Consider the following 72089-nt stretch of genomic DNA (forward strand, 5'->3'; position numbering starts at 1 on the left):
GGGTACACCAAAACGTTTTGATAATTTAACCATATTTGTCAAGGGTCTCCTAATTTGTTGAAGAAGAATATGTCATTAAAGTTGATGGTTGAAAAAATATTAAAAATAACAATTAGGATCAGGAATTCATTGGGCGGACATGTTCTCCACATATTGGCCATATAGCGGCCATGTAACTCAATCTTCGTAGCGGTCTTCATGTTAATAGACAAATTTTGCATTTTACCCCTTGGTTCTATTTTGAGCCTTGTCGGCAATGTTGGTTTGCAAGCGGTGTCAATAAAGTAAATCTCCCAATAATGATTGTGGCCAAGTTTGGTTAAATTTGGTTCAGTAACTAGTTTCAGAGGAGAAAAGTTTTGTATATGTTAACCGGCAACGACAACGGACGAAAAGTGATGGGAAAAGCGCACTTGGCCCTTGGACCAGGTGAGCTAAGAATCAGTTGGAAACTGTGACGACTTTACTCGTAAGATCGACACGAGCCATTCATAAGAAATAAATCATGTTTCCCCAGTTATAGTTTACTTGTACAACTTGTGAAAATGATACTTCTGCACTTTATAAAAAAGATAAATGTACGTATTTGTCAAGGAAAGAAGACGAAAAAATTTTTGATTTCTTCCTCAATGTATTCTCAGATCGTGAAAAGTTTGTCTGACCCTGAACTTATTTCAAAAGAAAAAGAAATGTAAGACTTGTCTCATTTTCAACTTTAAAGGTATTTCAACACCCTAAAAAATCTTATTAAACTTATCATTGAATAGAAATTCAATACAAGAAATCATAATTTAAAAGCGATTTTCATTTGTTGTAATGTTTTGCAAAATGTAATGAGATATTTTGTCCTGAATCAATTTACCTTATTTGATTTTCTGTATTAGTGTAAATAGAGAACAATAGTTTTTTTTTGTGAGATTTTCGCAGAAAGATTCCTCATTTATATTATATAAGTTATATAAATTTTATTATTTTTTAACCTGTTTTTGTTCAAAGGGTTAAAGGGACATTAGCTACGAGTTATAAAAATACAAAATAATTTGTTTTTGTTCAATCATTAATGAAAGTGGAATAGTGACATAATAATTCGCTATTAGTAGCCATTTTGGTTCAATTTTGTCAAAATAAGCTAAGAAACATCGCTGATGAATTATTGACTTATAAGTGAATAATTCGATCTCATTGAATGAGACCTTGAATTAAACCCTTCAGATAGAGATGGGTTACGCATGAATTAGGCATGTTCAGTTATTAAAAGCAAAGAATGTCAACATTTGAAAGTGAAACCATTCGATCCACAAAAATCGTTCTTATACAGGTAAAAAACGATGATTAACATATATATTTAATCTAGAATATGAAATCAAACAGACCTAGAAAAATATAATTGCACGAGCTCGCTATCTATTTATATATATATATTTATGTTTATATCGGATTAAATGACCGTCGGAGGTCACCTCGATGTTTATTAGATGGTGTCTAGACTAAAATAAACACGAAATGCTGATACATGTTATTGAGCCCATGCGTTGTTAATTGTTTATTTTATACTTTTTATAATTCGGTTTTACGTTTTAGTACGTTATATACTAGTATGAAATATGAGAATTTGAGTCAAATTGGTGAACATGAAATTGACAGCTTAATTAACCCCTTTAAGGTTTAAATAACAATGTGATCCATTTAAACTAAGCTGCAATATGTGTACACTAGGTAGGAATTGGAATATTTGGAAAATACTTGCTAAAAAATAATAAACAGCTGCGCCATGAGCGCATGACACGCCCGTCCCATTTTAAAAGACGTTCCATAATTTCTCAATGTCATATCAGACATTTATAAGAAAACTAAAGGGAGGTTATTCTAATTGTGAATAAGTCACCAAAGTTTTATGAAAACTGCTCAAAGCACTTTTTAGTTATTGTCCGAAAACAGGAGAATCCACTCTTTTTTAATGAATAAAACCACATAACTCGGAAACATAAATCTTAGATTTATAAAAATCGAAAGAGAGCTCACGTCAATATATATAAACAATTCATCAAAGTTTCATGAAAAGTGCTTAAAATATTTTTGAGTTATCGTCCGAAAACTGAAAAATCCCCGTGTTAATGAATTAAACCCCATAACTCGGAAACGTAAAATCTAAAATTGAATCAAAATGTTTTTGAGTAATTGTACATGTTGACGACTGACGGGCAACGGTATACTATAATACGTCCCGTAAACGGGCGTATAAAAATAACAGATTACAAGTTTTATTATTTTTAACTGAGATTATTTAATTGAATTTATCTATTAGTGCCAGCTTTTTTAAAAGCGCCTTTTTTTATACCTGTGCTAGTTCCCAGTCCAGATTTTCCAGCTGGCCACGTTATTCCTGGTGACCTGAATATTGTTAATAATATTTCACAGCTAAATGTGTGGTCCAAAGGCCCATAATAGCATGAGCCTAGCTCCATCAATAGAAGTCACAACTTCAAAATATTGATGTCGAATGTCAGGCAATCGACTCACGAGAAAAAGAAGGCGTAGCCTGAAACTCCTTCTAAATAGGCTCAGACCATGAGGTCGTTGATACCAATTAGAATGAGAAAAAAACTGAAGTGTTCTATGAATACTCATGCTGCATCTTTAAATACAAATGAAATGGTGCTTAGTACCTGTCCTAGCTCCACGATTTTTTTTTTACCCCCCCCCCCTTTTTTTGCAAAAAAATAATTGTTGGAAGAAATGGAAAGAAATTAGTTGGAAGAAATTCCTTTTTAATTTCTGAAATCTGAAATGAGAAAAAATTGCCCTCCCCCACAATTTCTTTTTAACACCCCCACCCCACCTTTTCCAAAAAAAAAATTATTTCCCTCAAGATATGGTCATTATCTCAATTCAAATTTCCAATGGAGTTTGCAACCATAATTACCAATTTAATATAATCATAAAAGTCTAAAATAAATAAAGACATACATAATCATGGCTAAAATTAATATTCCTTTAATAGTAACTTATAACAATAAATTGACAGCTAATCACCTCAAGACAATACAAGATTTCTATATACATTATTTAAAAGCAGTGATAGGGACCTAAATCCAAACATTCACAACATTGTTCTTTAAATGTGTTTGGATTACCTCCCTTACACTGTTTTTAAATTGTCCATTAACCAGGAAACCCTTGTTTTTCCCCCTTTTTTGCCCGTAATTCCTAAACGGTTTGAGCCATAACCCCCAAAGTCAATCCTAACCATCCCTTTGTGGTAAGGAAACTTGTGGTATAATTTCAGAGAGATTCATACACCGTTCCACAAGTTATTGTTTGTAAATTAGAAAAATGCTTATTTGGTCCCTTTTATGGCCCCTAATTCCTAAACTGTTAGGACCATAACCCCCAAAATCAATCCCAACGTTCCTTTTGTGGTTATAAACCTTGTGTATAAATGTCATAGATTTCTTTTTACTTATACTAAAGTTATTGTCCGGAAACCAAATGTCTTGGGACGACGACGACGTGATACCAATATACGACCGCAAAATTTTTTGCCGTCGTATAAAAAACCACTCGGATTCAAACAATAAATCTTTGACATTATACAAGAATCTTGATTGACAACATATTTGTTTCCCGCATGGGAACCAACTCTTCTTGCTGACCTGTTCCTTTATTCATAAGAGACTGACTTCATGCAGGAGTTCCTACGAAGAATGAAAAGATGCTAGCACTACAATTGAGTTTTGAAAGCGCTGCTCCCGACAGCAGTTACTGACTTACTACTAACAGCCACCATGTTGCAACTGTGTACATACAATGTATATCAATGAGTCATATAATGTAATTCTGCTTCACAAATACAGAATGTGGTGGGGTTAGACATGTTTGATGATGCCTCCCCTCACCTGGGACAGTGGTGTAACAGTACAACTAACTAGAGGCTCTGAAGAGCCTGTGCCGCTCACCTGTATCTACTGTGGTTTTGGAAGTCATGTAAAATAAGGTTAAAATCATAATAAATAGTATTAGATACCCCAATAACGATTGAGACCAAGTTTGGTTTAATTTGGCCCAGTAGTTAAATCAAAAGCAGGTCATCCTTCCCATTATAATCTTACAATAGTTAGTGAAGACCCCTAATTATTATTTCAATTAGTTTTCAAGCTGTGTCCATTTGACATTGCTTTTTTACAATTTTCCCTTAGACTTCTATAGTAAACTCCTATGTTCTATTTTAGCCATGACGGCCATCTTGGTTGATGGGCTGGGTCCTAGGATACATTTTTTAAACAAGATACCCTAAGAATGATTTAGGCCAAGTTAAACTAAACTTGGCCCTGGTGTGTGGTTTCAGAGAAGACAAAAATTTACGAAAAATTGATTGTAAAGGGCAATAACTCCTTATGACAAATCTTCTCTGTCAATTGACAATTTTGGTCATTTAACTTATTTGTAGATCTTACTTTGCTGAACAATTTTGCTGTTTACAGTTTATCTCTTTCTATTATAATATTCAAGATAATAACCAAAAACTGCAAAATTTCCTTAAAGTTACCAATTCAGGGGCAGCAACCCAACAACAGGTTGTCTGATGCGTGCTAAATTTTCAGGCAGATATATCTTTACCTGATGAACATTTTTACCTCATGTCAGATTGCTCTAAATGCTTTAGTTTCAGAGATATAAGCCAAAAACTGCATTTTACACCCATGTTATATTTTTAGCCATGCTTGGCCATCTTGGTTGATGGGCGGGGTGCATCGGATGCATTTGTTAACTAGATACCCTAATTTTTTCCATTATTTTGAAGGAATATCCTTCGACTTAAAAAGACAACTTAGTACTTTCATATTTGTCTGAAAATTTTCTCTACCACGAATGTAGTTATATTAATAATTAATAACATCTATTTTCAGGAAAAGTCATTGAACAAGATCCTAAACTCCTGGCCTATACTACAAAAGTGGTCTTGATGGTCTTGTGGAGTGGGTCATGGGTTTGATCCTCAAGACAGGTCAAGCCAAACACTTGAAAATTTGTATTTGCTGCTTCTCCTCTAAGCATCCAGTATTTAGGAGTAAGAGAAAAGACTGGTCAGCACCTGGTCAGAATAATGTATCTAGTATTTTAAAACATATTCTTGTCCTGAAATACATTTAATATTTGCCACTGGATGTTAAACACCAATTCATTATTATCTTTACTTAGGATGATTTAGATGATGTAGATGTTTGCTGAAAATATTTGATGACCTCCTCTTGTCTTTTGTTCGTGTTGTTGAGTTGCAGTCTCATTGATGTATACCACAATTTCCCTCTTAGAAATATTAACAAATTATGTGTACTGATAAGAATAAAATATAATGGAATTGAATACTGATATTCTAATGGTGTATCGCATGTTCTTTTTGTTGCATCTTAAAACCGAAACATTTTATGACCATGTTTATTATCTGTAATACCAATAAATGTTTGTATCTTGCAACTTTGCAGGCAAGTATTTTTACATTTTGTACAAAAAAAACTAAGTTATCAACAACGATAAGAAAACTTGTCTTTTTTATTTAGTATTTAACTATACAATAAAAAAACTGATTAATATATAACATAATGTATTTAACAGTTCTGCTGATATGAAACTCTGAGCTTGCTTAGTCTAAAAATATCTTTATACACCATATATTGCTGTCAACAGGAGATAAATTAATTACACTAAATGGATCATTAAGTTTGTAATGTGATAGAATTTCATAGAATTTCATATGATGGCAGAATTATAAAGGAGATGATGTCACAATTCACAGTACACCACACTAGTATCTAGTACAATAAACTGAAATCCTGTGCTATGTCCGTTGATGAAACAGTAAACCCAAATAAAATTAAAGGCTTTATGACATGTGTAAACAGCAATATCTGGTGAATTGGAAATTACCGGTGTTGAAACATAAAAACCATGCACACAAACGCAAACATAACATCCAAATAAACCTTCATATAAACTTAAAATATTTCTTCAATGTACAGCTTTACTCTTAAATGTAGAAATAAAAACAAGATTTAAAATCTAATTATGTGAATTTTTGATTTGCAAGTTTAAAAATAATGAGTTGTAAAAGAGTGAGAAGTTACATCAAAGCAGGGATTTTTTTTTAAAGAAAACCTTGCTTTCAATTGAAGATAAAATTGATTTCAGAGATTTGACAAGGGAGATAATTCATTTACACTTTACTAAGGGAAATAACTCAGTTAGGATCATCTTTCCTCTCGTTTCTGAACAAGTTGAAGTAAAGACATGGTGACATTGACAAGGGAGATCACTTGTTACACTTTGCCAAGGGAAATAACCCAGTAAAAATATTATTCTCTCTATCACACAAACACAGTCAGAAAATCACATTTGCTATTACATCTTCAGTTCATCATTTTTCTACTTCTGCTGCTTGTGCTGCTAATGATCTTCTATGGCTGAAATATATGTAAAACAATTAGTAATTATCAAAACATTCTAATAAAAAAATAATAATCCTGCTCAGCATGTTGGTCTTTACTTAGCAAGGATTATAATATTTCATATTTACCACAGCTTCGCATTTAACTTGACAGTTGACACTGGATGTTAAACAATCATTTATCATAATATATAAAGACTCCTTTACAATAACAGAATCACAGTACTGTACAATCATTACCCCTCCCTTCAAAAAACAAATGAATAAATATAAAATGCTCCGCTGGGGCGCAGCTTGATACGACCGCAGAGGTCGAACCCTGAACAGTTGGGGCAAGTATGGACACAACATTCAAGCTTGATACAGCACTGAATTTGGATTGTAATTAAATATTTGACACAGCATAGGTTTCTGACACAGAATGAAAGTGGTCTAAGAACTTAAAAATTTTTAATTTACCTATTCAAACCATATCATTATTATTTGCTTTTATATATAAATAAGAAAAATAACCAATTTAAAATGGTAAATTTTAAAGAAAAAAAATGAAAAAAAAATCCCCCCCCCCCAAAAAAATTAATTGAACCCCCTTATGATTCATCACCCCCAAACTCAATCCCAGCCTTCCCTTTGTGGTATGGTACCTTGCAGTACAATTTCAGAGAGATCCATACACTTGAACACAAGTTATTGTCTGGAAACTAGAAAAATGCTTGTTTTTTGGCCCCTTTTTGGCCCCAAATTCCTAAACGTTTAGGGCAATTACCCCCAAACTCAAACCCAACTTTCCCTTTGTGATATGGAACCTTGCAGTACAATTTCATAAAGATCCATACACTTACACACAAGTTATTGTCTGGAAACTAGAAAAATGCTTGTTTTTTTGCCCTTTTATGGCCCCTAATTCCTAAAATTTTGAGGGAATTACAAAAATGCTTATATTTGGCCCCTTTTTGGCCCCTAATTCCTTAACTGTTGGTACCATAACCCCCAAAATCAATCCCCACCTTCCTTTTGTGGTCTTGAACCTTATGGTAAAATTTCATTGAGATCCATTAACTTAAACTAAAGTTAGAGTGCGAAAACTAATGTGTCTTCGGACGACGACGACGCCGACGTCATACCAATATACGACCACAAAAATTTGTTTGCGGTCGTATAAAAATGAATATCTTCTCCCCACAAAAAATAGATAAGTAAACAAAATGAATATCTCCTAAGGACAAATACTCTTTTAATATGTTCCAGATTATTTATTTCTACTACAATAAGTCTGATTTTGAAAAATTGTGTCATGTTGATAACAGAACAAGATACATTAACATGTCTGTAAACTAAATCTATTTTATTCACTGTTTTGATTTTCTTTAATTCATGGAAAAAAGGTTGATTATGCTGAAATCACTACACAATACATACAATACACAATTTGTTAGTTTCTAATACCTCTGTAGGTTGTGTAGTAGTTATGTAATAAATAATTGACTATGGTATACATTCATTTTATTACACAAAAAAAAGATGTAATTACAAAATTAAATGATAGAAAGTTTTTTTCTCTGAATTACCTTACAACTTTGATTGTTCATAGTAACATTATTGAACTGAACATAACAGATCTTGAAAACCTTCAATTAGTGGCATTAAAAAATCATCAACCATCTTTGTGCTAACAGTCTAAATCTGTGCAATATCAAGGTCAGTAAAAAATTAGCCATCACCTCTACCTGAAAATCACTGTTAGTAGCAAAACATTAAGCCATTTCACATTCCTTATTAATACTTCAAGCAAAAGGTGTGCAAGCTTTTTAAATGAAAACAGTATGAAGCAATCTGTAAATATTCAAAGCTAAAATAAAACAAAATAGTATACAACATATCCAAGTAGAGTCTTTAAATCAATTCATTTTAGAAAAAAAAAATTGTAAATTCAGAAATGATTTGGTGCATCAATGAATACAATTTTAAATCAATAGAGGAAAATAAGAGATAATTTGAGATTAAGAATATGCTAGATCAGAAAATGTAGCTTATAAATAAATTACAATCTAAATAGCAAAAAATGTAAGTTCTAATCATGCCCTATATTTTGGAAAAATTAAAATATTACATAAAGGAGTAAGTTTGGAAATGGCCATATTTGCCGACTATTATTACAGTAAGTTCAATGTTTCAAGATAAAAAAAGTTTTAAGTTGACAAACAGACATGTTAGAAAGTTTAAAAGAACTTTTTTGTCCAGTTTTATTTCAAAGCATTGATTTTTACATCATAAATAAGCCAAAAATATATAGATTTTTTGGGAGAAATTTGAAAAAAAACCATCCGGATTTGAACAAAATTAAGGCCTAGGAAACTTAGAGCACTGGCTATGAATTCTACTTAAAGTTAGTAATTGATAAGTGTCTTTATTTTCCTAAGTTGTAGTTTATAGTATGGGACATATTCCCTAAACTTGACTGCAGAGGCTGTGTTTTTCAGACAAATTAACTGATTTTTAGAAATTCAGAATATTTTTGTATTTTTATAAAGTCTGAAATAAAATCCAGACTTAAACTTCATAACCAAAGATTTTTCATATGCTGATTAATATCAACTAACCTCTGTAAAAAAACAGGCAAAAAAAAGAGGACTATACCTTGACCAGGGTTTTTAAAGGCTTAAGTCACTGTTGAGCAAAATTTTTAAGTGACGAAATTAAATTGAAAAACTTTTATCATTTTGAAAACCGTTTCGTAATTGACATAAATGACGAACACTAGAAAAATCACTGATTTTGACCCCCGTTACGTAAAGATGTATCTATCATTAAATGATATGCTGTTATACAATAAAAAAAAAATTGAAAAGATTGATATATGAAGATGAGTTTCAAAACTCTGATGGACATGTTATACGCAGTGCAATCTGATTAAAATAAAGATCATGTGTCCATGCTTCTCTTACAAGGTTAGGACAACGCTCTGTTCTACATTCCATTCTGGTAATTATTACATAAGCCAATGAATTTCCTACCTTCAAATATTTCAAGGTGTTTGTTATTAGGACAAAACCAGAGAATCCCAAAAGGTCTTTCAAACAGAAAGTAGAATGGAGCATTCTCATATCCTTGTTAGCAAAGTATGGATAAAGAATCAGTATTTTATCAGATTGTATTCAGTGTATTCCTTAACTTACTTGACGATTCTAGATATCTGATAGAGGCCTGTGGCCCCTACAAATATATTTACTGTGAAGAGATTCCAGTTCTTAGGTATAACAACCGTTGAGTAACGGGCCCATATGATACCTGTAGAAATAAAATTGAAATGATGCATTAGTCCTGGTGACTTCTTCATTCTGAAATGGTTCATTAGTCCTGGTGACTTCTTCATTCTGAAATGACTAGCCTCTAAACCTTATCTAATCCAACAACAAGCTGTATGCTTACCATGTAAACAATCACTGTAAAGCCTTGTTCATTACTGAAGTCAATGGTTCAGAAATACAAGTGTTTGATATAAAAAGAGGGGGAGGTGTGGGATGATAAATAAATACAACAGTGCACACGCTGAAATGTCTTGCCTGTTTTACTGACCATTAATTTTATGTTGAAAGTCTTAAAGATAAAGGTTTCACTACAAGTATCACATAAACTTAACATTTTTAAAGATCCATGACAATGAGGTCAAGGTCAGATAAAAACTGTCAAACAGACATGTACACCTTACAATTATTTCATACACCAAATATAGTTGACCCATTGCTTATGATAACAGACCAAAACACAAAAACTTAATGTTTACCAATGAACCATGGAAATGAGGTCAAGATCAGATGATACTGGCTAGACAGACATGTACACCTTACAATCATTCCATACACCAATTAAAGTTGACCTATTGCTATTAGTATTTGAAAAACAGACCAAAACACAAAAACTTAACATTGACCAATGAACCATGAAAATGAGGTCAAGGTCAGATGACACTGGCTAGACAGACATGTACACCTTACAATCATATCATAAACCAAATATAGTTGACAGATTGCTTATAGTACTTGAAAAACAGACCAAAACAAAAAAACTTTACTTTGACCAATGAACCATTAAAATGAGGTCAAGGTCAGATGACACCAGCTAGACAGACATGTACACATTGCAATCATTCCATACACCAAATCTATTTGACCTGTTGCTTACAGCACTTGAAAAACAGACCAAAACACAAAATTAACAATGACCAATGAACCATGAAAATGAGGTCAAGGACAGATGAAACCTGCCAGTCTGACATGTACCCCATAAAATCATTCCATACACCACATATAGTTGACCTGCTGGTAGTTAATGAGAAATGGACCTAATCACGTAACTTTAACCTTGATCACTGATCTATGAATTGAGGTCGAGGTCAGGTTAACCCTGTCCGATGGACTTGTAGACGTTGCAAGGAACCCATATACCAAATATAGTTATCCTATTACTCATAATAAGTGAGAAATTCACATGACAAAAAAACTAATTTTTTTTCAAGCAGTCACTGAACCATGAAAATGAGGTCAAGAACAATGGGCATATGACTGACGGAAACTTCGTAACATAAGGTATCTGCATACAAGGTATGAAGCATCCAGGTCTTCTACCTTCTGAAATATAAAGTTTTATACAAATAGTTTACGCTGCCACCGGATAGTAATACCTATGTCTTGCATACTGTGACAAAATACTGCGACGAGACAAAAACTAGTATGGTCTACTTATTTGAAGGCATGAATAAAATTGTTATTTTGCAAGGCTTAAATAGATGATTAATTTTTATTTTTATTTTTACTCATTAAGCACTAGTAAAAAGGCAGAACTTATCAAAAAGACAAGATCCAAATTAATTTAATATTAGGAATTTGATGTGAGGTACAATTACCGAACATTTCTAATATTCTTCAATCATTGATAGATTTTTTTATATCCAGTTTTTTATTCATGTTTTCATCTTACATGTAAGCTTAATATTTTTAACCCTTTCATTTTCCTAAAACATTCAATTCCATTCTCAATTTTAATTAAAATAAAATGCTCTGCTGGGGCGCAGCTTGATACGACCGCAGAGGTCAAACCCTGAACAGTTGGGGCAAGTATGGACACAACATTCAAGCTTGATACAGCACTGAATTTGGATTGTAATTAAATATTTGACACAGCATAGGTTTCTGACACAGAATGAATGTGGTCTAAGAACTTAAAAAAATTCAATTTACCTATTCAAACCATATCATTATTATTTGCTTTTATATATAAATAAGAAATAACCAATTTAAAATGGAAAATTTTAAAGAAAAAAAGGAAAAAAAAATCCCCCCCCAAATTTTTGGAACCCCCTAATGATTCATCACCCCCAAACTCAATCCCAGCCTTCCCTTTGTGGTATGGTACCTTGCAGTACAATTTCAGAGAGATCAATACACTTGAACACAAGTTATTGTCTGGAAACTAGAAAAATGCTTGTTTTTTTTCCCATTTTCGGCCCCAAATTCCTAAACGTTTAGGGCAATTACCCCCAAACTCAAACCCAGCTTTCCCTTTGTGATATGGAACCTTGTAGTACAATTTCACAAAGATCCATACACTTACACACAAGTTATTGTCCTGAAGCTGAAAAAATGCTTGGTTTTTTTTGCCCCTTTATGGCCCCTAATTTCAATATTTTGAGGCAATTACCCCCAAAATCAATCCTAGCCTTCACTTTGTGGTATGGTACCTTGCAGTACAATTTCAGAGAGATCCATACACTTGAACACAAGTAATTGTCTGGAAACAAGAAAAATGCTTATTTTTGGCCCCTTATTCCTAAACAGTTTTGGGCAATTACCCCCAAACTCAATTCCAGCTTTCCCTTTGTGATATGGAACCTTGTAGTACAATTTCATAAAGATGCATACACTTACACACAAGTTATTGTCATGAAACCAGAAAAATGCTTGTTTTTTGCCCCTTTGTGGCCCCTAATTCCTAAAATTTGGAGGCAATTACCCCCAAAATCAATCCCAGCATTCCCTTTGAGATATGGAACCTTGTGGTACAATGTCAGAGAGATCCATACACTAACACACAAGTTATTGTCATGAAACCAGAAAAATGCTTGTTTTTTGCCCCTTTTTGGCCCCTAATTCCTAAAATTTGGAGGCAATTACCCCCAAAATCAATCCCAGCATTCCCTTTGTGATATGAAACCTTGTGGTACAATGTCAGAGAGATCCATACACTAACACACAAGTTATGTCTGGAAGTTACAAAAATGCTTATTTTTGGCCCCTAATTCCTTTACTGTTGGTACCATAACCCCCAAAATCAATCCCCACCTTCCTTTTGTGGTATTGAACCTTATGGTAAAATTTCATAGAGATCCACTCACTTAAACTAAAGTTAGAGTGCGAAAACCAGCCGGCTGACAACAGCGACGCCGACGACGCCAACGTCATACCAATATACGACCGCAAAATTTTTTTGCAGTCGTATAAAAATTTGCCCAGAAACCAATAAATTTATCAAAAATTTTGAAAACTTACATCTCAAATTCGCTTCAGGTACAATATTTTAAAATTCTTCTTATTTCTCATATATTTTTCATATATTAAACAATATTTTGTATCATACATTTATATGAAAAATGTAGACATATTTCCCAACCAAAAAAGTATACAGGGTATGCATTTCCAAATATCATCTATGGATTGGTATCATTCTATAGTGAAAGAAATCCTAAAATTACCTCTATGGATAGTAACATCATTTTCAAAGTAACATGTATGTATGTTTGCTCATCTAGTTTTTGTAATCCCTACTTTTTTTCCATAATTTTATTACATATAGTTTTAAAAATCATTTTTGAAAATCTTAAAAAGTTCTTGTTATTTTTCATAGTTTTTGAAAGAAAACAGGGTGCCAATGTTCAATGTAAAAAAATCTAGAGAGAATCATTTCCCACCAAATTTTCAATGGCTTATATCTTGAAAACAAGGACACAGACCCTTCATTTTTTTCTGTTTTTTTAAGTTCCATTATTTATATACTATCAATTTATAACAGACTTTTAAAAAGCTTGTTATTTTGAAACAGAGCAGTGAATATCCTTAATACTGTTATTTTGAAAACCTTTAAACCACCTGATGGACGGGAAAAACTAGCTTAATCTTCAAAGGGCAGATTAAGACAGGGATGAATTAAGATGCATGCCCCAAAAAATAAGAATTTTTTTATGTTTTTTTAGTGTCAATGAAAAAAGAAAATAGTACATCATTGGCAAAATTTGCGACCAACCAATAGGAAACATTTCAGAATTAAAGCCAACAATTTTTCATATATTCAAAAAGGATGAAACGTCAAGAAACAATTATTAACCTTTTCCAAAAAACTTGTCTAGTCAGTAGCTATTTTATAAAGAGAGTCAATTCTCCCTTGTTCAATATATATTGCCTTTCTAAAATCAAGATAAAACTAATATTATGGCATCCCCATTCTACACAAAAGGATGGGTATCTATTAAATGATTTTAAACAATGTCCGTTTGGATTAGACAAACTTTTCGTGTCTGGTTATATATGTGGTTCTAGTGCAAAGAAGCATGGCGCAGTAAGACTTACTTATGAATTCTATACAACTGAACGAATCCGGTACAACCAACAAATACATTGCACAGACTGAGTGCCCATATTCGTGGTGTTATAATCAAACACCATCGTGCCCATATAAAACCTTAAATAACAATAAAATTATTGAATATGACAGTTATTTTCCATTCGTTTCATGTGTTTGCGTTTTTGATTTTGCCATTTGATAAAGGATTATCCGTTTTGAATTTTCCTTGGAGTTCGGTATTTTTGTTATTTTACTTATTATTGCTCAACATGACAGAATTCTAGAAAATCCCTATTTCAAAAACAGGTATATAAGGGACATGCTTATAAGGGAGCTACCATTTGATTTTTATGGGGGGGCTAGGATGAAAAATTTTGTCCTGCATTTTTTTTAACTGTAATCTCTGTCCTGCCTTTTTATTTTTCACTCTATTCGGTCCTGCCTTTTTTTTTTAAAGTTTATCCAAACTTTTTTTTACCTAAATTGTCATCCTGCAAGTGTCTCATCCTGCCTTTTTTTTACTCAAAACTCCTGTCCTGCCTATTTTTTTCAAATTTCATCCTAGCCCCCCATAAAAATCAAATGGTAGCTCCCTAAACATGCTAAAGTCAATACAGTATTTTCTGAATCATTCATTTTTTTCCAAATCTTAAGCATAATGGGTATTATTTAACAAAATGCTTTGATTAGCTCATGATTTTCAATTTAATAAATATTCAACCAATGGAAAAACATTATCCTCCATTGAGGGTAAGAACCAAAAAAAAATTATATTCTGATTAGTAACTTTAATTAGAACATTATACCTATTTCTATGTTTTGTTTGTCAAGCAGAGCTGTTTGGATTAGATAAGTTTAATGATATCTGGTTATTTATGCTGTGCTCCTGCAACAAGGCATAATATTCACAATTATACAAGACTTACTTGAAAATTCTGGCCATCTGAAACAGTCCAGTACACCCAACAAATATGTTACACACAAAGTAAGGCCATATTCGTGGAATAATTATCAATGACCATCTTGCCCAAATAAAACCTTTAATAAAAATATTGTTCAAACAGCCAGGGTTTTATACAAGAAGAATTATATTAATGACTGGACATCTTGCCCAAATAAAACCTTTAATAAAATATTGTTCAAACAGCCAGGGTTTTATACAAGAAGAATTATATCAATGACCATCTTGCCCAAATAAAACCTTTAATAAAAATATTATTCAAACAGCCAGGGTTTTATACAAGAAGAATTATATCAATGACCATCTTGCCCAAATAAAACCTTTAATAAAATTATTGTTCAAACTGGCAGGATTTAACACCAAAATCTTGTAAATTGTAAGAACAATTATCAATGGCCATCTTGCCAAGAGAAAACCTTTATTAAAATATTGTTCTAGCTGTCAGGGTTTAACACAAAGTGTAATCAATCTAAAGGAATTATCACCAAAGACCATCTTGCCCAAAGAAAACCTTTAACAAAAATATTGTTCAACTTGGCAAGGAAAAATTTCTTTATCATTCCTTTACAAAAAAAATTTACTATTAGGGTTATCTTCCCTTAAATGGCCAAGTTGAAAAATTGATTCGAACAAACACAAATACAGATATTTGTTAAAACAGAATAATTAATGCAATAAATCACTTAGTTTACTAGATTCAAATAAACAGTCTTACACAGCCAATCTGTCTCAAAATTTGCAGATTTAACCAAAGAACTAGACCGATTGTGTACTGCTATTTTACAATCCAAGATGGCGGTATACACTTAATCTACCTTAAAAATTGTGTGAAATATAAAACTCAAATAAGTTAATGTAGAGAAATAATGTCTGCAAGTTTGAATTTAGTTTTAATAACATTTTATAAACTAATCACCTTCATACATTTATTGATTAGCCCTTTTTTTTTGTTCACAACATTATCATCGCAGACTCAGTTGAGGTTTTTTTTGTGATACATTGTAATGCCCATATAATTGCCATTTCCATTTTCCTTTTAAGAATTTAGGGACTAATGAAGATGAATAACTGTAGGTGGGCAATGGGTAATTTTCCTTTCCATAATCATGATAATCTGACTATTCTATTGTCAAAATATGAAGAATTTTCATTTTTGAAGCATATTCATTTAATATTTCAATTTAAGAAAGGACACACTGTAAAATGATTCTAGAGAGTAGGAAGAATACAAGAGGTAACATAATTTTCTTATCCTACAAAACGGTGAAAGACATATTTCTACCACAAAAATTGTCCAATCAAAATGCCAGAACATCCAGGTCAACGTCACATGATGATAATCTCACAAAGTATGGGAGCTTCATTTTTAAAAAAAAATCCTTCTAAGTATTAAACCTTTCAGGCAAAAAGTCTCAAAAAGCCAAAAAATGGTCAAAGTCCCGTTACTCATGCAAGCATTGTTAAATAAAAATTGCAGTAATGTGTTCTGAGTTTACAGAGATAATGTTTGCAAGGGATTATTCATCAGCAGGACAAAAATGGTCCAAGTCCCATTACCCTTGCAAAATTGGTCAAAATCTTATATAATAGTATAGTCATGTCAATTTTAATTGATGAAAAAGAATTCTACCAAGCATGACAGCTTTTGGGCAAAGTCTCAGAACAGTAGTGTCCACATGGTTTCATTGTACTAAAAACGTTGAAAGTCCCATAATTCTAGCAAAGATAAAAAAAAAAATCATTACCCATTTTCTTGGAATTTGTCAACATTTATCTGCCTTTTCAATTTTGTTTTCCTTTGCTTTCTCATTTTTCTTAAAGCACTTTGAAAAACTATTGATGTTCTTAAAAAAAAAAAACCTTATATCTGCTTATTATCATGTAATCCACACTTTACCAACAATGAGACTGTTACCCTAAAATAATGTTTTACCTGTTGCTGCTAAGGCTGTTGACTGTGGCGCACTAAGTTTCTCAGCAGGGCGGGCAATGTCTGCAATGCCAGCAATAACTAAACCCTGCAAAATATACATCAAAAGATACACTAAGTTTCTCAGCAGGGCGGGCAATGTCTGCAATGCCAGCAATAACTAAACCCTGCAAAATATACATCAAAAGATACACTAAGTTTCTCAGCAGGGCGGGCAATATCTGCAATGCCAGCAATAACTAAACCCTGCAAAATATACATCAAAAGATACACTAAGTTTCTCAGCAGGGCGGGCAATGTCTGCAATGCCACCAATAACTAAACCCTGCAAAATATACATCAAAAGATACACTAAGTTTCTCAGCAGGGCGGGCAATGTCTGCAATGCCAGCAATAACTAAACCCTGCAAAATATACATCAAAAGATACACTAAGTTTCTCAGCAGGGCGGGCAATGTCTGCAATGCCAGCAATAACTAAACCCTGCAAAATATACATCAAAAGATACACTAAGTTTCTCAGCAGGGCAGGCAATGTCTGCAATGCCAGCAATAACTAAACCCTGCAAAATATACATCAAAAGATACACTAAGTTTCTCAGCAGGGCGGGCAATGTCTGCAATGCCAGCAATAACTAAATCCTATAAAATTATACATCAAAAGATAGAGATAACTTAGTTTATTTTTCAAACAACTCGAGCTCCATTTTAACTGATATCTGTTTAAACCAAGCTTCAGTAGACAATTGTTTTAGTGTGCATAAATAAACTCATCAAAGATACCAGGCTTCAAACTTTCTATGTCAGATGCACGTTCTGTCTAGAAAAGACTCACCAGGGATTATACTGGAATAAAACAAGATAAAAGGCCAAATAAAGTATAAAGTTATAGAGCATTCAAGACCCATAATTCTGAAAGTTTTTTCCAATAACAGCTTAGGTAATCTATTCCTGGGGTAAATCTTTAGTATATTGTTATCAGTCAAGGATATAACTCTATAGGGTTATAAGAGAAAAATAACATACATTTGTTATTGTGGACTAAAAAATCAGAGAACTGTGATAACATATGTATGTTACATGTTTCAAGGGGACAATATACATCATTAGTTTTGTTAAAATGCATACAAGTTCTATTGATATTACTATTGTCTTTGTGTTTACTTAACTATCAGACTATAGAAAGATATGACAGTTCATAGTTTGCCAATCATGCATAGTACACCTATGTTATTACAGAAAAAATATGCCTGTAATAACTAAACGGTGTTATTACAGCTTCTCTACAACTTTCCAAAGCATTTGCTAAGACATACATCATGCTTAATTACAATGTATTTTTATTCATTTTAAGAAATAATGATCAGAGCATGTAATGAGGTTCTGCGCAAGCTTCCCAGTAATTCCCAAGTGTCTCATATAATAAGTTACATGCCTTTAATAACTAAGCCTTGTTATTACAGCTAAGTTTATCCCTTAAAAGCCTTGTCTCATTGACTTACCATGGTTGATGAAAATTGTATTACTATTAATTTAATTCCAAAGTAAGTTATCAAGGCTATGCATTTAGTTTCTGCGCAAACTTTCAAGAGTTCCCTAGAGCCCACTAAAAATTAAAATATTTATGATTTATTGTGGAGCCTTCGACTTTTGTTGAAAAAGCGAGACATAGTGATCCTACATTTCCTTGACGTCGTTGTCATCGTTGGCGGCGTCCACAAATATTCACTCTGTGGTTAAAGTTTTTGAAACTTTAATAACTTTCTTAAACTATCCTGGATTTCTACCAAACTTGGACAGAAGCTTGTTTATGATCATAAGATAATATCCAAAAATATTCCTCATTTTTGTTGAGACTGCGATTAACAGCAAAAGTAGGCGAGACACTGGGTTCCGTGGAACCCTTACGGATTTTTTTACAAATAACAAACATATGTTATTACAGATTTAGAAAATTTAAGGATTAAAGAGTAGACAACTCATGAAAGTATCTGTAATAACACATGCAAGATATTTTCTGTAATAACCCTATAGAGTTATACCCTGACTGGTTATAAATAGTATTGTTACTGAAATTATTCTTAGTCCTAATTGCATTTTTTTATTTTACACCAGACATTAGAAACCTCCAAAAGCAATTCATTGCCTAATGCCATTCAGTCATTACATATTATATGGCATGTACATGTATATACATGCATTTGGAAAGGTTTCTTTATGTCTGTATCATATATTCTCTTGGCTAGCCCAAAAGCTTATATAAATACAGGGGAATAACTCCAGAACAGTAATTTTTAATTTCAGGGCCAAATAAGCAAATACCCTCTAAATTTATTTTATTGAGTTGCAGATTGAAACACCCTTTTGGCTCTGTGTTGTAATTTGTATTTGGTTATTTTTATCTGTATCTGATTTTCTAAATAATAGATCAGTCAACTTACCCATTTAAAAGACGGAGCCCAGAAAAATATAGTCTTGGGACCTAAAAAAGAAAAAGAAAAAAGTTATGCATGGTAGTTGTAGTTATAACAAGAAAGAACAAATTTTGCATGTATAATACATTTATGCTACAATATATGCAAATCATTAAAGCTGAAAAAATTCAAGACAGTTCCAGAAAAAGATATCTGGGGTCTTTGGACATGTTGAAGGTACTTTCAAATATCATTATTTTACATCATTAAAAATTTCTATGAGTGGTTGGATCTAGAACACATTGTAGAATTAAGAATATATATGATAAACAAGAATATGTTTCCATAGAATATTATGCCCTGCTCTTACTATCATATGTCCATGTTAAGTGAACTGTGAAGTTTGGGTAATTTCAATTTAGCATACAATTTTAAAAGTTCAATTCATAATAAACATGTGTACAAAGTTTAAAGTTGATATGACCACAACTTCATTGTATACTACCTTCATAAATAAAATGCTTCGCTGGGCGCAGCTTGATACGACCGCAGAGGTCGAACCCTGAACAGTTGGGGCAAGTATGGACACAACATTCAAGCTTGATACAGCTCTGAATTTGGATTGTGATTAAATATTTGACACAGCATAGGTTTCTGACACAGAAAGAATGTGGTCTAAGAACTTCAATTTTTTTAATTTACCTATTATGGTTCAATGTCCAAATCAAAATACATGGTTAGATTCAGCATATCAAAGAACCCCATATATTCAATTTTTGTTGAAATCAAACAAAGTTTAATTTTGGACCCCAACTTGGACAAACTTGAAAACTGGTCCCATAATCAAAAATCTAAACACATGTTTAGATTCAGCATATCAAAGTACCCGAAGAATTCAATTTTTGTTAAAATCAAACTAAGTTTAATTTTGGACCCTTTGGACCTTAATGTAGACAAATTTAAAAAACGGGACCCAAAATTAAAAATCTAAAAACACAGTTAGATTTGGCATATCAAAGAACCCCAATAATTCAATTTTTGATGAAATCAAACAAAGTTTAATTTTGGACCCTTTTGACCTCAATATGAACCAATTTGATAGCGGGCCCACAAATAAAAAATCTAAATACATGGTAAGATTCAGCATATCAAAGAACCCCATATATTCAATTTTTGTTGAAATCAAACAAAGTTTAATTTTGGACCCCAATTTGGACCAACTTGAAAACTGGGCCAAAAATCTAAAATCTAAATACATGTTTAGATTCAGCATATCAAAGAACCCCATATATTCAATTTTTGTTGAAATCAAACAAAGTTTAATTTTGGACCCCAACTTTGACCAACTTGAAAACTGGTCCCATAATCAAAAATCTAAACACATGTTTAGATTCAGCATATCAAAGAACCCCAAAAATTCATTTTTTGTGAAAATCAAACTAAGTTTAATTTTGGACCCTTTGGACCTTAATGTAGACCAATTTAAAAAACAGGACCCAAAATTAAAAATCTAAATATACGGTTAGATTTGGCATATCAAAGAACCCCAATAATTCAATTTTTGATGAAATCAAACAAAGTTTAATTTTGGACCCTTTTGACCTCAATATGAACCAATTTGATAGCGGGCCCACAAATAAAAAATCTAAATACATGGTAAGATTCAGCATATCAAAGAACCCCATATATTCATTTTTTGTTGAAATCAAACAAAGTTTAATTTTGGACCCCAATTTGGACCAACTTGAAAACTGGGCCAAAAATCTAAAATCTAAATACATGTTTAGATTCAGCATATCAAAGAACCCCATATATTCAATTTTTGTTGAAATCAAACAAAGTTTAATTTTGGACCCCAACTTGGACCAACTTGAAAACTGGGCCCATAATCAAAAATCTAAACACATGTTTAGATTCAGCATATCAAAGAACCCTAAGAATTCAATTTTTGTTAAAATCAAACTAAGTTTAATTTTGGACCCTTTGGACCTTAATGTAGACAAATTCAAAAAACGGGACCCAAAATTAAAAATCTAAATACACGGTTAGATTCGGCATATCAAAGAACCCCAATAATTCAATTTTTGATGAAATCAAACAAAGTTTAATTTTGGACCCTTTGGACCTCAATGTGGACCAATTTAAAAACGGGGCCCAAAATCCAAAAACTTAATACACGGTTAGATTCAGCATATTAATGAACCCCAAGAATTCAAGAATAAAACCCCATTGAAATTGATCAAGAAATAAGCAATTTATACGAAGTATCTTCTTTTGCACAATACTGTGCAATTGAATATTTCTTGCTATTGCGCAATACTGTACAAATGACAATTTCTTGCTATTGCGCAATATTGTGCTATTGGATATTTCTTGCTATTGCGCAATACTGTTAAATTGAAGATTTCTTGCTATTGCGCAATACTGTGCAATTGAAGATTTCTTGCTATTGTGCAATACTGTGCAATTGAAAATTTCTTGCTATTGCACAATACTTATTATATAATAATTTACACATCCTGTTTGGTGTGTATCTCCTACCATATCATTATTATTTGCTTTTAAATATAAATCAGAAATAACCAACTTAAAATGGAAAATTTTAAAAGAAAAAAAAAAGGAAAAAAAGAAAAAAAAAAAAAAAAAAAATCCCCCCCCAAATTTTTTGAACCCCCTTATGATTCATCACCCCCAAACTCAATCCCAGCCTTCCCTTTGTGGTATGGTACCTTGCAGTACAATTTCAGAGAGATCCATACACTTGAACACAAGTTATTGTCTGGAAACTAGAAAAATGCTTATTTTTGGCCCCTTTTTGGCCCCCAATTCCTAAACGTTTTGGGCAATTACCCCCAAACTCAATTCCAGCTTTCCCTTTGTGATATGGAACCTTGAAGTACAATTTCAGAAATATCCAAACACTTACACACAAGTTATTGTCATGAAACTAGAAAAATGCTTGTTTTTTGCCCCTTTTTTGGCCCCTAATTCCTAAAATGTTGAGGCAATTACCCCCAAAATCAATTACAGCCTTCCCTTTGTGATATGGAACCTTGTGGTACAATGTCAGAGAGATCCATACACTTACACACAAGTTATTGTCTGAAAGTTACAAAAATGCTTATTTTTGGCCCCTTTTTGGCCCCTAATTCCTTAACTGTTGGTACCATAACCCCCAAAATCAATCCCAACCTTCCTTTTGTGGTATTGAACCTTATGGTGAAATTTCATGGAGATCCATTCACTTAAACTAAAGTTAGAGTGCGAAAACCAATGTGTCTTCGGACGACGCCGGACGACGCCGGACGACGACGACGACGACGACGACGCCAACGTCATACCAATATACGACCAAAAAATTTTTAATTTTTGCGGTCGTATAAAAACTTGAACTTCAGAATGTACTTATTTTACCAAATGATATTTCTATGTTCAGTGAACTATAAGTCTATGAAACCAGAGTCAAATCCACAAATATGATGCAGGTTTCTTCAAAAGTGATGATTTTCTACAAATTGTTTGAAATTTCACAGTGATATCATACTTTAACTTTGTTTAAACCTGTTTATTTACTTTTGACTTTATTTATTTATCCCTTGTAATTTTTTATTAACTGTGTATTTGCATTCAGGTGTCACAGGTCAAATTTATTCGTTCATTGTGTGTAAATTTACGTTTTTTGATTGAGTTAAGCCTTCCAATTGATATTTTATAGTGTGTTTTTCTATGTTGTGATGTTATACTATTGTTTCAGAAAAGGGAGAAGGTTTGGTACCATTAAAACGTTTAATCCCGCTGCAAATGTTAGCACCTGTCCTAAGTCAGGAATTTGATTACAGTAGTTGTCGTCTGTTTATGTAGTTCATACGTGTTTCTCGTTTCTCGTTTTTATATAGATTAGACCGTTGGTTCTTCCGTTTAAATGGTTTTTCACTAGTAATTTTTTTGGGGCCCTTTATAGCTTGCTGTTTGGTGTGAGCCAATGCTCCGTGTTGAAGGCGGTACCTTGACCTATAATGGTTTACTTTTATAAATTTTGACTTGGGTGGAGAGTTGTCTCATTGGCACTCATACCACATCTTCTTATATCTATATATCTAAATAATTCACAATATAATGAACATGTGAAATTAAGTTTCAACTTGATGTGACCTTTTAGAACCGAATTCTTTAACCTGGAACTTTACAAGATACTGGACAGATCATGAGATGGACGAACAGACCAAAAAACATATCTTCCAATGTCACCCACCAATGTACATATTCTATAGATCTGTCAAAGGGCAATAACTCTGATGTATTTTTTTGTGATTATTTCAAACTTTTCAGGTGCTGGTTTATCAAACCATCTTCTGGATTAATGAAAAAAAAATGAATCTCAAAATTCAAAAAAGATTTTATATTTCTAAAACACAAAATTCATTTAACTTTTGTATAGCAAAATGTCTAGCTAGGTAATGCAAGACCTTAAAACTGTCATGACTGTTTAAACTGCACAGGTTTGTCTGTACCAATTATTATGATGACTTTAAAAAAAAAAAAAAAATCCCAAAAACCCTAAAAAGATTTTATTTTTCAGAAAGACTAAATGGATTTTACTTTATCATGTTTATCTATATCTAGGTGCTGCAGGTTTTCTGTCTGCAGTGCAGAGGAGGGATGAATTACTAGGTGCTGTGTCCAAACTTTTCAAATCATGTGATATGATTTCAGCTTCTGTTTGGCAATTTTATTGTTTTGTTATGATATTATATCAAATTTTCTCTTTTGTATTCAATGAAAACATAGAAAGTTTTCACATAGAAACATTGATCAATGATCAATAATCACTTTTAAATCAAATTTTACAGTACCTCTTATTTCTTTTGGTTAATTTATATCATTAAAGAATCTTTCCTGTATCGACAAGAATTTTTATGCAATAGTTATCAATTTTCCAGAATTCAAAATTATTCCAGATTCAAATAATTCCTTGTTCAAATATATTTCTCAAATTAGTGAGGTTATATGTTAACCAAAGGCTAAAAAAACATGATTTTTGTATTTTAACTATACATTCAAAATAAATGAAAATTTTGTCACCGTCAACTATGTTAAATTAGTTATCTCAATGTTTCATATTTTTCATGTCAGGGCCTTTTATATACAGTATGGTTTTTTCTCATTGTTGAAGGCCGTACGGTTGCCTATAATTACTTACATTCACTTTATTTGAACATTGGTGGATAGTTGTCTCATTGGCAATCATACAACATCTCCTTATTTTTATAAATAGTTGTTACTGTAGTTACTACAAATGAACTGTATATACATTCCTGTACCAAGTCATGTGACAGTTGTTTTACGTCCCTTCCATTGGTGGATATATAGTCAAGTGTTTGATTTTGTCAGGTTTTGTGAACTAACCTCTTTTTTTTTAATTTACCTTGGAGTTCGGTATGTTAATAATTTTTTACTGCTTTATGTTTATAATCTCATTCAACAAATTTCAAAAGTCCAGGCAATGTTCACACAACAAATTCCTTGTAATTTATAATGATACATTCTCACTGTGACAGATAGATGATGTAAAACAATTCTTGCTGGCCAGTGTCTTCCATCTTAATTTTGAAGTGCAAACAGATATTTTTATATGTTTTATATGCACTTGCTTTACAGGCATTGTGATATAATGTACACTTGCTTCATTCAAATTGTAAACGGAGACTGGAACTGCACTATTCAATTGGTTAAATTTTACAGTCTGGTAGTGTGTAAATTAGTTATAAATAAATGGCTGCACAATGAGCGCATGATACGCCCATCTCTTTTTCAAGGAATAAAGTTCCATAACTCAATGTCATACATGTATCATAAAATTATAAAAAACGAAAGGGAGGTTACTCTAATAGATATAAACCAGTCACCAATGTTTCATGAAAACTGCTCAAAGAACTTTTGAGTTATTGGAAATACATTGATGGTTTTCTGTAACTGAGGTAGAGAGGGATCTTTGAATATTTATCTTTTAGGAAATTTCCTCTTTCATTATTAATTGCTATTTCCTCGGAAGATTATATGGTGTTTTGGTTCATATATAATAGAGAATATAAATGGACTTTTATGTTGTATACTCAACAAGATATATAAGAGGAATAATATTACAACAAAACAGAACAATGGCACTCAAGATAGTTGACAATTGGAAGGAAGAATATAAAGAAATCCCTAAAGGGATTCAATATAAGGCACAAAAAAGAAAGTCAGATGGTTAGGATGAACCTTAAACATATGCACTTGTTCCTATCAATGGTAGGTCGACTATCAATGTATATATATATATATTATACATAGATAGTCGACCTTCCCATTGAAAGAAACAAGTGCCTGTGACCTTAAGCTTAAACACTTTTCTCATTCATACCAGCTGGATGATTCCAAAATGGGGCAAGTTTGGCTGGGACAAATTTGTCTGCTACTGATACAATTCCCCTGTAAATTGCACTCATATTTATGAGAACTTCTGCCCTTCGACGTCGAAGGTGGGCTTGTTACAGGGGAGACAACTGTTCTTTGCAATTTGCTCTAAAGTGTTAATTCAATATTATTCTTTGGAATAAGTATGCTGATTTAAAAAATTGATAAAAGTAAATTTGGTTTATTTCAAACTGTGTTTGTTTGTATTTTGAATATTTCAATGAAATCGCATAAACATACATTTCTTATTACTTTATGCTACGTTTTTAATTCAAAGGTGTGTATGACTTTTCAATTTCATTATTAAAAACTATTATACTGTTCAGATTGCTATCCAGGCTTCTTTAAATTGAAAAGTTGGCAACAAACTAAGTAGTTAGACTGATATCCAGAAAGGTGTGCCACAGGGTTCTATTATTGGACCTCTTTTTTAAACGTTTTTATTATTATAAACGATATGTTTTATTTTATTAAGCAGTGCTCATTCACGGTATAACTACGCAGATGACAACGTACGTATTATCGTTCTGTAGTCCTGATTTTGACAAGCTGATATCTACATTAGAATTAAGATGAATCCAAACAAGTGATTGCCTGGTTTTAAATTTAATAAAATGCAAGCTTATCCTGACAAATTACCTGACAGAGGTGTTAGCAGTTGGCAAAAAGACTTTTGAGGAGAGCCCATCGATACATATCCAAAATTCTAATTAATCTTGCAAAACTGTGGTAAAATTGTTGGGCATAGACATTGACTACCAGTTAAATTTTGATTTACATATTAATAATTTGTGTAGAAAGACATCTCAGCAGCTTAATATTTTGAAACGTGTTGGACCTTTTCTTTCCAAATTAAATAAACGCACTATATTTCATACTTTTATCATGAGTAATTTTAAGTTTTCCCGTTTGGCTTGGCATTTTTGCACTGAAAAAAATAACACAAAAAGTGCAAAAAAGAGCACTCCGGTTTGTGTATGGTGACCACAACTCCACTTATTTACTACTTGTGGATAAGACTAAGGTGTCAACTCTTCTGGTGTGCAGATGATCAGGACTACGGCTCTAGAAACTTTTAAGATTTTAAATAGTATTGCTCCTTCATGTCTGAACAGTCTTCTAAAAATAAATCTACAAAATACTCTTTTAGATATACATGTCTTAGATGTTTCCCTTGTAAAAATATCTACTTATGTTAATAAAAATCGTTTAAATATGCTGCAACTACACTGTGGAACAGTCTTCCGGACCATTTCAGGACGGTAAACAGTTGACGCCTCCGGGTGTGGGAATTTCTCGCTGCATTGAAGACCTGTTGGTGACCTTCTGCTGTTGTCTGTTCTATGGTCGGGTTGTTGTCTCTTTGACACATTCCCCATTTCCATTCTCAATTTTATTTCTCAATTCAAAAGCTTGATTCAGTCTAACAATGGTTCGAAATGTCGATGCTCTGCATGCATTTGATTTCTAAGTCTTCGCTATTATATTGTCAGCTCTGCAACTAATTTTGTTTGTTTGTTTAATTAGTTTATCATTATACTTCTTTCCATATTTATTCATTAACTAAATCTTTTTAGCTTATATGAATTGCTTTGTTATCTAGCACTTATTTTTTTTAACTTTTAAATTTTTACCGCTGTTGACATGCATAGAGGCGCTTTCCACATGAGCTGCTGATGGTTTCTTTTTGTTCAAACAGTTCTATTTACAATTCGAAACAGATTAAAAAAAAATTATATAAGATTGCTAGAAATGTGAAGTTTTGGTTGGTGCATGGCTTTATTCTGTTGTATGTTTTATATGTGCATGAAGCTTTGTTTTATTTGTTTTGTATATACGTTTTTATATTCGGTAAAAAGTTTATCAGAGCTTATGTTTCATGATATGTTTACGCTTTGCCGATTGAATCAAAATAAAGTTGTCTATGTCTAAATCAGAAAGTAAAATTGGTATAAAGATTGCATATTTGGATTGTTCACTCTGTTTTTGTGGTCACAAACTGAGTTGTTTTATCAGCTGTATAATTACCGAGTAAGATTTTTTTTCTCTGGTATATACTTACGTTTCAACGGCACTTGTCTCTGAAAAAACTTACCTATATATAAAGTAATAGGTATTTTTTTCAGAGACAAGTGCCTGTGTTATGTTTACCTAAATAATAGTTTGTGAAACATAATATATTATATTGCATAGTAGATGCATATCATTTTGGATCTTGTCACTTATAAATATAATAGGAATCTGATGTTCAGTGGTTGTCGTTTGTTGATGTGGTTCATAAGTGTTTCTCGTTTTTTATATAGACCGTTGGTTTTCCCGTTTGAATGGTTTTACACTAGTAATTTTTGGGGCCCTTTATACATGTTATAGCCTACTGTTCGGTGTGAGCCAAGGTTCCGTGTTGAAGACCGTACTTTGACCTATAATGGTTTACTTTTATAAATTTTGACTTGGATGGAGGGTTGTCTCATTGGCACTCATACCACATCTTCTTATATCTATATAAAGATAAGAAGATGTGGTATGATTGTCAATGAGACAACTCTCCACCACAGACCAAATGACGTAGAAGTTAGCAACAATAGGTCACCTTACGTAACAATGAGCAAAATCCATACCGCATAGTAAGCTATAAAAGACCCTGAAATGACACAAGCTAGTGTATAAAATAGACGAGATGTATGTACAAAACCGCGATCAAACAAAAACAAATATCATCGGATATACAACTACATCCAACCAGCTTATTGAACTTTAAATGAAGATGACTACAACCAAAGGTGTGATAGTAGGTTTGCATTAGGTTAGTGTAACATGTAAGAGGGTCTGGATGGGGTATCTCAATTAAGGTTCTTTATTTTTAAGCCATTTTTTCTCTGTTCTTCATTTTGTGTCCATTATTCTGGATTTTTTTATATTCCAACAATATCCATTATTCTCTATTCTGAATTAAGAATAGAGAGAAATAGGACCAAAAAATAGAATAGAGAACAATGGGGTGCTAAAATATAAAGAATAGAGAATAATGGGCAAAAAATATAAAGAATATAGAGAAAAATTACCTTACAGATTAAAGAAAACAGAAATAAAGGACCCTCCATCCAGACCTTCCAAAAGAGCGAAGTCCGTTTGGTTGTGTGGATAGTACTGATATATATATATAGCCATGCCCGGCCAGAATGGGAACATTCACGTTAAACAACTATTGCATTAGACAACATTAAGGGGTCCTTATATATGGTCTGTTGTAATTTTAGCTATGGCTAAATCTATATTCATATCCAACATTCTCGCTTTTATTCACTAGCAGCATAACTTCCAAACCCAATCTGCCCTTATTTGCATTTCTCAACGGCTCATTAACATTAGATATTTACCACTGCATGGACATTAAACGTCATGAACATATATTAGTATCAGTCAGGATTCTACTTCGTCAAAATTATCTCCCAATTACGCCACCTAATTTTTATAATCGTAAAAATGGAAGCCATTGTAGTGATGACGCGCTGTCAATTTAGCTCTTGAAAACTGATCAATTTATCCACATAGCAACATTACGATCCTTATATGCCAGTTGTATTTTAAAAGACAAATGTAAAAATAAGAAGATGTGGTATGATTGCCAATGAGATAACTCTCCACAAGAGACCAATTGACACAGAAATTAACAACTATAGGTCACCGTACGGCTTCAACAATGAGTAAAACCCATACCGCATAGTCAGCTATGAAAGACCCCGAAATGACAAATGTAAATCAATTCAAACGAGAAAACTAACGGCTTTAATTATGTACAAAATAATGAACTAAAACAAATATGATATACAGCAACAAACGACAACCACTGAATTACAGGCTCCTGACTTGGGACAGGCACATACAGAATGTGGCGGGGTTAAACTAGTTTCAAGGCGCGCCAACCCTCCCCTAACCTGGGACAGTGGTGTCACTGTACATGTAAAACATAAGAACAAACTTTAAAAATCAATTGAAAAGGGCTTAACACATCAGGTCGATACAAAGCAGAAATACATCTAACAAAAACACAGAGTGAACGTGGCAGGGTACGTATACATCCCATAAGCAAAAAGACACTAAGTAGAGATCTGAGAGTACTCGCAGTTACTGACAGCTAGTTCAAAGCCAATAACTAATAAAAAAAAATCATGCATCTAAGACTAAAATATCAATTAGTACACTGGCATCCAACATCCAATGGATTTAGTGCAAAGACGTCATAAACAGAGAAAAACATGACCTTGTTCAATGTCAAGATACAGGTATCGACAGATTGTAGAACCATGAATGTGCATATGGTTTTAAAAAAAAATAGTTTGATTTTAATTTACTGATAACAAAATCAATATTAATACCAATGTAAACAATATTCAAAGATCTAATAGTGTTGAATTGGTAACCTTTTAGAAAAAGTTAATTTAAATGATCGATAAGTTTACCCGGATCGTTTCCAGGTATCTAAATTTCTGGGCTCAGTAAACAACATCTCCGTAAAAATTAGGATGTGCTATTCCGTTTGAAATAAAATTTCTACAGGTACAACCAAACTTCCAAACCAAATCTGTATATCTATGGAAGAATTTAGTAAAGGTTTTAAATAATTTGTGGTAACGAAATCCCTGACTTTATAATTTACCAGTAATACATAGATTACGTTCATTAAAATCCAAAACGTCACAACAACCACAGGCATAGCGAACGAGTTGTGGTATATAAACACCGTAAGATGGTGCCAAAGGAACATATCACCGTCCAAAAAAGGAAAATTAACAATAGGGAACGAGAAATCGTCCCTGTTGTCGTGAATTTTAGTGTAGCCTGAGTTTCCCGTGTAAAACTGAAATATCTAAATCTAGGAAAGGACAGTTATTACCATTTATATTTGATTTATTTAAAGTAATTTCCTTGGGTTAATTTCGGCAGTATATTTAGAAAATTCTTGATTATTTAACGAACTAATATCATCAAGATAACGGTAAGTGTTGTTGATGTATCTACTAGCTATTGAGAATAATTCAATGTACTTTTATGCATTTGGTCAACTTAAAACTATTGTCTGATCTGTTTTATGGGGAATTATCGAAAGTTCAAAACTATTTAAAAAAAATCTAATAAAATATTTCGTGGAAGGGCAGACTAAAAATTTTCAGAGGTTGCAAGACTAACAACCCTAGATAACACACACACACAAAATGAAGTTTTATGAAGTTATGCATTTTAAAATCCACTTGTAAAGTCTGTCTTCAAGTACTTTTAGTAAAAATTTGTTATTCGAACACACCTATTCTGTTATGACTCATTAGAAAGGTATTTCACCTGACCCATACATTTCATTTTTAAGTATTTTAAAATTTTAATGTTATTATATCAACCAATACAGTAGCCTAAATTTATAAAAATTATAGAATCTGAAGCGAGGTGATGTATCAAATATTTTTCTTTAAGATGTTTTCAAGACAGAATAGTCAACTCAACCACACATGAACATTAAAAGGTGTACTCGACTTACTCTTTTCGATGAAATTATTTACCGTTTTATAGATTTTTTCAAAAAAACTGTCGCCGGGGGTAGAGATGCAAATAATTGCTTTAAATAGATCAATCTATTATCTTTCTTTGGAATTTTTTTCGGTGGAATTTATGCTTATGCACAAAAAAAGATCCACATGTATTTGCACCTACCCCAATCGACTTTTAAAGCCCATAGAAACAGATATAAACTATTCAAATTTGCCAAATTGGCCTTTTTAACCTTCTCTAATAAAGAGATCCATTTCTTTTGTTTAATTTCATCTGAGTTTCCGCCTAAGTATCCGAAAGAGCCGTGAAAGTGAATGGAACATAACATTGATTGATACCTAATGCGTTTTTAATTGAAGTTTTTGTTTTCCAAGATTCGGATTTGCATCAATGCCAACGTTCCTTTTGGTTCTTTATTGTTCCGGATATGTTACTTGGCAGATTCGAGTACACTGCTTGTAGGAAGATTGATTGAAATAAAAATAAGGAAACTAACGGTATGATTTCCAAAGAGACAGAATATACTGACTACAAACCATGATTTCAAAAGAGAACAACATACTGATTTTTGCTAAATGCAGTAAAAAAATAACATACCTTGCAGACAAAAACTCAAACACCGAATGACATGCTCCTTACTTCGGAAAAACAAAGAATGTGGTTGTGTTTTAACGTGTTTGTGAGCGCTCAACCAGGCTTTTCCCTCAGGCTTGCGGGAGACCAACATAAGAAGAAATTGTAAAATACGTTCGTTTAATGAGGTGTATGTCAAACATAACATTAGAGTCCAATTCAATAAATCAACGATTGACAAATATTTGTGTGTAAGACCAGCCATGAAAATAAATGTTTTACGAGTCCATGGTTGTCATATAATAATAGAAATCTCCACTTTAGTATAAAATCACTTTTACCAATAAAAGTACGGTAAATTTATTTTATCAAAACTTCAAAAATGAATAGACGTTACCTCCATTGGATTATTGTTTATCTGTTCCATGCAATACTGAGCCCTAAAATGACAATAAAACAACCACAAAACAATAAACACGGAAGTCTATAAGTTGTGTACTGATGCGCATGTGCATCATCGGCCATGACAGAGAATATTTCTCAAAAAGGAAGTCCGAAACGTTGCAAAAATTAATTTCAGGTTCAAAATACAGTTATTTTCTTGGTGCATTGGGAGAATTCAATGAGATTATGAAGAACGATCCTTCCCTTTATCTTGGTATGTTATGCCATCATTGAATCCGGTTCGTTCAGGTGACAATTCAGGTGATCACTTGACACATCTTCCCAAATATTTCATTGTAATCATTCTCTATATTTCTGTGTCACTATGTAGATCGAAGTTGACAGTCATGTTGTCCATCTCCATGCACCTCAAGCGGCTACAACATTCCCACCTCATATTTCTAAACCATATTCTATTTAAAACAAGATTTACATCAGTTTCTTATTTGCGGGTCAAGGTTACATCCCTAAAATTGACATCTTTATTTTTCATTAAGGGAAGACCTGTACCTATCACCAGTTTATCATTATCTCTGTTTGATATTATAGGAAAATCTTTTTTTTAAATTCAGCATACTGTTGGTACGAATATTACATATCTTTAGTGTTAATGTTGGTTTCTATGTCAGATTGAAATCAATTCAATAATTTACATTTATTATTTTATGTATTTTACGAATTTGATAGTTTGTAAATATTGTTATCAGTGACCCAATACTGATTGAGTTTCTTGATGACTTTACACCAAACCACATGGAAGTGAATCCAGGTGTGATGTCATACATGTTGTTAAACATGGATATGAGTCATGAATATCAATCAGTAGTACCTGTATTCATAATGGGAAATCCCAGTTGAGAGTTTACAAAATAGGTCAATAATGATTATGATCTCCCATCTTACTGTCATACATACCATTAGTCATTGATCTTTTCTATGCTAAATTGTATGGACACAACAAATTACTGCTATACAGGTAAATAATAAGATTTCCACCTTTCCCATACCATATTAACCTGTACATTGTTTCTGACTACTGTACATGTAATTCATAGAGGGAACATCCAAGTTCATGTTTACCTTTTACATTCATAATTTTTCAATTCAATATAAAAAAATTCAAATGAAATTGGAAACTTATATACAGTCATAGATATTAATCATGTTTATATGATGCAGCACATTGTACCTGGTGTTTTGAACATACCTTTTTAATGAATTAATCTTCTTGATGTTTATTTACTTTAAACAGGTTTGGGAGGATCCTCATAGATGGATACTATCCTCATTTATTGGTATTATAATCCAAAATGGGGATAAATTTTCAGTGTTATAGATCTTCCCCAACCTGTTTAAAACAAAAGTTATAGCTTTGCAGTTTCTTGGAGGTTTAATGATCGTTACCTCCAGTTTCAATTTAAACAAATAACATTTTGGTGTTAGGCATCTTGTAGCCACAACCCTTCCTATACTACCTGACTACTAACTGTATTTTCATGAAACTCATGACCGTCAAAGTGACTTCTCTCTTTCAGCCAAACATGGATTTCAGGGAGAATTGAAGGATGGCATTAATTGGCTGAAAGGGAATCAAATTATAAATTTTCCGACCATCGTTAACTTTTTTTTTACAAAGCCTTTTGCATGACAACTGTTTAGGTGGTATTTCCTTGTCTTTTCATTGCTTTTCATGCTTGTGGTCTGAATTAGCTGCAAACACAATTTGTCAAAAAAAAAACTAAACATCTCAAAATTGATTTTATTCTCATGTTTCTTGCTTATACATGTACATGTAGCTCTCTATAATCAGCACCCATCTGGCTATTTTAATGTTGGAGTAAAAGACTGGGGACCATTCAATTCAAATTTGTTGATAACATGTTTATGTTGTCAAATATCGTAATCGTTTGCGTTTGGATGGAGAATTTTCAAAAATCATGAGGCAACATTGGAGAATTTTACTGAAAATAGTGTGACATAAACTTCTCCCTGGAGCTTCTTTAGAGCTAAGTTGAGAATCCTAGAGTGACATAGTCACTCACTTCGCCTGGTGTGATGACCCTTGTAAGAAAAGAAATTCAAAGACGTAAATTTATTTCTTTAGAAAAGAGGTGAAATCATTGACTTTACAGATTGTTTGTATGTTATTTCATAGTCATCATAGAAACTAGTTTTTATGAAATATTTACTTTAACTTTCTGTACTTTAAGATATTAAGTCATGTAAGTTGTTAGTTTCTGACGAGAGAAAAAAATATAATTGTGTAAAGTTCTATAAATGACAATTTTAGACATAAATTGAAACAACTGTTACTCTAATTCTATTCTCAGGTATGATTTGAACTATATGAACAAGAATTAAAAAATAGGATACATTTTGCCTTTTATATTATTGGAAATACAATGTACCAAGCATTGAAGTGCAGTTAGCAAGCAGGCACTTCTATTTTAAGTGGTACCACTTCTCCTTATCAGTTTCATAAAGAGAAATCACTGCTCCCTATGATTCTGAAGTAGTGTGAGCCCCTGTACATGTTATGTGCATAAACAAATGATAAAAAAAGGAGTTTGAATTATGAGATTTAGCACATTTTGAATACATTTTTAGGCTTAGCCTAGTTAAATCATGCTTTTGAATTACTTAAACACATTAACAGATTTTAAGTTTTATTGCACCAGATACATGTGCATTTCGACAATCAATGTCCCTTGGATGAACCGGGTCTTAATAAGGAGTAATTGTTTGCAAAGTTTTTGTGTACATATGTAACAATAAGCTTTAAATTTTTCAGATATATTGTAATTATGGTAGAAGGATGACCACAACAGAAATTGGATTAAATGTTCAACTGCTTCAAGACTTAAAACAGAAATATCCAGAAGTTGCTGAACATGTTATATCTTTATGTGTTCGACAGGTACATGTATTTCATTATCATTAATAGACATTTATAGACAACTTTCAAATTAGTGCACTTTCCTGCACATTTCCTATGTCAGGCCAAAAATAAGATTGAAATTGTTTGATGTTGCCTACCTACATGACCTACCAACCTTAATAGCAGCCAACTTGAAAATTTTATGACTCAAATCGTTTCACATTTTTTTTTTAAAGTTTTTTTCATGCTCGAACTTTGTTTTCTTGTCTAAAACATGTAACTTATATATGTTGTTGGCAAATAAAATAAAATCCCTACCTACCCTACCCTACAAGGCATGGGTAGGCAACATCAAACAAAGAATTTGTTAGGGGTGGCCTCACAATGCTTATTTTATTACGTCACAGTAAGAACTGATTGTTCAATTATGCCGATTGTCCTTGGGTATACTTGTGTGATTCATTCATAAAAAACAATTTGAGATTGGTCTATAGTACTGAGCAGGGCAAAATGTGCACATTTCAGGCTTTTGGCCATGCAGGTCTTGAACCTTATGGTCCTTTTTGTCATACAAAATGTACTTTTGTAGGTCCCAATCTTTGATTAGAGGTAAGAACATAAAATTTAAGTATTTGTATTTAACTGAGGCTTCTTTTTACAGTAAATACTCTTCATGTGACTAAGGATTTGAAAAGGTGCATGTGTTAGTAAAAAATTTTCATTAAAAGAGATAGTTGAAGCCTCATAATCATATGAAATATTCAGTATATTCCATTTCAGTGAAATTCTACATAGACACTTTCAGATGCAGATCCAGGATTTTGAAAAAGGGGGAGCCCATGGACCCACAAACTAGACAAAAAATTGTAGTGAATCCGGTAAAAAGTCTGGAATAACCATAAATGAAGCTCCATAATGGGGGCCTGGGCACACCCCCTAATCCGCCCCTGAATTTTTAAAGTAAAACAGACAATGAAAAAATAAGGAGATTTGGTATGATTGTGAATGAGAAAACTCTCTACCGAAGTTCAAATAACGTGGATGTAAAAAAAAATGTGGGTCACTGTAACTTTATCACTAAACAAATCCTCTAGAGATATTTCAATAAAAAAAAAGTTTTAAAAGCGATTTCGATTTTTCAAATTTTACTGTTGAAAGTGGTGGGATATTGTATCAAATGAGAATTTGCATATATCATGTATATGATTGGAAAACATGTGCATGTTAAAATGTAGGTAACATCAGAGAGAGACTTCATTATTGATTTTTTACCAATGAAGAAGTGAGATCAAGTGGACCACACATTGACTATATAAAAATAATCAACCGTGTAAGGAAAGTAAACTTGTAAGAATTAAAGAAAATCAACTTTGGTAAAATGAAATTGCTGTAAACTTGGTTCAACCAACTGTTTTCAATTGCAAAGAGCATGAAGTGCTTATATCAAATATGACTGTCCATATGGTCCATTACAATAGACCTTTTCTAATCTTCAACAAATGATCCAATGATTTGGGATACTTGAACTATTGACATTATAATTTATACAACAATCATTTTTCTCTTGTGATATTCAAAATTTAATGGGAAAATCTGTGAATAGTTTGAATAGTACAATTTGATGTCCAGAAATGGAGGATATATATTGATAAGACTTATCTGACTAAAATACATATCCTGTGTCCATGCTACCCTAACAAGGTTCTGACAGCACTCTGTTTTACTTAATGTTCTAAAGACATTTCCAGAGATCATTGGGATTTGTTGTACTGATACATTGAACATGTTGAACATACCTTTAAAAATTTGAAGGCAGTAATTTGATTGGTCGACTTAATAATTAACAAACAGAAAGTAGAACGCCCTGACACACAATTTGTATTTCAATCAAATTGATCAATCACCAATTTTTCTTATCTTTTTTAAAGAGATTTTTCAAGATGTTGGGTATATATTTATGAACATAAATTTTTATGTCATAACTATAACAGAAGGGGGATATTGTTTTTTGATCTGTTTATTCATCTATCCTGTATCAGATAAAAGACACAGTTTAACATGTTTAAGGTAGATATAGGTACCAAGTTTTTATGGGCATGGTATCCTGTGTCCAATGGATGCTTGTTTTTATTTATATTTTAAAGTTGAAGTAATTTTTTTCAAAAGACAAGACCAGACAAAAAATAATCAAATAAGCACAAAAACTTTAAAAACAATAATCATGATAATCAGTTGTATTTGTAAGGAAATTATTATCTTAAATTTATATTATAATAAAACCAAAAAAAAATGTCAGTGGTGTTTTATACATTTTGCTGAATTACATGTACATATATACTGTATGACATACTTATTTTTTTTTATTACAGAATAAAAACGATAGAAAGAAATGTATAGAAGCTCTTGATAGAGAAACACCCAATGCTTTATTTGGAAACGAACAATATATACCTAATAAAATACAGGACATGCACATTAATGACCAACGTACAAGGAGTGATTCTGCATCAAGTGGAATAAGTAGTGCAAGCGCATCTAGTTCTTCCTCATATAAACTTCCTAGTGAATATAGACCTCCACCAATGGAGCCAAGTTTTACATCTGATTTTAATCAGTATGTTAAAAACCCTGGAAATTGTATACAGAACATTGAATGTCGTGTTGCATCTACAAGTCCCCAGACAAAGACTAATAATGTTCCACCAGGGATTCGGCAAATTCCAGTTCAACATTTTCAAACTATACGCAGTCCCCAAGAAAAACCTTCAGGAAGCTCACAAAATCCTTTAGTTTATAATATTTTATATCAACAAGGTGACAATAGACTACCACCAAGCAGTCATGCTGTTGGGCATCCTAATTATATTAATCAGCATGGAAATATTAACTATAGTTTGCAACGTTCACCCATCACTAGCCAAGCTTCAATGAATCAGGGTCCTCCTGTGGCCCAGCGGTCTTTCTCTGTGCAGCCTTTAGAACATGGGCAATTGAACATTATAAGATTACAACCGGGTGATAGAACTCCAGTGTATCAACCAGGGAACTATAATCCCTCTGGTTTGCATGGGTCACATAGTGAACCCTTTTTAACTGGCATGGACAATGGTGCAACACCTTGTAATAATTATTACACACCTTTGGTTGTAAATGTAGGGACGCCACCTACGTATCATCCTGAACACGGAATTTCTCAAAGTGCTAGTGACATCAACATAAGTGGGGCAGTTAATCCGCCCTCCTTTAAATACTTGCCAGATCCTTTAGGAGGAACTAGTCATGGTGATAATGGACATTTTTATCCTTATTATCCTAATGACTCTCATATTTCGGGACACCCTCCTATAGCGTCTCGGAGCAGTAGTTCCGAAAGTGATCACAGTGTGATAGGAAATCCAGACGGTGAAAGACGTCATGTGTCCACGTTGACTTTTCAACCAAAAGTGGTGCCGTCACCCAGTTCTAGTCATAGTAGTCTTAGTTCGGATTCATCTCATAATCATCCGCCTCCTCCCGACATTCCGAGGAGACAGTCTGGTAATATACAGGAGGAAGCAGCATATACTCAAGGTAAAACTTCATATGAAATGTAAATGTGCATATTATCAGGGCATATTTCAGGGGGTTGTTACTTTCATAATTCTAATGCATAAACTTCATGATCTTGTCACACGACAGTAAAATGAACACAGAGATAAGTGAGCTCTTAACCTCAATATCTATGAACATGATGAATACATTGTACAAACTATTTGCTTGGCATGAAATTGTGTAAGTCACCATGATAACGTGAACAAGATTTTTTTTTTATAAGATTTTCACTTTCTGTTGTGTCTGTATGTAATGGAATATCTGAAAAAATATTCAAGCAACCAGGAAGTAAATTAAATATAATTTTTTTTTGTATACAGTGTGTACACAAATGGTGTATATAGGTTACAGCTAGTATTAAAATTATGTTAATGGTTGAAATGAATGTTTCATGGTTTTATGACAATGCAAAAAAAAAATAATTCTTTAAAGAATTACTTTCCAAATTTTCTCATATTGTCTCAAAATTTAAGGCAGTAAGATGGTTGCTGAGAAAAATCAAGAGTGGTGCTGGAAATTCCAGGGTGGAGAAGCACTAACCGTAAATAGCTTGTGGTGATCCATATCTCCTGTCTGAATAAAGTATATGTGGGGTGAACTGTGAACCTAAACATGATCAATGGGGTAGCAACACAATGACAAAAACAATTAAAAATCAGTGTTCTCCCCAGATATTTCATTAAGCATCCTGGTAAACAGGGGAAATTGAAATACCATCTTCATTCTTGTTTCTAAAAATTATAACATCACATCCATAACATAATCTATAAGAAAACCAATTCAGATAACATCACATTCAAGAAATATAGTATCACATTACCATGATGCTAAAATGCCCTGGGGTGAACACTGAAAATAACTAAAAGACTCTTAGTTAGAGGGCAACATATACAGTCTTCATACATGTTGTATATGGATTAAACACAAACTTTATAAATTCTACTATCAACACTTAACTCTCCAAATAAGGCCACACTTAAAAATATTTTGGTTTGCCCAAAACCTACCCAAAGTAGAGACAGTGGGTAGGTAGGCATTTTCTTTTTTCGGCTAGGATAGATCATGTAGATTGAAGTGTCAGATGTTTTTTTAGTCTTCATGCCTATCTGATTAAAAAAAAATTTGCAATCAGGACAATAAAAGATTTGAGTAGGCAGCTATTTTCTGGGTAGGTAGGGTTAGGGCAAACAAACATATTCTTTTTTTTGGCCTAAGTTGCCTAACAAAACAAAAGTCTGAAAGTTACGGACATCATGGATAATTTTAAATGACACATAAACTAATTGATCAGCCAACTACAACAAATTCTTAAAACGACAAAAACAAAAAAAGAAGCAAAATTTAAAGAAAAAAGATATATACATTTATCATTTGTTATTATACATGTCATGCATGTTAGACATAAGATTCCTGGCTTGTTTTGTTGTACCTCTATTTCATGTTGTAGATATGAAAGTTGAAAATAATTTTTCAATTTTTCAGGACTGTTCACCATGTTAACTTTAAAAATTAGCATAAAATTTGTTTTGACACATGTTTCAATAATGAATTTTTTGTTTTTCAGCACTTATTAGTTTTCAGGATGATAGAATGTTAAAATTAAAACTTGATTTAGAATCAGAACTGAGAAAATTAGCCAAGCTAAGAAGTCAAGTGAATCAGATGGAGAAAAATATGTTAGAAAACAGACGCACCACGAGAAGTGTTAACTGTTCCCCTTCAGTAAGTATATATTGTAGAGGTCTAGACATAGACTTACAGTAGAACCTTGTTGTGTCGAACTCTGATGAGTCGAAGTAATTTCTCTGTCCCGTTAAAATTCCCCTTTGATCAATGCATAATTACCTCTGATGAGTCCAACTCGGTTGATTTGAATACTCGGTTAAGTTGAGTAAATTTTATTGTCCTGTCGATGTAAAATTAATGTAAATTGACCCCGATGTCTCGAAGTTCGAAAGTAAGAATTTTCGAAAGATGCAGACCTAATGATAAAATTTCAAATCAGATGTATTTATTACATTGTATGTAACCTAATCACTTTCAAAAGAGATTAAAGCTGAGTTAACATACTTGTTTGTATAACAGTTAAAATGACATATTTATGGTGACCGGTAATTAACACCTTTGTTCATCGTCCAAGCGGAACATTAGTGTGTGGAACATATTTAAACTGACATAAAAACAAAATGAATTTAAATGACCCAAGCCGAGATTAAGTGAATCGTTAGAATTAAAATTCATTAATTACAATAAATAAAAGGATTAAGACAATAATGATAGATTTATAATAATTTATTGTAAAATAGACGACCTAACCAGAGACCAATCAGAACTTGTTTCGTTCCGCGAGTGATTTCATAATTTATAGTGACTGACCTTTGTAAATATTGGTGTATATATACTTTTGATTTTATTTGTGCATGATTTGTATCTGTTCTTGTTTGTTTAATTATTATGAAATGATGAAGGACCAACGAAATATAGAGATTGAATACACAATCATTAAGTGTCATGTTGAAAAAAGGCACAATGTTCAAAGTATCTAGTTTACACAAATCTCATGTGGTATTTCATGTATTCTAAATGTATGATGACACACTCGACCTCGCATGAGTCAAACCTCTGATAAGTCGAATCATTTTAAGTCCGGTCCCTTTGACTTCGACATAATGAGGTTCGACTGTACTTTAGAAAACAGACACACCACAAGAAATGTTAACTGTTCCCATCAGCTTCAGTAAGTGTATACTGTAAAGGCCCAGATGTAGACTAACATTCAGGAAAATATTGTTTCCATGTGCTCAACATTAACGGTTGTTCAAAAGCTTCAATGCAATTTGACTGATCGAACAAGCAAGAAAGGTTTCGGCCATACTTCTTGGAGGGGGGGCATTGGTTTTCTCTTGCATATAGATGCTAATTCAGTGGCCACAGTGATTTATAAAGCTTTAAGGCTTTATATTTCAGAACAAATGTAAATGATCTGGACCATATGTGTTATGTCATGACCACATAGGTATATACTTATATGGTCCGATGAATATCACGTTTAACCTTTTTAAAGGTGCATTAGCTGTCAAATTCATGTTCATTGATTTGACTCAAATTCTCATATTTGATTTATAACATACTAAAATGTATATCCAAATTACAATAAGTCGGAAATAAACAGTCAACAATGCATGTACTCAATAATATATATCAGAATTTTGAGTGTATTTTAGTCTAGCCGCCATCTAAAGAACCATTTGGATTACCTCCGAAGACTGACAACAGTCACATAATCCGATATAACATGTATAAACTTCTTTTTACATTACTGTGACTTGACTGTTAGTGTTGCTCTCCACCTATTGCAACTTATTCAAAATTCTGGCCAAATTGCAATTTGTTTTATAAAACCAAACTGTTCAACTGGTCAGAAATTTGACCAAACTGCTGTAGAAAACCACAGTCAAGTCGTGAAAGTGCAAGGTGATAAAATAAAGCATACTTACAACATTGTACAATCCTATAAGACTTTAATTCCACTTCAATGTTATTATGAAAAATTCGTAAGGGTTCCGCGGAACCCAGTGTCTCTCCTACTTTTGCTGTTAATCGCAGGCTCAACAAAAATGAGGAAAAAAATTAATAAAAATATTCCTCTCTATACTATCTTTTGATTGTAAGTAGCTTCTGTCCAAGTTTGGTAAAAATCCAGGATAGTTTATGAATCTAATAAATGTTTTAAAAACTTAAACTGCAGACTGTAAGTAATGTTAACTGGAAGAAAAACTAAGTCCATTTATAAGTAAAATACGGAAAAAATGGAACAAAATTTTTACAAAATTTCCTTCTGGATACTATCTTATGATCATAAACAAGCTTCTTTTCAAGTTTGGTACAAATCCAAGATAGTTTAAGAAAGTTGTTAAAATTTTAAAAACTTTAACCACAGAGTGAATGTAATGTTAACTGGCAGAAAAACTAAGTCCATTTATTAGTAAAATACAGAAAAAATGGAATTTTTTTTTTACAAAATTTCCTTCTGGATACTATCTTATGATCATAAACAAGCTTCTTTCCAAGTTTGGTAGAAATCAAGGATAGTTTAAGAAAGTTATTAAAATTTCAAAAACTTTAACCACAGAGTGAATGTAATGTTTCCTGGCAGAAAAAACTAAGTCCATTTATAAGTAAAATACGGAAAAAATGGATTTTTTTTTTTACAAAATTTACTTTTGAATATTATATTATGATCATAAACAAGCTTCTTTCCAAGTTTGGTAGAAATCCAGAATGATTTAAGAAAGTTATTAAAATTTCAAAAACTTTAACCACAGAGTGAATATTTGTGGACGCCGACGACGACAACAACGCTGACGACGGAATGTAGGATCGCTATGTCTCGGTTTTTCGACAAAAGTCGAAGGCTCGACAAAAATCAGTCTAACAGTTTGTATCGAAATTTTATTGTTATTGTCATGCTAAAGGTGATGGATAGAAGTTTTGAATTGCTATAAAAATGTCCAAACTAAGGTTTCATACAATTTTTCTTTCTAAAAGTCTTCTATATTCATAAGAATCAGACTTCATTTGAAATAAACATTTTATATTCAGTAAAATATGTGTGAAATTACAATATGTTGTTAGGAAGTTTCCATGGGAGATAATCAATTTTTCTTTCGAAAAGTCTTCTATATTCAAAAGAATAATGTTTTAGGGTATCTCCCATGGAAACTTATAAACAACGTATTGTAATTTTACATATATTTTACTGAATATAGAAGACTTTTAGAAAGAAAAATTGTAGGAAAGCTTTGTTTGGACATTTTTATAGCAATTCAAAACTTCTATCCATCACCTTTAGCATGACAATAACAATAAAATTTCTATACAAACTGTTAGACTGATTTTTCAAAATAACATTGAAGCGGAATTATAGTCTTCTAGGATTGTAAGTATGCTTTATTTTATCAGCTTGCACTTTCACGACTTGACTGTGGTTTTCTACAGCAGTTTGTTCAAAATCTGACCAGTTGAACAGTTTGGTTTTATAAAACAAATTGCAATTAGGTCAGAATTTTGAATAAGTTGCAATAGGATGAGAGCAACACTAACAGTCAAGTAACAGTAAAATTTACAAAAGATGGTGTCAATTTTATGTAGTCAACTCCTACAACAGGTTTCAACCCAAATTCTTAAAATATCAAAGAAAGATTGCACACCTATTGAAGTGGTGCACCTCCTAACATGCCTAATATTGAGTTGTTCAGATAAAAAAAGAAATTCATTCAAATTTCAGTAAACATGAATGTTCATTACCCATTGATAGTAACATGTAAAAATTTATCCATCTTCCTGACTATCATGTGAAAACTTGAATTTACTCTATTTTTAGATTGAAGATGTTGCCAAGTTACGGGAGGTGAACCGAAGGTTACAGACAGACATCCAAGTGATGACAAGGGAGATTGATAATTATAATAATGGTCTATGTAAGTCTTTTATGCAGAAAGACCAAGTCTGTGTTTATGGGATACAGATTTTAAAAAAATAGCTATTTTATTAAAACAGCTTTTAAAATTTACTTAAAAAGTACAAAATTTTGATGCAGCTTACTTTTTTAATCAGGCCGTAGAACCCAACTTGACAGAATTATTTTGCGAAGTAATTTGTGTGCAAAATTCTTTATATAAGAATACAGTACTAATATAGTGGATTTAGGAATTTCAACTATTGTATCAGGACAATTTAACCCTCTCTTCTTGTAATTGTGGCATGCATGCATGAAGCCATGATAGTTTTGTTGTGACATGCTGATGGAATAAACAGAAGGATACTAACATGCCACTACAAATCATCATGTCGGTTTATCTAACAATAGCCGTCAGCGATAATGGCCAATCTTAAATAAAAAAAAGAGGTGGAAATACCTACGGGATTGTCAAGCTCATAAGTGGAAAATGAACTGACAATGCCATGGCAAAAAAAAAGAAAAGCGACCAAAAGACAAACAGCAGCCTACAAAATACAACATAGAAAACTGAAGACTGATCGACACCAACCTTACCAAAACCTGGGGTGATCATAGGTGCTCGGGGAGAGTAACTGTTATGTCTTTATAACAATATTTGTTAGATTAATGTTCTTTAATAATTGTTTTGTAGTACCATTAGGAGTCTGTGACCCTAATGCACTAGAGCAACAGAACTTTTTCCAGAACATGAATCCAGGACAAAGGGGGAGTATTTTTGCTCCCCCTCCTCCAGATCCACCTACCAGTGATTGTAAGTATGCAGTATTGCCAAAAAAATATGTACTTCTCTGACGTGATCACATATTTTCAACACCTGCCACACAAATTGTTATATAAAATTAGTAACATATGGAAATATTGTGACCAACTTAACTTCCATAAAATTTATGAAAAAATGTTGTTTTGTGTTTCGAACCAAATATATAACTAGTATGAACATGATAAAGATAGTCTGTATTTACAGTATCTATATTAATATTGTAATTCATAGCTGTTTGTTTCTGACATGATTAAGATTTGTATTTCTATTTTTGTTTCAGCACCACCACCACCTTTACCCCCACGGATCCATGCCATTCCTCCTGCCCCACCCCAACAACCTCCAGCAGGGTCAGGGGATTCAGATGGGGATGGAGAGCAGTGGAGTTGTTCAGCGTGTACCCTTCTAAATCATCCTGCCTTAAACAAGTGTGAATGCTGTGAAATGCCAAGAATCAACTCTTCACCCCCATCAACAGGTAGAGTGAGCCACACCCACCCAGGCAATCAACTGTGTTTCTGTCATGATAAATGATTCTTGTTAGAAGTTGAAAGTAGACTGTGATAATCATGTTTTATTCGATTTTTAGCCAGTAATCATTAAATTCTCATTTCACATTATATATATAAAAATAGAAAGAATGACATTGGTTTATCAGTAATCATAATGCAATAATATTATATGTGTGAAGTATGAGCATACAGGGCAGTTTTTGTTTGAATTGTTTATCCAAAACTTTTATATTCTTTTCAACATTTTAAATGACAAAAAGTGCAGAAATATAAATATCTGTGGAGGTATAGCGCCTGATGTGCATGACTTATTCTTTGTTGCTAAATGTTGTTTATAATTACATGTCAAGTTATTTTCACTCATTTTAAAATTTGCTCTTTTTTATGCCTAAAAATTTCAAAAACAAGATGGTATTTTTTTTCCTTTATATTGAAATGAAAATATAGGGTAATCATGAATATAATGAGAAACGTGACTTCATGGGTAAAATTTGCAATTTTTTTTACTAGCAAAAGCACAAAGAAAAGAACTAAATGATATTCTGTTTACTATTGCAATTCATTTTGTACAGGTTGAACATGTTATATCAAAACAAATGCAGTATTTACCTAGTCAATCACAAAATCAAAGAGCTATGCCAAATAAAAGTTTAAACAATTTTAAGTGAACATTCACTATCCATTTCTTCATCATTTGTGATAGCATGAAATATTTAGACCTGACACTTGCATTCATAGTTGTGTACAGACTTGGCCAAATTTTACATTTTGTGTGTATGCCATATCCTGATTTAAAATGTATTTTCCTTTTCCTACATACTTTAGTAAAGTTGTTGTGTTTTTTTCATGTCTTATTTTTTTTTTAAATATAAAAAGAATTTTTACTGTCAGTTGGGCTATCGCAAATAGAAATATATTTAGGTATTGCTCACTTATAGTTTTAAGATGAAAGTTATTGATTCTGGCTAATTTTGATTTTTTTTCTTTCGGGTTTGTTATTTTTACGGGAATTTCTCCTCAAAAGCAATAGTTTATGCTGAGTATTAATGTAATGAAAAAATCAGCAAGTAGGGTTAAACATTCAGTGATTTGAATTAATTTCTTGTTGCATATTAGTTAGAAACACACAAATCATGTCTTAGTGTAACACCAAAACTGATCTGACAATTAAAATATCCATATCATTCTTTGTTTAACCAACAAATAAGACAATTAAAGCTAGAAACCGGCAAAATGATTGGGCAAAAAACAATTTCAAAACTTCACTCATAGAAAATTTTCAAAAAGAAAAGACAATCTATTTTAATTACAGCTCTTTCTCCACACTTTACTTACAAGGATCAGTCAATGATCTATTTTACTTCCTGTTCTGAAATTCATTACGTCAACCAATGAAACTTAAACCTCTAAATATTTTAAGGAATGTTTTATCAAGGCAAATCCATAAAATCTCAAAAAGTTCTTTAAACAGAAAGCAAAAAAAAACATTGTCAGATCCTAAGCGAATTGGGACATGAGGGTCTGTATTTTGATCAGATTAGGCTATGGTAAAGATTTGTTAGATGGAGATGACAATGAAATTGCATGTGGGTCACGAGCATCTTAAGAATTTTGCATGCTATAAACAACCGTACACCTGTTTTTGTTTTTGTTTTCATTGTGTAAAATGTGTTTATTTCTTTGCAGGTGTATCTTCACATGGGACTTAACACCAGCATGCTAGTTTTGGACCTGGTTTTATTTTTATGATTTGAATGTCTCAGATGTTGTTATGTAGATTCAGATATAACCAATCCGACTACCTGACCAATTTTCATTCTCCATGAAAATCTTTCTTCTGTCTTTCATCGAAGCTCTACTTTTTTCAAAGCTTACAGTTACTGTGGATTTTTTTTTTTCATCACAAATTTTTTGCGAGTTAGCGGACTTCTTAGGGGATGTTTTATTTTAAGGTTTTAACAAACTCTACAAGAAAATCTACAGGCCAAATACATATATACAAGCTTATAAAGAATTTTGCATTTTGTTAAACTTTAAAATTTATGGTAAACCACTATCTTGGAATCTAAGAAAATTAGTGCCAGACAAAAAAATCTGAATCCACAGTATACATATTTATGTATTTATATTATGCAGTTTTAAATGTTGCTGTTTAGTCAAAATTTTTATGTTTGAAATTAAACTTGATGTTACCATGATACAAAGGAGTATTTTTTTATTTTTGTCCGTTTAATTATGAGTTTCTTGGAATAACTTGGGAGTTATAAATTTATATATTTGCTTCACTATATATTTTCAGTGTCACCAGATTTGTAATTGAACAATTTTTATAGAAGATTTCCAACCCTGTGATAGATTTATATACTCACTATATTGTTTTTGCACCGTAGGCCTATATGAAAAATGTCAGTGTTTCAGTTTCCTCTTTTTATTGTTATGGAGAGGAGTAATATATGTATTTGAAATGAAAATTAGGAGATGTGTGGTTTGAATAAAATTATTGAGATTGGTGATATATCTAATTAAAAATTTCTTCTTTTTTAACTTTCCACCATTGTGAGCACCAAGGGAAATAATGCAGACGTCTACCTACTTGAAACAATACTAAAGTTAAAACCTTTATGAAATTAAATATTGACAAATTTACCCTACTTTTTACACTGAAACCTGAAACTCTCCATTTTTGGTTGGCCACAATTCTATGTTTCAGTTTGTTTAAAAATAGAAAAAAATAACTTAACAGTTTATAAAGAATTTTTCAAACAGAGAGTTAATCTAAAGCCAGTATGTCCTATTGTTTTGTTCATAAATAGATTTATTTCTTTTGGAAAAGTATTTCATATACTCTATATAGCTTTTTTTGATATTTTGTCATTTGGTGACCGATTTATCAACTGTACACATGGTACACATCTGCAAATTTATAGACAAAAAATGGCAATACTGTGGATTCATTATTATTCGTTGGTTACTAATTCTTTTGGATATGTGGGTATTCAGTAAAACATATATTTTAAAAATTCATGAATTAAAAATTTTCCATAAGTTTGTATATTGAAATCAAAATTCCACGAAAATTCAATTTTTCCTCAATCCAATTGGTATCCTTGAAAATTAAGAAATCTCACAGTATCATAGATTTACTTTAATTTAAAGAAGAACTTTGAAAAAAGTATTTTGATTCACAAATTTTACTATGCATGCAGTTATCTATGCACAACCTTTGTCCACATGAGAAAATCCAGGTGTTTTTCAGGTAAATGAATTGAAAAAGTATAATACATAAAGGCAATTTTAGTTTTGATAATTTTTTTCTCATTTGTGATATCCATCTAAGATTGTATTAGGTATTTCAAAAATTGTACAAGATAGTGAAATATAACAGTTGCTGATTATTTTCAATTTATTAAGTTTTTCTTCAGAAATAATGGCAATTCAGAGTTGTAGTATTTTTTAAAAGACACAGCATAAAGTGAAACCTATGTAATACCTACCCCTTTTAAGAAAAAGCCTTCACAACATTACATAATAACTTCCATATAATCTGGCACTATGCTTCCAAAATAGATTTATGAAAGTTTCTTCCTTGAAAGCGTACATTTTTTCAATGAATTTAATTCCATTCAGAGAGATTTTTCATAAGAGGTTTTACTCCATATTAATCCAATTTTTGACTGATTTAATTTTGTATTTTACAAATGGCAGAAGTTTGTAACCTTTTAAAATATTGTCAACCACTCTTTATATGGCAAAAAGTCATATAGTTTGCTTTCCTGCTCCCATACATACCCTGAATTTTTATACTTAAGTATACTCTTAACAAATGAGCTGCATCGGATAAAAAAATCAATCTTATCCAAAAAAGTAAAATAACAAAAATCCTGAACTCTAAAGAAAATTCAAAAAGGAAAGTCCCTTATCAAATGGCAAATGAATATCAATACATCTGTCAACCTAAATCAGGTTGAAAAAATCTCTATGGAAAGTCTGTAACTGTTTCAAAATTTAGTTGATATAAGAACCCTTCAATACAGACCAAAATTCATCTTAAATTTTGTATTTGAATGTTCCAAAATCAATCAAAGACTTGTATGTTTACATGTGTACATGCACTTGTATAAGGTTGATTTCTATTTGATGCAGCTCACATATACACAATTTTGGCTAAGGTCAGGTCATTTACTATTTCCAAAATAGTAATAAGAATGTGTAAAATATTGAAAAAAATGAAATTATTTTAGATCCTACCCTTTTTAAGCTGGGAGGCAGGAAACAAACGAGTATATATATTTTTTGGCCTTATATGAATTCCACTTTACTTTCATATCTAGTTACACCATGCAATTGAAAACACATAGTAAGAATATGAAACAACCTGAAATAAGACATTTGCTCATGGATGTATTTATTTATCCCGCCATATTTTCAAGACAATCATTTTGTCTGTAACTGTAAAATAACTTGTGCTTTAGTGATTTTTCTAGAATAGATTAAATATATACATATAAAACAGAAAGCCATTCTTAAGCTTTAATTGAAGAATATTAAAAGAAAATGTACCATGAAAATTATCCATAAGAATTTTCATTTAAGCATTGTGAAACTTGAATGTTCATCATTATATTATTAATTTTAAAGGATTTTTAAGGATCTTTGATAACAATTTGAGGAATTCCAATCAATTATTGATTTTGTAGTTTTTGATGCATCAGAGTTTTTAACAGTTTGACAATATAGAAATCTGCAAGATGTAAAAGATAGTTACCCATTTCACCAAATATCTATGAGTAAAATCACTAGTAAGTTGCAAACATTTTAGTATAACTTAAGAACAATTTTAGTCGAGAGACTTTTTGTGAGTAATGCAAAGAATAGCTTTTTATCTACATTTAAACCATACATTTTTTTGAGGCGCCATGTTGAAGAATAAGCTTTCTGCTTTAGTTAAGGGGGGATAATAAAGAATTATTTCTGTTAATTAATGCAACAAAATGTGTTCAAACAAGCAATGTTTTGTACATGTACCATGCCTATAAAGATAAAGAGAGGCTTTATAGTTTTGGATTTCAGAAAATAATTGTATTTGAAGATTTACCTTTTATGAAAGATATTTTTTAATTGGAATAAAAAAACTTTCAAAAGAAATGGTCATGTTTCAGATTTTAATGATTATTTTAACAATTGGTACATATGCTTGTACCATGCTCACTTTATTGACTGTTACAAAACATTGAAACGAGGGTAGTGAATCTTGTTTACTAAACTGGAAGTGAAAATACCTCATTTTCAAGGCATTATAGTCATCAGCTTAAATATTTTCTTATCTCTTCACAGCATTTAGTAAAAAAAATCCAGTTAGCTGTAGTCATAGGAATATGTGATCAGCTAAATAAAAAAGTCTGTTTAGAACAAGTAGTGTACTTCATGTTCATTTCTTTCAATTGTTACTCAGATTTCAAGGTCTTTCATTTTAATGTGGAGATTGCAAAAATGTATGAGGCCAAAATGAATAAAAGTAATTGTGTTCAGTGTTTCCTTTCCTATCTTATTTATGTACCTCAAAATTTCTGTTGACCATTTTGGAAGTAAATCCTGACAACATTTACTCAAAAGTAAATTAACTGAGCAAAATAGTTTGAAAAAATTGAAGAAGGGAATGCTAAACATGGCTACATTTTTAGTTTGTCCTTACTATGTGTAGATAGATAAACTGCTACAAAACATTTTACAATGTATTTCTATAAAAATTGGTAAAATTATCTTAACATTCTGTGGCTAGATTTATTATGATATTAAAATTCATTTGTCATTGAAAGTATAAGAATTATGTGTTATAATGTACAGTGAAAACTGTTTAAAAAAGTCTATGCTCTAGATTTCTGATTAGACAGGTGTCTGGTTTATGCAATGTTAAGCTTTCCCATTTTTGATGTACAGAACACATCATTTGTTTAAATAGATAGAAACCAGAAGCATATTTAATATTAAAAATAGAAACTACAATTAATAAGTCTACAGACCATTGTTTACAAGTGAATAACAGTAAAAGGGCATTTTTGTTTTTAAAAAAAAGTATGGTAAAAAATAATGGTATCCTGAATAAATCATTGTTTTATGCATCAATTTTTGTTTAAAAAAATGTCAATTTTATGCTGTTTTCTAGAAAATGAAATATTCATGCAAAACCAATTTTACTTGAAAATCATGTAGATTTTGTGGTAAACATTATCTTTAATTGTGTATTACATTACTTTTGGAAAGCTAATTAATGTAAAAGAAAAAATGAATTTGTTGTTAGTTTTTCACCAGATCTTTTATCATCAAATTGTCTTAATAATGAAATGTTTTTCTCTGTAGTCCACTATAGCTGTTACTTAATAGAAGGTTACTCTCTTGTAGATGTTTTTTCTGTGGCTAATGACTTTGTGCAATGACTTATTTTAGAGAAAAACAGTACATTACAAGTTAATGTTTGTTTTTTTGATATTACTATTTCTTAGTTGTGTTTTCTATCTTTGAAGTTGTTAATTTTGGAAAAAAAGTATATTCAGAAATTACACACTAATTTGTTTGGATTTAGACAAGAATTGGACCTTTAATGTTGAATTGTGAAACGATTAGCAATCAAAAGGTTGTGATAATATTTAGAATGTTGAAGGATGTAAGTAAAATTGAAAACGAGACATACTTATAAAACATGTTCCAAAATGTTCAAATGGTTGTTCATTTATTTTCAAAAGTTTAAACTTCACATTTTTAAGGTTCAAATGAGATTACAGTAGTAATTTTTAATATTAGAACTAAAAATGGTTTGTGAAAAACATATTCAGACATAGAAGAGAGACATTACCTTTTTAGTGATTTTTTGACCGAAAAAATGACCATTGTATTTTAATGTACTGTATCTATATACTGTTAGATGATTTTATATTGTTTATCATGTTAAGAATCATGAATTCCATTTTAATAGTCCATTTATAGCTTACTCAGATGCTTATCTCACAAAATACAATCCCAGGATTTTTACTCTTCAGGTTTTTCATCTTGCCAAAAAAGGGGGGTCTTATTTCAGATTTGTTGTTCATGTTTGTCTCCTGTTGTTGGCTAAAAAATACTTATAATAACATTTCTGTGTAGTTGTTTCATCCATCTTTTGTAATGAACTAATTTCAAAAATGATATTTGTTCCTCTAGAGTAAAATTCCTGGAATTGATGAACATTTTTGCCAATTAAATATCCCTTATAAATTGTAAACAGAATCTGAATAGTAAGCCAAAAAAGTGTTGTCTATAAGTGAGTATTACTAAAAGATGATATATCTTTTTGATATACTTTGTTTTAAATATCTATTCAAAGAATGTTTGGTGAGATTGTTTTCTTTTTCAACAGACTTAATTGTAATTTGAAATAAGAAAAATCTATACAAATACAATGTCATACTTTTGGTACCATATCAATGGAGCAAAACCATAGATTTTAGAAACAGAAATATAATCTTGAACTATCTTGTTCAAAAGAAATGATATTTGCAATTTTCCTGTTTTCTATTTTCGTCCAATTACAAGATAAAACCTTCTTTTTTTTTATACCAAATACACATTAATTATATAAATACTGCAATTACTTCTTGTACTTAAATCTCATGGAAAAAATACTCCCATGATGAAATTTTTCTGTCCAAACAATCATGTATGTTAAACGATTTGAAAGATTTAAACAAACATTTCTTTTAAAATTTAAAACAAAATAAAGTAGAAAATGAGAATATCAAAAGGTATTAAATGCTAAAAATAGAATTGGTTACTATTTATAGACATTTTGGTTTGAATGTGGTGCTTGTATGAGTAGACTTTATATTGAGTCTTTTGAGTTTGTACTATATTAAAGCTTATAATAATATTTATGCACGATTCTGTGCATATGATTCACTTGTGTATAAAAATAATTATTATTATGAGAAATAAATTGTTGATATTTGATTACCTTTGTGTATTTTATTTTATGGTCAACTTCAATTTCATTAAGTCGTAATACTCATGTTACTAGAGTTTCAATCGAATGGTATGAGTAACTCAGAAACTCATCATTTTGACCTTTTAACCAGAGTCAAGTTCAACCACTCCTTAATTAGTTTTAGTCAAGTAGAGTAAAAAGGCAAGATGGTGGAGAATTTGTAGTAAAACGAAATTGATATGATTTTTATCAAATTTCAACTACTTTTATTTACAACAAACGAAAAAAACAATTCGCAAAATATTTCATTTATTTTGTGTTTTTGTCTCATGTTGAAAAAGGGAGACTTTGTGTTCTGTTTCCATCGACAGCGCCAACAATGTATTAGTTTGTGATTAGGTAAATTTTTTGGGAACCACTAGTGGTAGGAAAATGATATTTGGTATGCAGTGGTATTAGCATTGGCACAACTCATTTCCATGGAGATTATTCGGCCTGCCCCCTCAGTCATGATCTATTGACTTTGAAACTTTCTCTTAGTTTAAATGTATTTGTTTGTGATTAGGTCAGTTTAGGGGGAACCATTAGTGGTAGGTCAATGATATGTAGTATGCAGCAGCAGTTGTATAAGCATTGCCACATCTCATTTCCATGGAGATTATTTTGCCCCACCCCCTTAATCATGGTCTATTGACTTCGTAACTTTTGCTAAGTTTACATGTATTAGTTTGTGATTAGGTCAGTTTAATGTGACCTTCCGAATTAGACTTATTACCGGGTTAGTACTTACATGAGCAACACGACGGGTGCCACATATGGAGCAGGATCTGCTTACCCTTCCGGAGCACCTGAGATCACCCCCAGTTTTTGATGGGGTTCGTGTTGCTTAGTCTTTAGTTTTCTATGTTGTGTTTTGTGTACTATTGTTTGTTTGTCTTTTTCTTTTTTAGCCATGGCGTTGTCAGTTTATTTTCGACTTATGAGTTTGAATGTCCCTTTGGTATCTTTCGCCCCTCTTTTAAGGGGAACTATTAGAAGGAGGTCAATGATATTTTGTATGCAGATGTATAAGAACTGGCACATCTCATTTCCATGGAGATTGTTTGGCTTCCTATTTCAGTCATGGTTCATTGAATTTATATGTTTTGCTTTATTTACATGTTAATGTTTGTCATTAGATCAGTTGCTAATGTTAAGTCAATGATATTGGGTATGCAGTTGTATTGGCATTTGCAAGTCTCATTTCTATGGAGATTATATGGCCCCACTCCCTCATCTTGGTTCAATGACTTCGAGGCATTTACATAGTTTACAAGTTAAAGTTTGTGTTTATGTTAGTTGAAAGGGAACCACTTATGATAAGTCAATGGTAGTAATATCAGCATTGGCATTTTACATTTCCATGGATGTTAATTGAGCCTGCACCTTCAGTCATGATTCATTGACTTTGAATGATTTGCATAGTTTACTAAAATACTGGTTAAAGAAAGGACTTTGACTCATATTCAAGCCTACCAATAAATACATGGATTGTTAGTAAATTAGCAACAAACCACTAAACATAAGGAATGAATGCATGATTATTCTTATTAGAACTTGAATGGAACAGTTCGATTTAATGTTATTATCTTCTTTGAATCCTATAATGAAGTACTCCAATTTGATTAGATTACCCTGCTGACAAGCTACTGTTCGCTTTAACTTTTCTGTTGCATATCCAGCTCTATAAAATTTTCATATGGCCATGTCCTCGAGTAACCCGAGTTATTCAAATCAGTTGACCTTTGACTCCCATAGATTTTACACGATAGCTTACATATTCAAACCTACCAATAAATACATGGATTGTTAGTAAATTAACAGCAAACCACTAAACATAAAGAATGAATGCATGATTATTCTTATTAGAACTTGAATGGAACAGTTCGATTTAAAGTTATTGTCTTCTTTGAATCCTATAATGAAGTACTCCAATTTGATTAGATTACCCTGCTGACAAGCTACTGTTCGCTTTAACTTTTCTGTTGCATATCCAGCTCTATAAAATTTTCATATGACCATGTCCTCGAGTAACCCGAGTTATTCAAATCAGTTGACCTTTGACTCCCATAGATTTTACACGATAGCTTACATATTCAAACCTACCAATAAATACATGGATTGTTAGTAAATTAACAGCAAACCACTAAACATAAAGAATGAATGCATGATTATTCTTATTAGAACTTGAATGGAACAGTTCGATTTAATGTTATTATCTTCTTTGAATCCTATAATGAAGTACTCCAATTTGATTAGATTACCCTGCTGACAAGCTACTGTTCGCTTTAACTTTTCTGTTGCATATCCAGCTCTATAAAATTTTCATATGGCCATGTCCTCGAGTAACCCGAGTTATTCAAATCAGTTGACCTTTGACTCCCATAGATTTTACACGATAGCTTACATATTCAAACCTACCAATAAATACATGGATTGTTAGTAAATTAACAGCAAACCACTAAACATAAAGAATGAATGCATGATTATTCTTATTAGAACTTGAATGGAACAGTTCGATTTAAAGTTATTGTCTTCTTTGAATCCTATAATGAAGTACTCCAATTTTATTAGATTACCCTGCTGACAAGCTATTGTTCGCTTTAACTTTTCTGTTGCATGTCCAGCTCTATAAAATTTTCATATGACCATGTCCTCGAGTAACCCGAGTTATTCAAATCAGTTGACCTTTGACTCCCATAGATTTTACATGATAGATTAGATAGTCGGATTTTGTCATCTCCACATGTCCACCGGGCAGGCCTTTCCTGTCAATTCAAATTTAAGATTTTAGTAAACATATTAAATTCAAAAGTAAGACCAATCTTTTCGAGGCATTATATGTTTGATCGTAAAGATGAAATAAAAGAATCCCATTTCCATTCCATATGATTAACGAGAGGCGAAAGATACCAAAGGGACACTTTGTTTTCAACCGACCCTCATTGTCAATTTCTAGATGTGAGTTAAGATATGATGCAGACTTAACTATATATTTTGTATCCCTTATTTCAAGTTCGATTGGATACATGTGTTCAACAGTCACCAAACTTTAAAATATTTAGTGAGAGGACATCATCTTTTTAACAGAGCGTGAAGTAATGGATCACGCGTGCCGCTTTTAATTCTTCATAAGAAGCTCCTGTATGAAGTCAACCTCATATGAATAAAGATACAAGTCGGTAACAGAACAGTTGGTTCCCATGGGAATGCCAATATGTTGTTGAAAATACGCATTCCAAACGTAACAAATATGTTGTCAATTAAAAATTTAAGCATTTTTATAATATCGGTTTCAGAGAATTTTTGTTTGAATCCGTGATTTTTTAAAAAGTACGATTTAACCCTCCCTAAAACAAGATACTTGTTATGTATCCACGTTGTTTTAAAAAACAAAGAAGGACCAATTCCTTAAATATGTCTTTTAGTTTGAAATGGAGAATATTTGTGCAAAGGGTAGTAAAGACAAATGTTTAATACTACTGCAAGAGGAAAGAGACTTAGATTGTATGTACTCTAACAGATCTTTGGAATGTTTCAGTATCATCTGAGTTACGCCACCCATGGAGTAGATAGTTTCACAATAACTTAAAAGCCCGTTTTTGATTACTGATATGATTTAAAATGAGGTTTCGTGGAGAACTTTGAAGACCCAACAATATAACGTTGTTTGCAGAGACACGTATGCAATTCAGGTATCAAATTCTTCGAAGGAAGATACAGTTCTTCATCTTTGGTTGAAATTCCAAAGGAACATAGAATAGACCTTTGATTATTTAGGGCTTCCTCCTTGGTAAGTGTCGTATGGGTATATGTTGAGTTTCCATATACATTATCAATAAATAATTCCTTAATGAAGCAGTTTATGCAATGTGCTTTACACATAAACACGATGTTGTTTGGGGCATTATATGCGGCGACAACGACATATATTTTTTATGGAGATAGGACTAATGTTTAGCACATTTGGGTCTTTAAAAATTGATGTAGCATGTGTATTCATAGACCCATTCAGTTTTTTAATTCTAATTTGTATCAACGACCTCACAGCCTTAGCCCATTCAGAAAGAGTTTCTATGTCTTCTTTTTTGCTATTAGCCCATTGCCTGGCATAATCCTCGACTGAATCCATGAGTGTTTTTGAAGTTGTGTTTCCAATTGATTTAGGCTCACGATATGTCGACATTTCGCAGAGAAGTGTTATTGATAAGGGTCAGATCACCAGTGAGTGATAACATAGCCAGCCATTTCGTATATGAACGGGGAACTAGCACAGGTGCAATCAGGATGTTTTAGACTTGAGATCCCACAGCACGTGTTGGTAAATGAACATTTTAGTAGCAATTGGTTTTGTATAGGTATAAGAGATGGTAGGATACAGACTGTTCTTTAACGTAGAGAAGTATTTTCGAGTGAACTGATTCATTATGAAGGATATTGTGGCAATATCCGAGAAGATAGCTATAACTTTGTATGGACTATGAGGACAAGTGTGTAAACTAAAACTGCAGTTAATATTGGTAATAGGCTATTGCACTTCAAATAGCATGTAGGGATTCGGGAAAAAAAAACAATGTCCACATAGTAAACCATGTTGTCATGATTTTACGAAATGGAAAGAAAACATTATACAATAATCCTTCAAGGATATTCACGTGCTCTAAAAACCTCATTCCAAATATTAATTCAACCGCCGTCAATCGAAATTCCCCATCTAAATCTAGCACGTTTTATAATTGTGCCAAAGGTGGCAATGCTGCTGCAGCCAGATTATTCAATAAAAATGCACGTGGATATCCATAAATATTTCCGTGCAATGCCAGAAAATGACAAACCTGATCTAGATTATCTTCTGATAATACTGTAAGGTCAACAGTGAACGGGAGAGCTTTTTCGCTTTCCTTTTCCTGTGACATTACATGAAAAACCCAAAGCCTCATTTATCTGGTTACATGAACAAAGCCAAAGTGTGGTATACAATATGTAGGACAAACAGGACGGGAGTTTTTTTAAACGAACACAGGAACATCTATACCGCTTCCGAAAACCTAAGAAATTCAAAAGTATAATTTATCAACATTTAGGTAAACATAACTACAATATTAAATTTATTAGATTTCAACCGTTTGAAACGATCCAGAAACAACAAGGGCAATTGGATTAAACGACTTCAAACAGCTTATCCCCTCGGTCCACTTATACTTGGACAAGGGAACATATCTACAACTTCTTCTATTGATATCATGAATATTAAGGATAAAAGACAACGAAATAATAGGTCTCATGGCAAACGTATCAATCGAAATCAACGAATTAAACATCGTATAAATTATACACTTGGTAATCACCTATCTATATTTAAAAACAATGGTAGGCATCAATTATTATGTAAACTGGGTCAAATACCAAATAGTAAATTACATGATATTTTCAAGGAGTGTGACACCATCTCTTTCTTCAGCCCGCTGTATGAATATTCGCGTATAATTACAACTTTTTGCCACCATAGGCCGTTCCCGCGTATCGACAAACCTGAAGATCATAAACGTCATGTCAGTTCACCAAAGATGCTCTTTCCTCGTTTTGTAAAAATTGGTGTAAACGGGAAAAATCTGATAAACAAATCTCTTGATTCTTATTTAAATAAATGTATGAATGTGGTAGATAATAGAATATCACATTTTGAAAATAATTTAGAATTAAATAATAGAGTACATAATACGTCTATTTCCAGAATAAGAAATAAACTTCAAGAACTTTCAAAGAGGTTTGTGTTTGTACCGGCTGACAAAGCAGCCAACAATGTGGTGGTGGTATGCCTTAAATACTACACGGACGTTCTTAAGAATGAAAATTTAAATACATCTACATTCAAGTCCATGCGTCCCACAGAGAGTCATATAGTTAACAAACATATCATAACCACATCACAGCTTAAGGCTTCTTCTGAACATTTGAAGGTCCCTACTATGTATTGGTTACCTAAACTACACAAAAAACCAGTAACATATCGTTTCATCTCGGCCTCTAGTAAGTGTTCTACAACTAATCTTTCAGTGCTTTTAACAAGTTCCTTAACTACTATCAAAGAGCTTATCATAAACTATTGTAATAAAATATATGAAAATAGTGGAATTAACTATTTTTTGGAGTGTAAAAAATTCTTTGGATGTTTTAGATAAATTACGTGCTTGTGATAGTCCTTTTGATTCTGTTGGGCAGTTTTGACTTTACTACTCTTTACACTACACTTCCACACAATCTTATCAAACAAAAATTTGACTATTTAATTAAATGGTCGTTTGGTAAATCTGAATGCAAATATATTTGCTGCAACTCATTTAAAGCCTTCTTCTCTAATGAGAAAGGTAAATATACTAGATATGCTTACTGGAGGAGTGATGAGATGATTGAAGCTGTTAATTTTCTCCTTGATAATATTTATGTACGTTTTGGCAGCAAAGTTTATCGACAGGTTGTAGGTATTCCTATGGGCACTAATTGTGCCCCTTGAATAGCAGACTTGTTTTTGTACTGTTATGAATCACAGTTTATGACCAAACTCAGTAAAGACCCGTCTAAATTGCATTTAATTGATAAATTCAACAACACTTACCGTTATCTTGATGATATTTTTTCGTTATAAAATCAAGAATTTTCTCAATATACTGCCGAAATTTACCCAAAGGAACTTACTTTAAATAAATCTAAACGGTAACAACTGTCCTTTCCTAGATTTAGATATTTCGGTTTTACACGGGAAACTCCACACTAAAATTTACGACAAAAGGGACGATATTTCGTTCCCTATTGTTAATTTTCCCTTTTTGGATGGTGATGTTCCTTTGACACCATCTTACGGTGTTTATATTTCACAACTCGTTCGCTAGGCCCGTGTCTGTTGTGACGTTTTTGATTTTAACGAACGTAATCTATGTATTACCGGTAAATTATTAAGCCAGGGATTTCGTTATCACAAATTACTTAAAACCTTTACTAAATTCTTCCACAGATATAAAGATTTGGTTTTGAAGTTTGGTTGTACCTGTAGAAAACATATTTCTAACGGGATTGCACATCCTCATTTTTACGGCAATATTGTTTACCGTGCCCGGAAATTTAGAAACGATCCTGGTAAACTTATCGATCCTTTAAATAAACTTATTCTAAAAGGTTACCAATCAGCACTGTAATTAGATCATTAAATATTGTTTTTATTGGTACTAATATTGATTTTGGTATCAGTAAATTAAAAGCAAAATAAATATTATTGTTATATACATATACACATTCATGGATCTACAATCTGTCGATACCTGTATCTTGGCATTGCACAAGGTCATGTTTTTCTCTGACTGTTTATGACGTCTTTACACTAATTCCATTGGATGTTGGATGTGTACGGATTGATTATTTAGTCTTAGATGCATAATTTTTTTTTTATTAGTTGTTAGTGGATTTGAACTAGCTGTCAGTAACTGCGAGTACTCTCAGATTTGTACTTAGTGTCTCTTTGTTGTTTGGATGTACAAGTACCCGGCCACGTCCACTTGTATTTGTAGTATTTGTATTTTTATCCATCTGATGAGTTAAGCCTCTTTCAACTAATTTTTATAGTTCGTTCTTATGTTGTACTGTTAAACCACTATCCCAGGTTAAGGGGAGGGTTGGGATTCCGCTAACATGTTTAACCCCGCCACATTCTGTATGTATGTGCCTGTCCCAAGTCAGGAGCCTATAATTCAGTGGTTGTCGTTTGTTTATGTGTTACATATTTGTTATTCGTTCATTTTTTGTACATAAATTAGGCCGTTAGTTTTCTCGTTTGAATTGTTTTACATTGTCATTTCGGGGCCTTTTATAGCTGACTGTGCGGTATGGGTTTGACTCATTGTTGAAGGCCGTACGGTGACCTATAGTTGTTAATTTCTGTGTCATTTGGTCTCTTGTGGAGAGTTGTCTCATTTGCAATCATACCACATCTTCTTTTTTATATGTATATAAAAAAAGAAGATAGAAAAAACATTGCCCTGAAGTAATAATACAAAGAAATATTTCATGAGATTTTTTCTATAACAGAGCTAGAGATGTGAGGCCAGAATAAACAAGCTTTATAAATTTGGTACGTCTAAAGTGGTAATCTGGATTAACATTCATCTGTAACTCCCTAAAACGAAACTTTTAAAGCTGTACATGTATATCTCCTGAAGGAGTTATATGGACAAAAAGATACATAAACAGAACAGCCAATGTATTTCAAAACCACTTTAGGCATAACTGTACTTAAGTGGACATAACTGACAAAATCAAACGTTATCAACCAGTATTCAAGTATTTACACACGCATGACTTTCAAATGTTTTGGTTTCAGTATCCCTGATGAATGGCAATTGAGATTAACACTTCGAATCCAACAAATTTACATGTTTTACCATGGAAAGAAGTCAGAAATGCATGTTATAAAACATGTCAATGTCGAATCACTGACTACCGGGCTAATGCTACAATCACTAAAAGTCCATTAGCACCGGTAAAATCTACCAAGGGCTCGAAAATGAAATTTACATTTTCATTTTGCATTTAGCTTTGAACTAAGTTTCAGTAACTGTGAGTAATCTTAAATTAGGACTTTTGTTTTTTGTCGATTTATTTAGGCGACAGTAGTTTATAAAAGTTCAATCTCGAAAATAAATTAAGAGAAAAGAGAGAGATAAATCAAAGTAGCAAACAAAAATTGTGGAAATTGCATGAACTCCAAAAGGAGCGAGACCGGGTGTTGGTTATTTTATGTGCTGCACTAACTTGTAATACAGTTGGTGTTTTGATAGCTCATGGCTAAAAACATATGAAAATCATAAAGTATAAACTCTTTTTTTTATACATCCTTGATTTTCAAATATTTGGATTTGGGAGTTCCTGATGAAGGTAAATATAGTAAATCAATAAAAGCGCTTCAGACGCACGAAATATTTAAAGTGTTATTTTAAGCGAGTAGGTAATTGACCAAAAAGGGCCTAAATTGAATAACAAAACAAAAAATGAACTTTGATTGAAGATGTTTGAAACTTAAATTTTTATATGATTTCTTATGTCAAGAACAGGAAATGCAAATTATGTATGCTATAAATCATGTCAGTGCTTAACATTGATTAAGTGGCTGATGAAATCGTTGGGACCTTACAGTCAAACAGCAGCGCAAGCCACTCAGAGCTTAAAAGGGAAAGTAATACGTAATTGCTTCTGAAGCGTCTTTGTGAATTTACCTTCATCAGGAACACGCAAAACAGATAATTACAGAGCTAAACGACCAAAACGCCACTATAAAGCCCATTAAACAGAATATCCAAAATCATTAAAGTCGCATTTTGGTAGTGGGAGTTAAACTTTAATATCTTAATATTTTTTTGTCTCTTCATAAAAACTGACAAATTTAAACGTTATCAATCAGCGGAGAGAAAAACAACTGCCATATTCCCGACTTGGTTTAGGCATTTTCCGAAGAAAATTGTGTGTTAAACCTGGTTTAATAGCCAGCTAAACCTCGCACTTGTATGACATTTGTTTTTTAGTTCCGTTATATTGACAAAATTGGGTGAGCAACCAAAACAGGCATAATAGGTTAATAGGTTAAACGTGACAAAAGGTTGGGCCTGTACCACGGCTACATTGACTATGTTTTTCTAAATTTCTTCCTGCATGGGCCAACAATGAAAAAACAGATTTATAAAAAGATAGCAATCGAAAAAAGTTTCCCCAATCATCAAAGAAAAACTCAGAATTTAATCTGCAGTATTTCATCGAAAGTATAAACGATAACAATGTCTGCAGAATGTTTACTTGATTTAAAGTCGAAAAATTGTGTTGGAATTATTTTCAATTTTTGTTATTCCCCGTACATAATGGCCAACATTTTTGATTTTTGTCTGCTATCTACTATACTTTATGTAACTTCGTCTTGTTTCATTTCATTTCACTGGCCATGTTATTACTAGTGACCTAAACATTGCCAATAACATTGCTCTGCGTTATATGTTATCCAAAGGCCCAAAATATCGTAAGCCTGAAAATGGTGCATTACAATTGGTACCGTTTATGTTATCAATTCATCAGTTCGTAACACAACTTCAAAATACTGGTGGAATCAGTCGGGGATTATGCCAGGCAATTGATTAAACGCGAGAAAGAAGACTCTTTCCGAATGGACTCTGATTTCAGTTTGACTTTGACTAGAAATGATAAAAGTATTTATGGCAATGACTCATACACATTCACTCAGCGACAAATTAAATGCATATCAGGACGAGGTGAGGTCGTTGATACAAATCAGAATTAAAAAACTTAATGGGTCTATGAATACACATGCTACATCAATCTTTAAAGACCCAAATGTTGCAAAGGACCTGTCCTACTTCCATGACAAATATGTTGTCTTCGCAGATAAAGCCCCAAACAACATCGTTTTGTGTGTAAATCACATTAAATAAACTGCTTGCTAAATGAATTACGTATTGACAATTCTCCTGGAAACTCAACATATACCTCATAGACACTTACCAAGGAGGAAGCCCTAGATAATCACAGGTCTGTTCTGTGTTACTTTGGAATTTCAACCAAAGATGAAGAACTGGATCTTCATTCACTGTATTTAATACCTACATACCATTTATCAAGTGTCCTTACAAACAAAGTTATATTGCTGGGTCTTCCAAGTTCTCCACGAATTCTCTTTCTAAATTATTAACATCAAGTTTTTCAGCAATCAAAGCCGTACTTCAAAAATTAATATAGAGGCGGCGTGAATCAGATGTGGATACTTAAAAAAATCCAAAGATCTGTTAGAGTACATAAAATGTAAGACTCTTTCATGTTGCAAAAATATTAAAACATTTGACTTTTCGACACTTTACAAAAGTATTCCCCATTCCCAACTAAAAGACAAATTAAAAGAGTTGGTCCTGCTTTGTTTCATAAAAAGAATGGCCAACGTAGATACAAGTATCTTGTCTTGGACAGGGATAAATCGTATTTCGTAAAAAATCACCTACTAGTATTCAAACCAAAAATTCTCTGAAACTGACATTATCAAGAAGCTTCATTTCTTGATTGACAACATGTTTGTTACGCGTTTATATGTTGTATTTTTCAACAAATAATCGACATTCCCATGGGAACCAACTGTGATCCTCTTTGTGCAGACTTGCTCCTTTATTCATATGAGGCTGACTTCATACAGGAGCTTCTTGGGAAGAATGAAAAGAAGCTAGCATTATCCCTTAACTTAACTTTCCGCTATATAGATGATGTCCTCTCACTAAATAATTCAAAGTTAGGGGACTATGTTGAACGCATCTATCCCATCGAACTTGAAATAAAGGATGCAACAGATACAGTTAAGTCTGTCTCATATTTCGACTTACATCTACAAATTGATAATGAGGGTCAGTTGAGAACAAAACTATACGACAAAAGAGATGATTTCAGCTCCAAATTGTGAACTTGTCATTGTTATGTAGCAACATTCCAGCATCTCCTGCAAATGGAGTATATAGCTCCCAGATGATACGATATTGCAAGGCTTGCATTTCCTATCATGATTTCGTTGACAGAGTGTTGCTGCTCACAAGGAAGCTATTAACCAAGAGTTCCAAGTGGTGAAGTTGAAATCACCTCTTCGAAAATTTTACAGTTATCTCGAATATGACCTACCGAATTAGACTTATCACCTGATTTGTACTTGAAAGAGCAACACGACGGGTGCCACATGTGGAGCAGGATCTGCTAACCCTTCCGGAGCACCTGAGATCACACCGGGTTGTTGGTGGGGTTTGTGTTGCTCAGTCTTCAGTTTTCTTTGCTGTGTTTTGTGTATTGTTTGTCTATTCGTCGTTTTCGTTTGTTGCCATGGCATTGGCAGTTTGTTTTCGACTTTTCGAGTTTGAATACCCCTTCGGTATCTTTCGACTCTCTTCTACAATAAATATCTCTTCAGTGATGCACGAGACCAAAATAATTTATACAAGACTCTGCAACTTGTGTAATTCAATAAAATTGTTTTCTTTGAAAGTATGGTAATGAACAGCTATCCTCTTGTATCTAGATATTTGATATCTAATCAATAAATTGCTTCTTATTGTAATGGAATGTACACCTCACTTCAGTGCTGTGAGTGTACTCATCAAAACAGGTCGAGAAACGTTTCAAATATGGCTAACCATCTAGTAGTTATTGGAATTCGACTGCTCAATCTTTGCCCCAAAATCTAAATTGGTTTAATTTGTAGTAACGTTATAGTTTTTACCTGAAACAATATAACCAAAGCCAAAAAACACTTTCTTAATTCTTGTTAACAATTATAATGACTTCTTTTTGAGGAAATACAAACATTCTTTTCATTAAAAAAAAAAATATGAAAAATAAAATTGATCTATGCCCATTTAAAGTTAAACCTACATAGTCTGAATGATATAAAATATGTTTGGCTGAACAGATGGTTTATGTGTCTTATATAAACCAGATACTAGTGCCTCAATTTTTCATGAGCTACTAAAAACTGTGTATTAGTACGAAAGCCTTTTAAGGATTTTTTTTATTTCCAATGTCTATGTTCTTTCTATTAATCCAGAAAAATTTACAAATTGTAAACCTTTATTTTCACTCATGTATTAGGGTTAGAGAATCTAAATATACTGAAGGTTTATAAATTTTCTATTGCCTGTGGGTGAGACACGAGACATTAAGCAACACTCTTAAGTCTGTTGCATTATCTCCTTAATTTAAAAGCTGTCACTAGTCGAGCAGGAACTACTGACCCTTCCGGAGCACCTGAGTTCACTACTAATTTTAGGAACTGTTTTGTTTTACTCAATCTTCATATGTATGTGTTATGATTACTAGACTATTGTTTGCCTGTTCATCTTTTGCTTTTTGTCATGATATTGTCTGCTATTCTTCCAATTATATTTTGTGGTTACCCTGTTGTATCAGTTCACCATTTTTTTATCTATTTTTCTCCAAAAAACAATATTTCATTCAATGACAAGTAAAATAATGACAGTAAAACATGTTTTATTACGTATTTTACCTAAAATAAAACATGAATAGAGTTATGCATCTTACAGATTGATATAAGGAGTGCCCACACATGAGTTCTTATATACAAGTACATCATGTGTGACATTTCCCTTAAATATGTTTCAAAACGGTCAACCCAGGGATAAATTTTTCCATTTTTATTAAACCTCCAAAGTTTCAACATCGTTCATTGATAATACAATAGGTCTTTACTTTTCTGTAACAAATGTGCAATAACAAAACCAAAATAGACAGTTCCCAACCTTTTGAAAATGATTTAAAATAATCGATCAGAACTTTTCTTCAATAGCATGTTCAACATAACACTGGTGAACTTGCTTTCCAAGTTTGTTGAGTAGTTTGATCATTCCTTTAAAATTAAATGTTTGAAGAAAGTGGGTTGTATGTTTTACATGTTAATAAAGAAGTTTAAAGGTCATTAGTCAAAAACCATAAGGAGCATTGGTTACAAAAAACAGGAACCTTCTTTTCCATGCCTAATTCACATCCCACACATTTGCAAGTCACTCAGAAAAGAACAATATAGATTACATTTAGTTCAGATACTGTGAATTCTTTATTATTTGTAGGATATCAATTTTCGTGGATTTTGTGGTGGGTATATGTGAATCACGAATTTAAATGTTGAACGCAGACCTAAACAAAAGCACAAAATTAAATATCCAAGAAAATATGATTTTCCCTTAGTCCACAAAAATTTGGCACCTGTGAAAATAAATGAATCCACAGTAGGTTATCTATATAATGGTTCCTCATACTTATTAATTAATTATTCCATTTATTAAAAAAAAATTTGTGGGAGATCTAGGTATGAAAGAATTTCAATCTCCCTCTTTTAACCAACATATTTTCTTTTGAGTATTTCTTCATAAATAAACTGGACATACGGTCATAAACGACACCAAAACCAATATTCAAATATAGCTTGACATCCTATCCTTACAAGTTTACTACACTAGAATGGCCCTTACTAATTAAGGATAAAAGAAAACAACATCAAAAGTATTTAAATGAATAATACATTTAAATGAATAATACATAGATAAGTTAAATGATATGTGTTAAAACATTCAGCTGTAGAAATAATGCAAAAAATTGTTAAAATTATATATAATTAGTATTCATTTCATTGATAAAAATTTCATTTTTTTAAAATAAAGTTACACATAAATAATACACAACACAGGCACATAAACATTAAGTTAAAATAATTAAAACTGTCTCCATTTAAAAAATGTTTGAAATATCATCAGAAATAAATATGAAGCTATGAGTAATATTCCATCCAATGAAAATAACACTTTATAAAATATGGTGCGTCCGAAGTGCTTTTCTGGAACACTTAAAACCACTAAAAACCAAAATATTGAAAACAAAGGATGACAAAGATGAACCTTAAATCAATTGCTAAAGACCACCTAAGGTCAACTTTGCCTGAGGAATTGGAATCTTAATTTCTTTATATTTATAGATAAGATATTATAAAACAAAAAATTCAAGAAATGTATGTTATAAGTTTGTCGAAGCACTAAATACTGAAGGTAAATTGAAATTTTCTATATGATCAAGTCTCCTCATATGACATTTTTAATAGGAAAGAAATTAAGTTATTAAAGTTTATATTCATTATCAAAAATTACTTTCAAAATAGGATAAGAGTTCTGTTTAAAACTTAGATGTAAAAATTATTCATGTCAAAACAATATCATATTGAATTACACACCATATGTATCCTACTTCAGTCTTAAACAGAGTCGCTGTGATATAGCCTTTTTGTGCTGATGTGGCATTAAGTAAACAATCAATCCATCTTAAACAGAAATATATACTCATGGAATACCTGAGATTAGAAAACATCATAAATAAAAAAAGTTATGATATTTCACAAGAATTTTTTACCCTTCGTTAATGTGATGAAACAACCTTCATAGTTTTCAATATAGGGTATAATTAACAACTTTGTCTTAAACACCAAAGCTTCACGATAGCACAACTATTTACATTTCAATATTATAATAGAAAACAACTTTTTCATCTAAAATTCAAGTTAATAAAACCTCTTTACATTTAAATATTATGATGAAACAACCTTTCAATATACAAAGTAAAGTATTTCCTCTTTACTCATAAATAATATAATGGAACAACTCTTAAGTAATATACAAAGTAAAGCTATGTAAATAATGAATTAGCACTGATTTAAAAATGGCTATCACATTTGGAAAAATGAAAAATGACAGTATGATCAAGGGACATAACTCTTTATAATGCAATAAATATTGTTTTGCTTCAAACAAACAAATCGAACTGATAGATGAATAGTGTAAAGTATAAATAGCAATTACACTAGTACTTATAATTGAGTTGTTATTGTATACCGATTTCTGACGGTTAACATTTGCTTCAATGAAGGCTTAAATGGTCAAAGTTCGCAGTCAGAACAGTGTCAGTGCATGTTTGAAACTCTGCAAATCAAGGAACTCTCATTTTAAGATAATGACAAGGGACCTAACTCTTTTAAAAAAAAATCTAACAAAAACTAACGAAATTATAGGAATTTTACTGACAAATATGATTTAATTATAGCAATCAAGACCACTACAACTAGTTCCAGTTTGGTAAAAAAAAAAACTTCTTTCAAAATTTATTTTGCAAGATTTTACCTTTAAAACTGGCTTATGAACACTTAAACACAGACCACATGGGGTTCAGACGGAATAAAAAATATAATGTCATGCAAGGACAAACAATTCCTCTTAACAAATCAAATACACTTAACATTAGCACCAGTGATTTTAGTAAAATGGACGGAGCAAAATTGGATTAAAATTTACAACATTCTCAATTTTTCAACATGAAAAATACTACTATTACAGAAAAAATTCAAGGGAAGATAATTTTTCCAATATTTTCTTCATTTGTATCATGAATGAGTATACCCAATACAAATGCAGCTTAAATAAAATGCTCTACAGAAACTATTGTTTACTTTTATCTCAACTCACACTCAAAGATATTTTTGGACTTTTTATGGAAATTTCGTCGACTCTTACAATTATAAGGTATGACAAATGATCAATGTCACTTTTTTATGATTGATTTTCATATAAAGAGTCAATATTTTCACTTTAAAATAATTATATTTTTTTCACATCTCCTAATCATAATTTTTCCCCTTTATAAAGTATCAACCATCTAAAATAATTCTCCCTGTGGTCATCAAAATAAAACAAAGATGACTATTATCTCCCCTTAGATAAGATGGTCAATTATAGATGGTTTTATTCCATATCTAAACAAACACTATATCTCATTTTTAACTGACAATTTCTTTGTCATTCATGAAAAAAAGCTTGCTAAGATCACATTTGAGCTCTAGTTTTGGTGGGTTTTCTCTCATCAAAAAGTATTTTTACTTTTTTTCATCTAAGGAAGACAACTCTTGCTATGTTAAATTTGAACACTGATCTTTACAAAAAAAAATGCTTCTTTGATTTTTGTTGTTAATATCTTTTATATAGTCATGATTTTGACTTTTTTTTTCAATATACAAATCTCCAGAAGTAAGACAGATATCATTGTAATATAAACATCTATCAATGAATAGTCATATCAAGATATACATCAATCCTTTGCAATTTTCGTCATCTTTTCCTAACAGGTGAAGTATGCAATCAGTTTTCATTTTCATTACAACAGAACATCCTCATCATCTTCAAAATTGGGCCGTACTCCAATCCTTCTTGGAGGTGTATTCAACGTGTCTTCAAGGTCTTCTGCAAACCCCCAATTTTTTTGGACTGGCCCTTCATCTGAAAAATTAAAATCATAATTTTAAATATCCAATTTTGAACGTCTTTGTTATATTCATCAATTGCTTAATGACTGATCTAAATCCATGTAAATTCTAATGTTTTAATATTACTCTAAGACATGTTTTTTAACAACTGTTAGAAATCCCCAAGATACAATTATATATTTTATCAGTTAAACTGTCACTCAATCCAGTAAGCAGTACTAAGAATAGATGCATGTGTAAAGATAATCTAGTTAAAGTAAATACAAATGATTGATATCATAACAGTCTTTTCTACATTTTCTTGCACATTAAGGATGTAGTCAGGTCAGGTTTAGGAATTTTTGTCAGATGTTCAGACTCCTTGTGTTTCTTCCTACCATACAGGGTAAAATATTTTGTCCCATATCACCCACTTTTCTTTTCATATAAGACTTCAATAGCTTATAAAAAGGTCAATTCCAAAATTTAAGCAGATTCTAGATTTTTTTTCTAGACCGAAATAATAGTGCCAATGCTAAATATAAGGTAAAAGTCTGAGTCAGCCTTTTCCTGCCATTTTTTAAACATCAAATATCTCAAAAAGGAGATCCATAACCTATCAATATTTTTAGCTTATTTTGTTCCTTAACTAATGCTCTTTTGACTTATGATATCAATTTCAAATTCTAGATTTTTTTAATTTCACCTAACTACATACTTAAGAGTAAAAATAATTTTTAAGAAAGCAATGTTCAATTTCCATCTCTTTATGTGTTATTTCTGCTTTATATTTACTTTCTTTATGAGTGAAATTCCTTTTCAGGTTAAAAAAAATACATCAAAAACGTCTAATTGCAAAAATGAATTGTCTGTTATCTTGAAAACAAGTTCATTCTTCTTATATTATCATTCAACCTGTAATCAGTAATAGAATTTCTGAACTTGAAATCAGCACATCAGAAAAAAATCTGTAAAACTGATCTATCATAATATTTGGTTGAACCTAAGCAACCTTACTTGCTACCCAGAATCTGTTTGAATGAAATTACTTGTTAAAGAAATCAAGCAAATATTATCATCTATAACACAAAAACTTAAAAATAAGTTATTAAATGATTAGAAACATAATTCAAACTTTTCATTTAAGGTGCATATTTTTGTTTTTAAGTCATGTTTTTCCCAAACTTTTAGTAGTGACATTTTTGCAGTCAAAATTAAACAGTGTAAAAAAGTGAAGCAAATAAAAATTCCATTGAGTGAAAAACCAACACAAACATACCAACCACGAGATAATTCAGTATATCTGATAAGTACATCCACTGTTGATTACATAAAAATACCAAATGATAAAAGTAGAATATTAATTTTAGATAATGAAAGTAACCATAAAAATTACAGCTCCTCTTTTAAGTTTCTGCCCGAAAAAGGGCACTATACCGTTAAATTATTGACGGATTCATAGAAGGCTGAATTATATTTGAGATGGTTTTGCTTTAAAATAAAAATAACTGAAAATTATTAAAATTTATATTTATCTGAAAACACCTCCAAGCACCTTCAAAAGTGTCATTCTACTATTTCATACTAAGT

General features: G+C 31.9%; 3 protein-coding genes across 9 annotated transcripts in view; 1 reads left to right on the forward strand and 2 right to left on the reverse strand.

Moving 5' to 3' along the window:
- Positions 1-5532: 5532 nt before the first annotated feature.
- On the reverse strand, positions 5533-25918 carry LOC127726546 (uncharacterized). Of its 4 annotated transcripts, none has more exons than XM_052233939.1 (5): positions 25764-25918; positions 19388-19428; positions 16951-17035; positions 9619-9730; positions 5533-6458 (listed from the first exon to the last, which is right to left on the reverse strand). In XM_052233939.1, exons 1-5 carry the CDS (start codon positions 25846-25848, stop codon positions 6413-6415), a joined length of 369 nt encoding a protein of 122 aa, XP_052089899.1. In that variant the 5' UTR covers positions 25849-25918; the 3' UTR covers positions 5533-6412. The 4 variants fall into 4 exon arrangements, with proteins under 4 accessions (XP_052089899.1, XP_052089900.1, XP_052089901.1 ...); XM_052233940.1 differs by lacking the exon at positions 9619-9730 and adding an exon at positions 14983-15094; XM_052233938.1 differs by lacking the exons at positions 5533-6458; positions 9619-9730 and adding exons at positions 14056-14173; positions 14983-15094.
- A 6413-nt stretch (positions 25919-32331) lies between these two features.
- On the forward strand, positions 32332-53619 carry LOC127726521 (TGF-beta-activated kinase 1 and MAP3K7-binding protein 2-like). 3 transcript variants are annotated; one of them, XM_052233899.1, is made up of 8 exons: positions 32332-32588; positions 35166-35291; positions 37622-38822; positions 40408-40565; positions 44227-44323; positions 44996-45115; positions 45405-45602; positions 47323-53619. In XM_052233899.1, exons 2-8 carry the CDS (start codon positions 35190-35192, stop codon positions 47343-47345), a joined length of 1899 nt encoding a protein of 632 aa, XP_052089859.1. In that variant the 5' UTR covers positions 32332-32588; positions 35166-35189; the 3' UTR covers positions 47346-53619. The 3 variants fall into 3 exon arrangements, with proteins under 3 accessions (XP_052089859.1, XP_052089858.1, XP_052089857.1); XM_052233898.1 differs by having other exon boundaries at positions 32332-32635; positions 45405-53619; XM_052233897.1 differs by having other exon boundaries at positions 45405-53619.
- A 13058-nt stretch (positions 53620-66677) lies between these two features.
- LOC127726524 (ADP-ribosylation factor-like protein 13B) overlaps positions 66678-72089 on the reverse strand; it is a 21143-nt gene continuing 15731 nt past the window's right edge. The window contains exons 9-10 of one of the 2 annotated variants that reach the window (XM_052233901.1): positions 71783-71818; positions 66678-70533 (exon numbers count right to left, since the gene is read on the reverse strand). In XM_052233901.1, coding sequence (XP_052089861.1) covers positions 70412-70533; positions 71783-71818 — 158 coding nt within the window. In that variant the 3' untranslated portion in view covers positions 66678-70411. The remainder of the gene's footprint in view (positions 70534-71782; positions 71819-72089) is intronic. The other variant, XM_052233902.1, reaches the window with a different exon arrangement.

This window comes from Mytilus californianus, unplaced genomic scaffold, assembly GCF_021869535.1.
Source record: "Mytilus californianus isolate M0D057914Y unplaced genomic scaffold, xbMytCali1.0.p SCAF_18, whole genome shotgun sequence".
Lineage (NCBI taxonomy): Eukaryota > Metazoa > Mollusca > Bivalvia > Mytilida > Mytilidae > Mytilus > Mytilus californianus.

Coding starts and splice junctions, on each gene's coding strand:
- LOC127726521 (XM_052233898.1), top strand. CDS start 35,190: ATGACCACAACAGAAATTGGATTAAATGTTCAACTGCTTCAAGACTTA. Junction 35,292..37,621: donor TATCTTTATGTGTTCGACAG/GTACATGTATTT, acceptor TTTTTATTACAG/AATAAAAACGATAGAAAGAA. Junction 45,116..45,404: donor AGATCCACCTACCAGTGATT/GTAAGTATGCAG, acceptor TTTTTGTTTCAG/CACCACCACCACCTTTACCC.
- LOC127726546 (XM_052233938.1), bottom strand. CDS start 25,848: ATGAGTGCAATTTACAGGGGAATTGTATCAGTAGCAGACAAATTTGTC. Junction 17,036..19,387: donor GGGCTCCGTCTTTTAAATGG/GTAAGTTGACTG, acceptor TATATTTTGCAG/GGTTTAGTTATTGCTGGCAT. Junction 15,095..16,950: donor AACAGCCTTAGCAGCAACAG/GTAAAACATTAT, acceptor TTTTTATTAAAG/GTTTTATTTGGGCAAGATGG.